The sequence below is a fragment of the Nicotiana attenuata genome, unplaced genomic scaffold (genome assembly GCF_001879085.1).
Source record: "Nicotiana attenuata strain UT unplaced genomic scaffold, NIATTr2, whole genome shotgun sequence".
NCBI classification, from domain to species: Eukaryota; Viridiplantae; Streptophyta; class Magnoliopsida; order Solanales; family Solanaceae; genus Nicotiana; species Nicotiana attenuata.
The window spans coordinates 1-55167 of NW_017672904.1; the positions used below are offsets into that span (position 1 = coordinate 1).

Here is a 55167-nt window from a genome sequence, read left to right on the forward strand (position 1 = left end):
GACTAAGCTCTGTCTCAGTCGCTAGGCCTACCTCGGGCACAACGAGGCTCCCAAGTTAGGACTCGAATTTACATTCCCACAGTATGTGTAACATGAAAGGATCTGAATGAAGCTCTTCATGAGAAGTCTTACTGGAGATGCCTTGTCCTGGTACATAAGCCAGAACCCTAAGAAGTGGGCCAATTGGTTGAGCATGGCATCAGAACTAGAAGAACAAATGAACAAGTTCTTTGTCAGGGCACAGGACCCACAGTATTATGAAAGGCTAATGGTTATCGAGAATCACAAGTTCTCTGATATCGTCAAACTCGGAGAAACAACCTGCTATCATTCACCTCCAACTCATCCAAATTACCAGAAACCCCGACCTAACTTTGATCGCAAACCACCCAGACAATACACCGCTATTGCTGAACCCATCAACCAGCTATACGAAAGGTTGAAGGCCGCAGGTTATGTCACTCTTAGGCATACCATTCCGGTATGAAGGGGCACACCATCGACGAATGCCGGACATTGAAAGATAAGATCCAGACATTGATTGATAACAAGGTCATACAGGCAAAACAAGCTAGGAGGATCGAGTAAGAAGGCTGCTACTAAACAACTTGTCGAACGTGAAAACCTTTGATGGGTCTCAAAGACACCAGTCAAACCATCCTGGTTATCGAGAACAGAAGAAGGCTAGGAGAGGAAACTTATCACCACATCGAACATGTATGGCGTGGTCCTTATTACCCTATCGAGCAACCAGTGCCACATCTGGGTCAGAGAGGAAGAAGCTTTAGCTGGGATGAGGAATTTGTTCCTAGAGAACGAGGACATGGATTGTAGTGCGATAATTAAGGAGGAGGAGGAAGAAGGCCTCACCATTCAAGCCTAATTTATTTCTATAGCCATGCTAGGCATTTCAGATGTTTTCAGTAATTTTAAAGACGCATTTGTTTCAAAGTTTTGAGGAAGTTGTCAGGGAGGTTGAGAACTTCGAGAATAAACCTAAGTCCAACCTGGAAGAAATCGAAGCAGTAAAATGAACTCCAATCCTTTGTAGATTGCTTCGCGGGTTATCACCAGATCTGGATGGATGAAGAAGACGTAGAAAAAAATAGCTTTCATCACACCATGGGGGGTATACTGTAAAACTGAACCCCACAAAATGTGCATTCGGGGTTCAACTACATCAACTGCTTCATAGCACAGTCTACAGTTATATGTGAACCCATATTCAAAATGTTGAGGAAAGATGTTGAAACGAGTTGGACCGAAGATTGTCAGAAAGCTTTCGACAAAATCAAGGAGTACCTATCCACACCACCGGTCCTAGTCCCGCCAGAACCCGGGAGACCTTTGCTACTCTATATATCTGTATTAGATGGAGCTTTCGGATGTGTTTGGGGACAACATGACGAGACAGGGAGACAGGAGCAAGCCATATACTACTTGAGTAAGAAGTTCACACCCTATGAAGCACGATACTCTCTGTTGGAGCACACTTGCTGTGCTTTGACCTGAACAACTCAGAAATTGAGGCATTACTTCTGTACCTACACCACATACCTCATATCCAGGATGGACCCTCTGAAGTACATCTTTCAGAAGCCCATGCCGACCAGGAAGTTAGCCAAGTGACAGATTTTGTTAAGTGAGTTCGATATCGTCTGTGTAACTCAGAAGGAAGTCAAAGGACAAGATTGGCAGACCATCTTGCTGAAAATCCTGTGGAAGGGGAATATGAACCCTTGAAAACGTATTTTCCCGACGAAGAAGTATCATTTGTAGGAGAGGACATTGTTGAAGCCTACAACGGTTGGAGGATGTTCTTCGATGGAGCTGCAAACTTCAAAGAAATGGGCATTGGAGCGGTTTTGGTATCAGAAACAGGTCAACATTACCCGGTATCCGCAAAGCTTAGGTTCCCATGTACCAACAACATGGCAGAATACGAGGCTTGCATCATGGGGCTTAATTTGGCCATCGATATGAATATACAAGAGTTGCCCGTACTTGGCAATTCAGATCTTCTGGTACATCAGGTTCAAGGAGAATGGGCTACAAAGAACACCAAAATACTACCATACTTGCATCATTTACATGAATTGATGAAAAGATTCACAAAGGTAGAATTCAAACATATACCCAGAATTCAAAATGAGTTTGCAGATGCACTGGCCACTTTGTCATCAATGATACAACATCCAGACAAGCATTTCATTGATCCCGTCCTAGTGAGGATCCACAACCAACCAACTTTCTGTGCTCATGTTGAAGAAGAAACGGATGGAAAACCTTAGTTCCACGACATCAAAGAATATTTGGCAAGAGGAGAATATCTAGAGCAGGCAAACCACACTCAGAAACGCACTCTGCGGAGGCTATCCAATCATTTCTTCCAAAGCGGAGGAACCCTGTATCGGAGAGCTCTTGATCTGGGGTTGTTAAGGTGCATTGACACAAAGGAAGCTTCCAAATTGCTCAAAGAAATACATGCCGGAACTTGTGGACCACATATGAATGGTTTTGTCCTAGCCAAGAAAATACTCAGAGCAGGATACTTTTGGATGACCATGGAAACGGATTGCATCCGGTACGTACAAAAATGCCACCAATGCCAAGTACATGCAGACATGATAAGGGTACCACCTAGTGAGCTCAACGCACAAGTGCACCCTGGCCTTTTGCTGCCTGGGGAATGGATGTCATCGGTCCGATCGAGCCCACTGCTTCAAACGGGCACATATTCATTTTAGTGGCCATTGACTACTTCACAAAATAGGTAGAGGATGCATCCAAAAAATTCGTAACCAAGAAAGTCATCGCAGACTTTGTCAAGGATCGTATTGTTTGCCGATTCGGAGTTCCCGAGTCCATTATCACTGATTATGCCGCCAATCTCAACAGTGACCTGATGAAAGCCATGTGTGAAACCTTCAAAATCAAGCACAAAAACTCTACATCATACAGACCTCAAATGAATGGAGCTGTGGAAGCTGCTAACAAGAACATCAAGAAGATACTGAGGAAAATGGTAAAAAACCACAAACAATGGCACGTGAAGTAACCCTTTGCCCTATTGAGGTACCGCATTACAGTACGCATATCAATTGGATCAACCCCCTATTTACTGGTTTATGGTACCAAAGTTGTCATCCCAGTCGAGGTAGAGATACCTTCTTTAAGAATCATACAGGAAGCCGAACTCAGCGATGCAGAATAGATAATGAGCCGCTATGAACAACTGGCCCTTATAGACGGATAAAGAATGAACGCAGTATGTCACAGTCAGCTTTATCAGAACAGGATGTCTAGAGCTTTCAACAAAAGAGTCAAACCAAGGCAATTCGCACCAAGACAGTTAGTACTGAAGAAGATCTTCCCGCATCAAGATGAAGCCAAAGGGAAATTCTCTCCCAACTGGCAAGGTCCTTCTATGGTTCACTGGGTGCTAATAGGAGGAGCACTCATACTTGCAGCCATGGACGGAGAAATTTGGCCGAAACCAATCAATTCAGACGCGGTCAAGAGATACTATGTTTAGAATATTTACATTTATTCATCTGATGTAATTGAACTACGCTTGACCTGATTCCCGTTTAAGAGGGGATACGTAGGCAGCCCTGTGGGTTCGGTCATATCTTAATAAAATTTTCATTTTTCCCCAGCACTAGAAACTGGGGCAAAATTTTGAGGAGGACCCTCAAAATTTCGGAGCAAGTCCAGCCGACGCCATCATATGCAGACAGTCAGAAATTGGTTAAGAAACTATGGCAGAATTTTGAGAAGGATTCTCAAAATTCCGGAGAAGGTTCAACAAGTTTTGTCACTCATAAACGGTCGAAGGATCATTTACCAAACTGGGGCAGAATTTTGAGGAGGACCCTCAAAATTCTAAAATAAGAAAGCTGCAATGTCTCTGAAATATGTTACAGTCACTAGTTCATCCAAAATTACTTGATATTTCACTATGTTTTCTAAAAATAACTCCATTTTTTTTATCAATAAATGCATATTTTCGAAAACTCTATCTCCGTGACAGTCAGGTGTTACCCAGGGCAACTCAAACAAAGGCCTCCAGAACGGAGCGAAGCGAAGCCAGCAGACGAAGGCACGAATCAACCTCCCCTTACAAAACTTAAAAATTTTCTTTGGATGCAGGCATGGTGAACGTAACAGACGTACTCACAAACATACACATACCAAAGTCCTAACGATCATGCCACCAGACGCCAATATATCTCCAGCTAAGAACTATCCTATTCTTATTTGTTCTCTACATGAGGCTAAGCCCTGCCTCCATATTTGCATAAGGCTAAGCATTGCCTTCTCTTTGCATGAGACTAAGCTCTGTCTCCAATCTTGCATGAGGCTAAGCCTTGCCTCCATATTTGCATAAGGCTAAGCATTGCCTTCTCCTTGCATGAGACTAAGCTCTGTCTCAAATCTTGCATGAGGCTAAGCCCTGCCTCCATATTTGCATAAGGCTAAGCATTGCCTTCTCTTTGCATGAGACTAAGCTCTGTCTCAAATCTTGCATGAGGCTAAGCCCTGCCTCCATATTTTCATAAGGCTAAGCATTGCCTTCTCTTTGCATGAGACTAAGCTCTGTCTCAAATCTTGCATAAGGCTAAGTCCTGCCTCCATATTTGCATAAGGCTAAGTATTGCCTTCTCCTTGCATGAGACTAAGCTCTGTCTTACATCTTGCATGAGGCTAAGCCCTGCCTCCATATTTGCACAAGGCTAACCATTGCCTTCTCTTTGCATGAGACTAAGCTCTGTCTTAAATCTTGCATGAGGCTAAGACCTGCCTCCATATTTTCATAAGGCTAAGCATTGCCTTCTCCTTGCATGAGACTAAGCTCCGTCTCAAATCTTGCATGAGGCTAAGCCCTACCTCCATATTTGCATAAGGCTAAGCATTGCCTTCTCTTTGCATGAGACTAAGCCCTGTCTCAAAACTTGCATGAGGCTAAGCCCTGCCTCCATAATTGCATAAGGCTAGGCGCTGCCTTCTCTTTGCATGAGACTAAGCCCTGTCTTAAATCTTGCATGAGGCTAAGCCCTGCCTCCATAATTGCATAAGGCTAAGCATTGCCTTCTCCTTGGGACTAAGCATTGTCCCTCCCTACATAAATGTTGCTCTATTCTTGGCACTATCTTCTTCCCTCGGGCTAAGCTCTGCCCCAAACTCCGCACAAGACTAAGCTTTGTCTTGCTATCACTTTCAGTATCATATCTCTGCACTTCATGGGCTGATATATAGCCAACCAGTCCAAAGGCGTCATAGTCCGAAGGCACCATCCTCATAGCCTGAAGACACCATGTCATGGACTGAGGATCTCTTAATACTTGCACATCATTATTCAAAGGCGTCATGGTTTAGAGGCACTATCCTCATAGCCCGAGACGTCATTTCATGGCTTGTGAATCTCCGATCTCACAATTCATGGCCCAGGACATCATAGTCTAAGGACGTCATCTGCAATGTCCAAAGACAATCTTTCATGGTCCAAAGGGAATTTGCATCATCTACATACTTACATGCATTGTGTTTTAAGCTTTGCAGGTAATTCAGGAGGTAACCGTTCTTCAAACAGGAGTAGCCTTCGCTCCGGTTTTCGCTCATGCCATCTTCACTTTGCCAATATAACCGATTCCCATCGATTACTCACTTTACTCTGTGATATCCAGATATCTGCCCTATAATCCCTTGGTTACACTCCAGACCCATAATCATAATTCTATCCGACATCACCCTTCACAAAAGAACCTTTTGATGAAATAGGCAACCATTCCTATAACAACTCCATCGACTTCATTCATCGTTGGGTCCAGACTACACATGGCTTGATTCCTGTAAAACCAGGGATATGTAGGCAACTCAGAGACCAGGGTTCGGCCTCTATTTTTTTTTCCAAAACACTCATTCGGTCAAAATCGGCCATCATTTCTTTACCCGAAAACTCTTTCATCCTTCCCGGGAAAAGAGGGGCAGCTGTTGATACCCAATTTTTCCCTTATATATTTTAAATATGCATAAACACTTTCAAAATATTGTACATGTATTTACAAACATGCACAAGTGCTTTACAATTTTTCAAGGCACTAAATCCATTTATTTCTGTATTTTTCTAATTACATAAATGTTCAAAAATATCCCTCATATTATTTTATAATAATTTAATCATCTAAATTCATCATTTATGTTCATATGAGTGTTCAAAATATTTTAATCGCATTTTTTATAATTACATTTGCATTTTTAAGACTATAATTGCATATTTTGCAAAAGTAGCCCCTACGTATGCATAACTACATTATCTATACAAAAAATGACTTTTATAATTTTATAACATTGAATAATTATTTTAAATCACCTTCATGCTTGAAAATCATTTGTTATCATTTAATTAGCTATTTTTAAAAATTATTTTATTTAGTAAAATGGGTATTTAACAAATAGCCCCTAATTTACACCCAAAATCGGAACCCCCTCCCCCCCAATCCAATTTAATTAACCCAAGCCCAATTTAAAACAACCCTAACCCAATTAAAATCCTACCCGGCCCAGACCCCTTGATCAACGGCCTTTATTCCTTCTTACCATTTTTAACCCAAACGACCCCCCTAACCTAACTCATTTGTTACACTCCGCCACCCTTCGTTCCCTAACCTCTCCAACTCTCTCTCAACTCGCCCCTAACCGTAATCGCCGTCATCGGCGAGAAGCTCCTATCTATGGAGTTTCCGTGCATTTTCCGATCATTACTAGCCTGCTATGCCTCCTAGCTGTTTGATTACATGGAGAAAATCTCATGGAGATCCAACCTGTTCTTGCCTGAAACTTGTTTACTGGCCTGTCTAGGGCCATTCTCGTTTGTGAGTACTGATCTCCTCATATTTTTAGTTCGAATCTTGGGTTTCTGACCGAGTTTTCTTCATCTCTACTATTTTGAAAACCCTAGTTCCATGACCACTGGGTCTGTTCAGATCCTCGTAGATCTGAAGTGTTCTAAGTTCTATTTGGTACTTTTTCCTCAAAAATCTTTTGTTTTGCTAATGTTATTTCGATTCCGTTATTTTCAGAAATTTAGGGTTCGGCCCAAGTTTTCTTCAAAAGGTTTTTTTTTAACTTTCAAGTGTTTAAACTAATGGTTTCTTCACATGTTTGATTAATTTTCGTGTATATGCTTAAACCCTAGATGTTCCTATTTGTGACACTGATTTCTTCAATTTTTCCGTTATTGTGTTTACTTCTATGAACTAGTTGTATTGACTGACTCTATTTTTAGTTCTGAACAATTTTCTGTTAAAACCAGTATTCTTTGGATTTTTTTTTACATAATTGATTTATATTAGGGATTTGAACCAATTTTTCTAGTTAAAATCAGTATTCTTTTGGACTTTTTACTTACTTTCCTTATTTGTGGCCTGTAATTAGTGTTACTTGCTTTATTCCAGCTGATTAGTTAATTTATGATCAATTTACGATTTGTTACCTTATTTAAGCCCGAATCATGGCTGGTAATGGATTCCCTTTGTACTGATATGACCTTCCCGGATCTGTTTGTGCGAATTAATGGAGATTAGCCCCAATTAACTAATTGATTATATTTACCTACTTTATTTATGAACTCCAAATCATTTTTTTACCTTATTTGTTTCATCTCCCTAAGTGCTATATATACACTCTCATTCTGATTCTTAAACACGAACAACAGTTCACAAACATACTCACACACAAACTTTGCTCTCATCTCTCTCGCTACTTGTATTCATTGCTTGTCTAGCCGGCTGAAAGCCAAGACTAGAATGTTGAATCCTGCCTACTTTACCTTCTGCTTCTGCTTCCTTGACTGGTATGCTCCCACTATTGCCATTCAGCTAAACCCATGTGTTTTTCTTATAATCAACATGTCTTTCTTCTGAACCTGTATGTTTTCCTATTCAGCATGTCTACTGCTATTTAATTCAACTATGTGGCCTGTTATCAGCATGTCTATTTCATTTCATTAGATCCATGTGCTTCATGATTATTGTTCTCAATCAACATGTTCACTGCTGATCAATTAGACTCTATGCTTATTTCTATTCAATTTGACCTATGTGTTTCCTTATAATCAGCATGCCTTTATTTTGCTTAAGCAAACCTGCGTGTTCACTGCAATAAGCATGTATACTTTTGTTCAACTTATGTGTTTACTACAATAGCATGTCTACTTCTGTCTGATTGAACCTATGTGTGTCCTGCTCTCAATCTGTTTATTCCTGTTTTAGCTAGACCTATGTGCTTCCATATGAACCAGACCCATGCCTGTTTCTTCTCCACTAGCATGTTCTTTCTATATTATGTTCACTCTGACCAATATTGCTCCTAAGCCCTGCTATCCCTTTGCATGTGAGTGTATGCTCATCTAGTAACAGTTAAAAAACTAAGTTGAATGTTAGTCTTTGCTTTGATGTTTTATGACTATGTTCTGCGTGCTTTTGGTTTGCTGAACCTTTGTTCAGAATGTTTCCTAACTGTTTTTCACTCCTGATATGTCTTCACCTCTAAACTGTTTCACACTTCTCACATGTTTTCACTTCTAAAACTATTTTCACTCCTAAAATGTTTTCCCCTGCTAAACTATGCTCACCTCTGAACTGTTTTACTTCTGGACTGTTTCTTAAAACCGTTTTCCACTCTTTCAAGCACTATCTTCCACTCCTACTCTTAGAATGCTTAGGATCCTACCCCTCCAGTGTGTGTACCGCCTAGGAATCCATGAGATTCCTCTGAACTCTGGCATACTGGGGCTGGCCTCTCCACACTGCACAAATAACTACTTCTTTTTAAAAGGATCTTGGTGTGAGCATTGCCAGGGTCCCTGAGGCCCTTAGGAATTTTGACACATCAGGATACCCTCTTTTGGATACCATGAGACTATGGCACTTTGGACTGTTTGAAGGCCTGGTTTTTCCAGGTTCACGTTGGGCCTATTCAGGCTCCCTATCGCATAGCTTGGTTTATTCTGTAATTCATTTGCTTTATGGTCTGTAAAAATTCTTGTAAACAGATATTGGGAAAATTAGTAAAAAGGGAGGGATTCTTATATAATTTTTGTGGGGAAATCGGGTAGAAATCATGCCCTTAGATTATTATGACTATTTGCATGCATTAGAGCTCGTTTTCTTAGGATCATTTCTTGCATTAGATACCATGCCTATAGGTTATTGCAATGTTTGTTATTTAGATACCATGCTTGTATGTTATCGCAATGTTTGTTCATTTAGATGCCATGCCTATAAGGTTTGAAAAATTAATCCTGCATTCTAGATACCATGCCTATAGGGTTTAAAAATTATTTTTGCATTTTAGACACCATGCCTATAAGTTTAAAATTAGTCTTTACATGTCGTCAAAGTTCAAATCAGTTTTCTACATGTCAATAAGTTTTTAAGCTAATTACTGCATTTAGATGCTATGCCTATAAGATTTTTTAAAACCAATTTCTGCATTCTACAAGTCTAAAATCAGTCATTACACCTAGACATCGTTACTGTAGGATCCAAACTGCCTGCTTAAAATTGTTTACTGGTTTACTGCACTCTTGATTAATGACTAGATACCATGCTCGTAGGACATCATTGATATATGCCTAGGCAAGCCTGTAGGGCGATTGAAATCTTGCAAACTGTAAAACTATGCTTTTTGTTATTTGCGAACTGTCCGGATTCAGTAAGCCTTAAAATAAGTAGGCAAACTAATTAGGCCTCTATTGTCTCACTTTAACACGATGCTGCATACATTCTATTTGCTCACCTAGATATCCTGCTCTAGGACCTTTTGAAATATCTAAAATCGTGCTGTTTGAGACGTGCTGTTGTTTGCTTATTTGTGGAGGTAAATGTGAGCCCCTTAATTGTTCTTTACTTGATAGTCCTAATTCTTTTAATTGTCGCCTAGATTTTTCTCCTTTAAGTACCTTAGGAAAGTCTAGAACTGCCTAAATTAGATGTTCTAAATACCTCTAGGGCCATAAGGAAGGGACGAGTAATGCACGCATAGAGTTCATTTAATTAAAATCACTAACATAACCACTAAGGGGAGGGTGATTGGGTAGTAAAAGGATATGATGACCTGTGCGCTAATGCTACGTGTAACCCCTTTAGTTGAGGAAGGTTTACCGGGTATTGTACAGATGTGATCCTGTAGGCTAAAAAACCTAGGACCCCTTTTACCCCTTGTTTTAAATGTAATACCAATTTGTCTAATTTTCTTTATCTGTTTAAAAGACTAATTCACATAATTTGAGTTCGGCCGGGACCCACCGTTGTGGACCATGAGGGGTGCCTAACACCTTTCCCTCAAGGTTATTTCGAGCCCTTGCCCAATCTCTGGTAATACAAACCTGGTTTTATGAGTTACTTGCTTTAGGTGCTTTAACGCATCTTAAACCCGTTAGGTGGCGACTCTTCAAGTTCAAATACCCAATTCCCGAAAGAAAATGAGTTGTTCCCAATGAATGTCAAAACCCGAACTCCGCGAGGAAAAAAGGGGGCGCGACACCTTTCATATGGCGATGGCCGATAGCCGTAAGGGCGTTAATTCGAGCGAGGTCGAAGTTGATTGTGAATTCGAGCAAGGTCGAACCTTCCTTTCATATGGCGATGGCCGATGGCCGTAAGGGCGTTAATTCGAGTGAGGTCGAGGTTGTAACCCATTGCGTTATTTCTATTGGGGAACATTAGTCGTCGTCGTGTTGTTTACGCGTGCGTCGGGCAAGTCCCAATTTGCTTAATTTCGTTTTCATTTGGAGAATACCATGCGTTTCCTGGGTGAGTCCAATTTGCTCAATTTCATCTTCATTTGGAGAATATTGTGCGTTTTATGGGTGAGTCCCAGTTTGCTCAATTTCATTTTCATTTGGAGAATACTGTGCGTTCCCAGGGTGACTCCTAGTCTGCTTATTTTGGTTTTATTGGAGATTATTTTTTCAATAATCGACCTGTATCGAGCCATTCCTGTTATTTGTAATATGGTGCCGCTTAGCGGGTTTTGCTCGGTCGATACTTGCGAGATGGCACAGTACAGAACCTTTTCCTGGGGTATTTTGGCGACGTTCGTCCCTTGCTTGCGTACCTATGTGAGTACTCGTGCTGCATTTTCGAACTAACAAAAGGATGATAAGATAAAACAAAACGAATTTGTCTGTTACCTCGACCTGTCAATTCGGTGAAAGGAGGAGCGACGCTGTAGGGTTACTCGCTCCGCCTTGTACTCGATTAGTGGTTTCTAATTTGGCAGCCATGTTTGGCTTCGTCATTTGATCGCGTCTTGGCTTCTCGTGGGTTGGACTTACATTACCCGTTGGGGTGTTGAGAACGAGTCCCAGTCCGATATGTGTAACAATAAGGGAAACATGTTATACTTTGCTCATAAATCACCCAGTGCGTGTGGGTATGAAAATAAGGCAGGATACGCCCGCTATTTCAAAGGTGTCACTCAGTGGGCTATCATTTCTTCCTAAGAGGGGGGAGTACGGGCCGGTATACAAGATGAATACGTCACATGGGGTTGTGGTCATGCCAAACGCATAGCGACTGTGATCCTACTTTAGACGTGCATATGACATGCTAAGCCCATCGCTCTGGGTGAGGTGTGGGTTTTGCATAGACATCGATCGCAATTTCTATTTTATGTAGAGATCTGACCTAGATTGGAACGGTCATCTCAAAAGCTTATCTACTATTTCTTCGAGTTGGTGCTTATACCGAGATAAGGAGGTTGTGACAGCTCGGAAGCAATACTTGGCTAGTCCTAAATCTAAAGGAAACTAAAAAAATTTGGCTAAGAAATCCCCACAGACGGTCCAAATTGTTTGACCAAAAAGTGTTGAACCTTTTAGTTAAATCAATTAATGATGAAATAAAGAGTAAATTTTAGCCAAACATAATCAACTTTAAATCTAAGCATATTGGATACGAGAATCAAATGAGGCTGAGTTTATGTAATATTTCTCAGAATGGTAAAAAGGCATCAAATATAAATGATAAGCTTACATCTTTGACATATTGTTGTGCATTTGTAAAAGTAAAGAAGATAGGGAAATAATCTCGTTAATAACTATGAGATCTAGCTTTATTGATTCAACACTGGTGTTTACAAAGATTTGTAATCTGTGACCTAGACTTCTTGCTTTGTTCATGAGAGGTCTCCTCCAAATCTTCTCTTGGTTTTTCCCTTCTGGGATCACCCTCCTTTCTGCTTTTCCTTCCCTATATATATTACTCACCTACCGCTTTATCCAACAATCCTTTACCAGCATACCCCTTTTTGACTACCTTACTCTTTACTTGCTCAAGTATGACCGTATATATTCTGCTGTGCAAGCCTCTTCGATGGCTCGATCTCGGCAGTGGCCGAGACGCTCGTCGCCATTACGCCTTACGGGTGCGTCCACGGCTTGGTTAACCCCTTACCATTCCCCTTAACGGGGGAGTAGAATAGGGTCGCCTTATTGGATTCACCTTTTAGCGAGCTCGATGGGTAATCCACTTGTGGTCAGATTTTGACAAGTACCGCCAAAACTTATAGTCTAGTGGTATCAACATGAGTCTTCAGGTGTGGAGTTTATATTCATTTTCGCTTTCCCTTTCTTTTGCGTTCTAATCCCCTAATGTAATTGGAAATTGGAAAAGAAAAAAAGAAAAGAAAAGAAAAGAAAAGAAGACCAAACTGTAACCTATTGAAGTTAAGTGAATTATTTTTACAACTGCAACAAGTAAGAGGGGTGGTTCTTACAATTAACATTCTAACAAGCACTCCGTTTCTATAAGGGGTCAAAATACCGCGGAATACAATTATCCGTTGCCAAACTTCTCCCGGAGAGTAGCTGAAGTATTAAAATCCAATGGCGGTTCTTCTTTCTCTGCTCTCCATATCCCCAAAGGTAATGGCTTCCTCCGTCGACACGAGCCAAAGACTTCCCTATACCCCCCACCGTACTCCTCCTAAGAAGCCCCTAACCTCTGATTCAACTCTATCCTTTTCCCCTTCTACCTCCCGGTCCAATATTTCAGTTTCGGACCTTCTTAAACGTGAAATTCCTAAACCAACCCAAGGTACTAATTTCTTTTCTTTTTTTTTTCCTTTTGTGCATTTTTTGATATGTTACTTGTATAACTGTAATTTTTCTATATTGATTTTGTTTATGTTATTTTTTTCATGTAAATAGTGAAAGAGGATGAAACCTATATGGGATACGACATATGGTTACCAAGTGCACCCAAAGTTGAGAAGCCTCGTTCGGTGTTTAATGCAGCCTCTCTTGCTTACATTGGAGATTGCATCTTTGAGGTTTGTATTCACTCTCTTACTTGTTGATTATATTCTCTTTTTTCTTTTTGTATAAAGTTTCTTGGATAATTAGCTCATCAATAAAATTCTTGATAACTTTTTGCATTAATATAGGATAGAGAATTAAGTTCGACTTGACTATTAGGTCCAGTAGCTATATATATGCCACTCGTGAGACAAGTTCAAACATGTTTTACAAGATGCGAAACAGCATCCAAGATGGGCAGAGGCGGATCTGTGATTTCTACGTGGGTGCACCACTAAAGAAAGGAGAAAAAAAGTTATTTAGTGGGAATTGATCCCTCTTCCTTTAGGTAAATAGCTTAGCGTTCAACCAAGTACACCATTCAGACTTTTTGGAGCGTGGGTGCTAGCAAACAATATTAGATCAGTTCTAGGAAATATGTATATAAAATACCTAGTTTGGCAGAAAAACTATAGGTTCACGTGCACCATAATTTGGGGAAAACTAGCTATATCCAATCTTGGTTGGCCTTTCGCCTAAATCTGCCCCTAAAGATGAACAAACTTAGGTTGAACGTTCGCATCCGATATTTGGCATTAGCTAAAACCCCTCTCCCAGCTAACTCTAAACAAACAAAACAACTGCTCCTCAATCTAAAGCAAGTTGAGGTTGGCTATATGAATCTTAACTGACAATGTCGTTCCTTTTAAGCTTATCTCGGACCAATAACATACAAAGTCTCCCAACTAACAGCTTGTTTGGATGGTTGTTCCCCATTGTATCGTATTGTATTGTTATCCCAAAACAATGTTTGTTTTGATTGTTTCATTAAAATTGATTGTATTGTATTGTTAAATCCATTGTTCCGGAACAATGAAAAGTCCCCTTTTTTGAAACAGCCGATTTGGTGTGGTGAGATTGTTTCCTATTTTTCTTTCCAATTATACCCTAACTTATTACTCCACAATTCTATTTTACCCTTTAGCTTTTTTTGCTATTTTAACTCCAAATCTCCAACCTATGACCTACTTTGTTTTTTTCCAGAACTTCTGCCGCCAACGTTAAAGGTGTTTTGCCGCCTTCTGTTTTTATTTTTTCTCTTAATTTGCTTTTAACTCAATTCTAATTAGTTGTGCTCCTTTATTTTGCCTTCTTTTGTCTCTCTCCTTTGTTTTGCTTTCTTAAGGTGTTTTGCCTTCTTCTGTTTTTTTTTAAATTTATTTTTATGCATAATTTTTTATAAATTTAATATTTAAACAATTGAGGGTATTTTAGTAAACTTATCAGTTACAGTACAATATGATACAGCCAAACCAACCAGCAAAATATTATTTAACAATAACAAACAATACAATCTATCCAAACATTGTATTCATAAAACGAAACGATACAATACAATACAATACAATACAATACATTACAAAATGATGGGGAACAATGATCCAAACAGAGTGTAAGTCTATTTTTGTTTTTTTAAATCTTCCACTATGAATATTATACATTTTCCCCCTTTTTGGGTCATACGGATAAGATTTAGAAGCAGTGTTGTCAAAGGCAAAAAGCGCTAAAAAGCGATCCAGGTCTATTAGGGCTTTAAGCGCAAAGAGCAATTAAAGTGTGGGCTTTAGTTAAAAAAGGCGCAATGAAGAAAAAAATAGAAGTATATATGTAATGCAAGAAAAAAAGGTAACAATTTCACTCATATTGATTTCCTTAAAAATTAATAATATCTTTTAACCAATATTTATTGCTTTGTACCACTCAATTGAAGATAGAACTTATTGGCAATAAGGCGTGGGCCTTAGTGCCTTGCCTACACTAAAGCGCAACCTAAGTGAGGTGAAGCGCATACCATGAGCTTTTTTGAGCTTTAGGGCTTGAGCGCGCCTCAAATGAGCCTTTGACTGCACTGTTTAGAAGGGTATTGAAGCTTAGTGTTGCGACCAAACACACTCACACAAGTATACGTGGTCGTCAAGTAATAAAGTAGTGAGTAGAGTATCGTTCCCACGAAGACTTATGATTAACTTTTGACTGATTCAAACTCAAACAACTTATCTATTCAAGAGATTTCTCACAAAATGTATAAGTGACTAATTTACTACCTAAAATTATCAAGTAATGAAATAACTAGAAGTCAACCACAACACTTCAACAATTTCGGATAACAATCAATAGGAGATCATATTCTAGGGTCACAAGTTAGCTAACAATCATGTTGCGTTCTTGGCTTAAAATGACTAATTGATTTATCTAGATTGTTGATTGACAGGGTTGATGTTACTCATAAGAATCTGTCAAGTTCTTACTCGCCTATTCAAGCTAACTTAATGACTATATGTCTATAGAATTAAGATTAACAAGAATGCATTTACAATTCCTGTATTTCAACCAAGCAAGGCAATTAGGTATATGTCTATCCTAATTGCGAATCCGTTCCCCGATGCCCGGGTTCAAGAACCTACTCTATTTAGTTCTATATGCAATCTAGAATTCCCACTTTCGAGTTCAACTCTAGATTCGTAGATAGTATTTCATTGTTAGCTACTCAGCAAAATAATTAAAAACAAAATTAAATAAACAACCCAATATGATAAAACCAAATTCGTCAATCTAAACTTCAAACATTAACATTCATGTAGCACCCATGACCCCAGAACAATAGGGTTCTTAGCCACTCATGTTTATACAATCATCAAAAATAATGTTTTCAAACATAAAATCAATGAATACTAGAAGTAGAATGGATGAATTGATCAAATCCATGCTCTTGAGTGTTTCGTACTTTTGTTCCTCTCTCAAAGTCACGTCCGCCCCTTCAAAATAGGTTTAGGTTGGCTTTTATATGAGTTAGGGACGTCTTGGGGTCGAAATAACCGAGTCCTAGTCGAAACAGGTCAACTCCATGTTTTGAGCGTCCAGGGCAGCGTGGGGCGCTGGCCCTGGCGCTCAACTTCTCAAACTTCTGTAAAGTGCGCCCTCAAATTTCACTTTCGCCTTTTCTTCCCAATTTCGCTCCCCATTTCGTCCCAAATTGCATCTGAATGATTCCTACACATAGAAGTACCACAAATTAGCACAAATCATCATATTATACATCTCAAATCTTCGAGATATGAGCAAAATTGAGGCAATACACATCAAAATGTGCATACATTAAGCCAATTATCAACACCCCACACTTAGACTCTTGCTCGTCCTCGAGCAATGGAATTATATTAACACCCTAAAACTTACCTATCACTATGAAAGAGCACTTCACAATTAGTTCAATCAAACACCCTACGTTTGGACTATGATCGATATCGGCAATTAAGCATGAACACACGAATTTCACATTCTTCCCGTTTTTAAACTAAGCCCAAATATACTCAATGTTATTCAACCAACTCAAGCAACCTCTCCACAACCACGTTACCTCAAGAGACGACTCGTTACCACTAAGCATCCTCAACTCATGCACTTACTCAACAAAAGAAAGTGTACAACATCACCAATCCGTCATGAGACCAAGTACCCTCACCACAAACAAAAGAGTGAATATAATACATTCAAATATGACATTGAACATAAATTAAGGACATCACACAATTGAACAAAATTCACTCGCTCTCACAAAGAATTCATGTGTATCCCGTGGTCGTACCATAAGCTTGCCCATAGTGTACATATCTACTAATCTAAGCTAGCCAAATCTAGGATCAATTAGGACTTTAAGGTTGTAATGTAGGCTAAGGGACGTGTAGGATATATTTAGGAATAGTGAATAACCCTCCTAAGCACTTTAATACAGTACACTCACAAATCAAGCACATTTTCTTTTCAACCCATTCACTTGTCATACACCATATATAACATAGCCCTCTTTTCAATTAAGCACCTATATGGTTTCACTAGCACCACTTTGAAGGATTAGGAGATGTGTGTCTTTCTACATTATTTGAACTTTTATTTGTTTTTTCTTGCAAAATTTTTCCTCTTTTTTTTTTCTTTTTTTTTCCACACACTCCATACATTGAAGTTCATAGGCTAGTGACCTTCTTTCACAATTTTAGTGCACCTTAAGAGCCCTTGAAAAGAGGGCTATGTTATATATGATCGTCTACACAGATCATTTAGCTATCAGATACTTGTTTGAAAAGAAAGACGCCAAACCGAGGTTGATTCGTTGGGTCCTCCTCTTGCAAGAATTTGACTTAGAAATCCGAGATCGAAAAGGGACGGAGAATCAAGTGGCTGATCACTTGTCCAGATTAGAAAATCGGAGCCATGTAGCTGAAGGAGGATCATTCAAAGAAACATTTCCTGATGAGCAGTTATTAGCAATCACCTGAAGTGAAGCCCCATGGTATGCAGATTATGTGAATTTTATTGCAAGCGGGGTGACGCCACTAGAATTGACACCCCATAATAGAAGAAGGTTCCTACATGATGTGAGGCTCTACATGTGGGATGAGCCATTCCTATATCGGCAGTGCGTAGATTAGTTGGTACGAAGGTGTGTCCCTGAGGAAGAGATAAATGCAATATTGCATGACTGTTATGCTTCGCCATACGGAGGTCATCACGGTGGGGATAGAGCTTTTTGATGTTTGGGGGATTGATTTCATGGGACCGTTCCCATACTCTAATGGTCACAGGTACATCTTGGTGGCGGTCGACTATGTTTCTAAGTGGGTGGAGGCCATTGCTCTTCCTACTAATGACGCAAAGGTAGCGGTAAACTTTGTAAAGAAGCACATCTTCACACGTTTTGGGACTCCAAAAGTGTTGATAAGTGACGGAGGAACTCACTTCTATAACAAATTGTTGAATAATGTTCTTGCAAAGTATGGAGTTAAGCAACAAGGTTTCCACTGCCTATCACCCCCAAACGAGTGGTCAAGTGAATGTTTCAATCAGAGAGGTAAAGCGGATTCTGGAGAAAACAGTAAGTGGAAATAGAAAGGACTGGGCCGGGAAGCTGGACAACGCATTATGGGCATATGGAACTGCATACAAGACTCCTATAGGTACTTCTCCGTATAAGTTAGTTTATGGGAAGGCGTGCCACTTGCCCGTAGAGCTTGAACACAAAGCCTATTGGGCAATCAAAAAGCTGAATATGGATATGGACTTAGCTGGTGAGAAGGGGTTGCTGCAACTTAACGAGCTTGATGAGTTCCGATTGCACGCATATGAAAATGCCAAATTATATAAAGAAAAGACGAAGAAGTGGCATGACAAGCACATCCAACATCGAGAGTTTGAGCCAGGTCAAGAAGTTCTCTTGTTTAATTCGAGGTTGAAGCTTTTCCCCGGAAAGCTTAAGTCTCGTTGGGCAGCTCCGTTCGTTGTGGTAAGTGTGAGGCCTCATGGAGCGGTGGAACTGCATGATCCGAGCTCAAGTGGTACCTTCTTGGTAAATGGCCAGAGAATAAAATATTATTGGGGTGCTGACATTGCACGTCACAAGACCTCGGTGGACTTGGCCGATGCTTAAAAACGTGTTGAGTCGTGCCGCGACATTAAATCAGGCGCTCGTTGGGAGGCAACCCAATTTTTACTGCTTTCGTAGCTTAGTTTTCTTTTTTCTTCTTCTAGTTAGAGTAGACTAATTTTTTTTGTTTTCTTTGTAGTTGCAAAAATCTTAGGTGGGAATGGTGTGGGGTGTGTTTAATGTATGTATTGAGTGCTCTGGTAGTCGGGATTTTATCCAAAAAAATCAAAAAAAAAAAATTAAATTATTCGCGAAACGAGCGTTCAGGCCAGCACCCCACGTTGCCTGGATCGCACTTTCGAGTATGTTAAAATCACAACGCCAGCCCCAGCGTGCGGCGCTGGGCTGGGGGGTCAGGTGAGTAATTTCTTTTTTTTTTTATAATTTTCGTTTTCTTTGTTTTGTTTAAAATACCCAACCCAAATAATCCAACCTAATTACCCAATTAAAGCCACCAAATTTTGGGTTAGGGTGTGAGTATATGGGTAATTGGGTTGGATTATTTGGGTTGGGTATATTAAACAAAACAAAGAAAACGAAAATTAAAAAAAGAAGAAATTACTCACCTGACCCCCAGCCCAGCGCCGCACGCTGGGGCTGGCGTTGTGATTTTAACATACTGGAAAGTGCGATCTAGGCAACGTGGGGTGCTGGCCTGAACGCTCGTTTCGCGAATAATTTAATTTTTTTTTTTTTTGATTTTTTTGGATAAAATCCCGACTACCAGAGCACTCAATACATACATTAAACACACCCCACACCATTCCCACCTAAGATTTTTGCAACTACAAAGAAAACAAAAAAAATTAGTCTACTCTAACTAGAAGAAGAAAAAAGAAAACTAAGCTACGAAAGCAGTAAAAATTGGGTTGCCTCCCAACGAGCGCCTGATTTAACGTCGCGGCACTACTCAACACGTTTTTAAGCATCGGCCAAGTCCACCGAGGTCTTGTGACGTGCAATGTCAGCACCCCAATAATATTTTATTCTCTGGCCATTTACCAAGAAGGTACCACTTGAGCTCGGATCATGCAGTTCCACTGCTCCATGAGGCCTCACACTTACCACAACGAATGGAGCTGCCCAATGAGACTTAAGCTTTCCGGGGAAAAGCTTCAACCTCGAATTAAACAAGAGAACTTCTTGACCTGGCTCAAACTCTCGATGTTGGATGTGCTTGTCATGCCACTTCTTCGTCTTTTCTTTATATAATTTGGCATTTTCATATGCGTGCAATCGGAACTCATCAAGCTCGTTAAGTTGCAGCAACCCCTTCTCACCAGCTAAGTCCATATCCATATTCAGCTTTTTGATTGCCCAATAGGCTTTGTGTTCAAGCTCTACGGGCAAGTGGCACGCCTTCCCATAAACTAACTTATACGGAGAAGTACCTATAGGAGTCTTGTATGCAGTTCCATATGCCCATAATGCGTTGTCCAGCTTCCCGGCCCAGTCCTTGCTATTTCCACTTACTGTTTTCTCCAGAATCCGCTTTACCTCTCTGTTTGAAACTTCCACTTGACCACTCGTTTGGGGGTGATAGGTAGTGGAAAGCTTGTGCTTAACTCTACTTTGCAAGAACATTATTCAGCAATTTGTTACAGAAGTGAGTTCCTCCGTCACTTATCAACACTCTTGGAGCCCCAAAACGTGTGAAGATGTGCTTCTTTACAAAGTTTACCGCTACCTTTGCGTCATTAGTAAGAAGAGCAATGGCCTCCACCCACTTAGAAACATAGTCGACCGCCACCAAGATGTACCTGTGACCATTACAGTATGGGAACGGTCCCATGAAATCAATCCCCCAAACATCAAAAAGCTCTACTGCCAGAATGTTTTGCAAAGGCATCTCGTGCTTCTTCGTGATTGTTCCGGTTCTTTGGCACCTGTCACACTTTTTAACAAAGGTATGTGCATCCTTAAACAATTTTAGCCAATAAAAACCTGATTGTAGCACTTTTTGGGCGGTTCTATCCCCACCGTGATGAACTCCGTAAGGCGAAGCATGACAGTCATGCAGTATTGCTTCATCTCTTCCGCAAGGACACACCTTCGTACCAACTGATCTGCGCACTGCCGATATAGGAATGGCTCATCCCACATGTAGAGCTTCACATCATGTAGGAACCTTCTCCTATTATCGGGTGTCAATTCTAGTGGCGTCACCCCGCTTGCAATACACATAATCTGCATACCATGGGGCTTCACTTGAGGTGATTGCTAATAACTGCTCATCAGGAAATGTTTCTTTGATTGATCCTCCTTCAACTACATGGCTCCGATTTTCTAATCTGGACAAGTGATCAGCCACTTGATTCTCTGTCCCTTTTCCATCTCAGATTTCTAAGTCAAATTCTTGCAAGAGGAGGACCCAACGAATCAGCCTCGGTTTGGCGTCTTTCTTTTCAAACAAGTATCTGATAGCTGAATGATCTGTGTACACGATGACTTTAGTTCCCACTGGATAGGATCTGAACTTGTCAAACCCCCACACCACTGGAAGCAACTCTTTTTCAGTAACAGTGTAATTCATCTAGGTTGGATTCAGAGTTTTGCTCGCATAATAAATGGATTGAAAGATTATATTTCTCCTTTGCCCCAAAACAACTCCGATTGCTATGTCACTTGCATCGCACATCAACTCAAATGGCTGCGCCCAATCCGGGGCAATGATAATTGGTGTAGTCACCAACCTTCCCTTCAGCTCCTCAAATGCTTTAGAAAAAAAAAGTAACTGAACTAAACAGTAAACAGGCTAGGCTTTCTCTCATGGACCTTTTTATATTATATTACGATATACGACTGTTCGCCTTTTCATCACTCCCGATCCGGATGCCACGAAAATTTAGGGAAGCAGACAGGCATCATCAAACTTGAAGGGGACATCTTTCCCAAGAAGCCTGCACAAAGGAGAAGAAATTTTCGAAAAATCTTTAATGAAACGACGATAAAAACCTGCATGGCCCAAGAAACTGCGAATGCCTTTGACGGATGTCGATGGGGGCAATTTTTCAATCGCTTCCACCTTTGCTTTGTTCACCTGCAAACTATTTCTGGACATCTTGTGTCCAAGACTATACCTTCACGTACCATAAAATGGCACTTTTCGCAATTTAGTACCAAGTTTGTCTCTTCACACCTAGCAAACACTTTATCAAGGTTCATTAAACAATTATCAAAAGAGCACCCAAACACAGAATAATCATCCGTTCAACCATGTCAGTAAAAATAGCCATCATACACCTTTGAAAAGTCGCAGGTGCATTACGGAGACCAAAGGCATTCTCTTGAACGCATACGTGCCATAGGGACACGTAAATGTGGTTTTCTCTTGGTCCTCTGGGCTATAGCAATCTGATTATACCCCGAATAACCATCTAGGAAACAGTAGTATTCCTGGCCAGCTAATCTATCAAGCATTTGGTCAATAAAGGGGAGGGGAAAGTGGTCCTTTCGGGTGGCATTGTTCAATTTTCTATAATCTATGCAAATTCTCCACCCAGCGACAATTCTTGTGGGAATCAAGTCATTATTTTCATTGACCGCTACGGTTATCCCCCTTTCTTAGGCACACATCGGAAGGAAATTACCCATTTGCTATCAGAGATTGGAAATACAATACCTGCATTAAGCCACTTAATCACTTCTTTTCTTACCACATCTTTCATGATTGGATTTAGTATGCGTTGTTGATAGGAACGGGAGTGGTACCTCACTGTTAGATTTCGCTAGAGCTTTTGAGTTGGTGATCGTGCACTCTATGTTTTCGAAGAGAGAGAAGCATTTGGTTACTTTCCGGAGTATGGTGGCTAAGACTCAAATTGACTATCTCCTCCTCAGGAGGTGTGATAGGGGGTTGTGCGAGGATTGTAAGGTGATCCCGAGTGAGAACTTCGCAACTCAACATAGGCTTCTAGTGATGGACGTCGATATTTTTATGAAGAGGAAGAAGAGGCTTGTACGGGGTCCGTCGAGGATCAGGTAGGGAGCTTTGTCTAAGGATAATGCGCGAGAGTTGGAGGGGCGGCTGACAAATATGGGTGCCTGGAAGAGTGGTGGGGACGCTAACGCTATGTGGACGGCGACGACGGTCTGTATAAGGGAGGCAGCAAGAGAGGTGTTGGGAGTTTCGAAAGGCTATTATGGCGGGCACCGAGGCGACTGGTGGTGGAATGACGTGGTACAAGGTAAAGTGGAAGCCGAGAAAGCGGCGTACATTAAGTTAGTTGAGAGCATCGACGAGGATCCGAGGAGAGCGAACAGAGAAAGATATAAGGAGGCTAGGAAGGAGGCGAAAGTAGCGGTCACAGAGGCTAAGACTGCTGCTTTTGGTCGGCTTTATGAGGAACTTGGGGCAAAGGTGGGGATAAGAAGTTATTTCGATTGGCCAAAGCGAGAGAAAAGAAGGCTCGCGACCTGGATCAAGTGAGGTGCATCAAAGACGAGGACGACCGAGTATTGATGGAAGAGGTCCATATTAGGCAAAGATAGCAGTCGTACTTTCATAAACTTCTGAATGAAGAGAGGGATGGGAACATCGTGTTAGGGCAATTGGGGCACTCCGAGAGTCACCGAGACTTTAGGTATTGTAGGCGCATTAAGGTTGAGGAGGTCGTGGGTGCGATGGGTAAGATGAGTCAGGGCAAAGCGACCGGACCTGACGAGATTCCAGTAGAGTTTTGGAGATATGCGGGTAGGGCAGACTTGGAGTGGCTGACTGGATTGTTTAATGTTATCTTCAGGACAAAGAGGATGGCATGCCTGATGAGTGGCGGTGGAGTACAATGGTTCCGGTGTACAAGAACAAAGGGGATATCCAGAATTATAACAACTATATGGGTATCAAGTTACTAAGTCATCCCATGAAAGTCTGGGAGAGGGTGGTGGAAGGGAGGATAAGGAGAGCGGTGTCTATACCGGAAAACCAGTTCGGATTCATGCCGGGCCGTTCTACTACGGAAGCTATCCACCTTATCAGGAGGTTGGTAGAACTATACAGGGATAGGAAGAGGGATTTGCATATGGTGTTTATTGACCTAGAGAAGGCATATGACAAGGTCCCTAGGGATGTCCTTTGGAGGTGTTTGGAGGTGAAAGGTGTGCCGGTGGCTTACATTAGGGCGATAAAGGATATGTATGATGGAGCTATGACTCGGGTTAGGACTGTGGGAGGTGATTCCGAGCCTTTTCCGGTGGTTATGGGATTACACCAAGGATCTGCGCTTAGCCCTTTCTTATTTGCTCTGGCGATGGACACACTGACACACCATATCCAAGGAGAGGTGCCATGGTGTATGCTGTTCGTTGATGATATTATTCTGATTGATGAGACGCGAGGCGGCGTTAATGGGAGACTGGAGGTATGGAGGCAGGCTCTAGAAAAGGTTTCAAGTTGAGTAGGACTAAGACAGAATATGTGGAATGTAAGTTCAGCGACGTGACGGGGGAAGCGGATGTAGAAGTCAGACTTGACTCACAGGTCATCCTCAAGAGAAAAAGTTTTAAGTACTTAGGGTCAATTATCCAGGGAGATGGGGAGATCGACGGGGATGTTACGCACCGTATTGAGGTGGGGTGGATGAAATGAAGGTTAGCGTCTGGAGTCCTGTGTGACAAGAATGTGCCACCGAAACTCAAAGGTAAGTTCTGTAAAGCGGTGGTTAGACCAGCCATGTTGTGTGGAGCTGAGTGTTGGCCAGTCAGGCATTCACATATCCAGAAGATGAAAGTAGCAGAAATGAGGATGTTGAGATGGATGTGTGGGCACACTAGGCTGGATAAGATTCGGAATGAAGATATTCGGGAGAGGGTGGGCGTGGCTCCCGTGGACGACAAGATGCGGGAAGCGCGACTTAGATGGTTCGGACACGTGCGGAGGAGAAGGCTAGATGCACCGGTTAGGAGGTGTGAGTGGTTGACTTTGGCAAGTACGATAAGAGGCAGAGGACGGCCTAAGAAGTATTGGGGCGAGGTGATCAGGCAGGACATGGCGCGGCTTCAGATTTCCGAGGACATGGTTCTTGATAGGAACATGTGGAGGTCGAGCATTAGGGTGGTAGGCTAGGGGGTAGTCGAGAGTTCTTCCCTCTTTGTACTGGGTAGTCTGATAGAGTTTCGTTTAGGTTTGTTAGCGGTCTTTGTTGTATTCACATTGTTGTTTTGCATAGTTTTGTGTTATTGTCCTTTCACTTATTTGCTGTGGTTATTTTCTTTCTGGTATCTTTTGTTGTTACATGTCTTTTCTCTTATTTCTTTTCTGATATTATTGCCTCTCCTGTTGAGCCGAGAGTCTCCTAGAAACAGCCTCTCTGCCCTTTTCGGGGTAGGGGTAAGGTCTGCGTACACTCTACTTTCCCCAGACCCACCAGTGGGATTTTACTGGGTATGTTGTTGTTGTTGTATTTAGTATGCGTTGTTGCTCTACACTTGGTTTGTGTTCGTCCTCCATCAGTATTTTATGCGTGCAGGAAGCTGGATAATGCCTTTAATATTAGACATCGTCCACCCAATTGCTCGCTTTGTGCTCACGTAGCACTCTCAACAGCTTTTCTTCCTGCAATTTAGACAAGTCTGAAGAAACAATAACGAGTAAAGTGTCAGAACCACCCAAATAAACATATTGAAGGTGAGGAGGCAGGGGTCTAAGCTCCAATGTTAGAGCCAGTGTTGTGAAGAGCGTGAAGCGAGGAAAAGCGAAAACCCCCATTCGCTTAAGGCGAGAAGCGAGAAGCAAAGCGCTCGTTTTTTTGAAGTGAAGCGGAATTTAAAAAAAAAAAATTAAAATAAATACAGCATAGATAACACATGTAATTGTAAGCAACTGTTCAATACTTCAATGTAAAAACTAAAGAGTAGCATCAATTAAAGCACAAAATGAGCATCCTATTCTTCTACAAGATTGTCAAATTCTAGTATTCTATTATCTTCAACTTCTTGTTCTTCTTCGTCAACTAGGGACAAAGTATATAAAAATTAGAGGAAGGCCAGTAATTCTCAGTTAAAAACTAGGCAGCGAAAGAAGAACCCAAGGATTGGCATCAATTCTGAGAAAGAACCGAAGGTAAAAAAAAAATTCGCCAGCATTTCGCTGCTTTTTGGAGGTTTAAACAGTGAAAGAAAAAGAAAAAGAAGAAGAAGAAGAACCCTAGTTGATGCTTTCAGATTCTTTCAGAAACAGAAGTATATGAAGAAGAAGAAGTCGACCAGACCCCTCGCTGCTGTTGGAAGAACCCTAGTCGCTGCTCTTTTTAATAAAATCGCGTCTAGACCAGTGTTTTTAATCACAAAATTGCGTTTTTAATAAAATAGGGTTGGGACTCTGTTTTAAAATAGAGAAGCGGGCGCTTCTACCGCTTCGCTTTCCCGCTTCTCGCTTTTTAGTGGGAAGCGGTCCTGAGTCGCTTCACCCTGCTGAAGCGTTCCCCTTCACGCTTTGTCTCGCCTCTCGCTTAAAGTGATGAAGCGGGCGCTTTTTTAAACATTGGTTAGAGCTTCTTTAATCGACGGCTTTGGAGGAGGCCCACTTGGCCTATTTAGGGGCTCAAAGGGGTGTATTCCCTGCATGTAAGCACAGGATGCATCAAGGATATGTATCATCTCCTTAACCTCATCATCAATCTCCAAGCTATCGAACAACATGAGTGCTTTCTCTAGAGAATCGTCTAGATATACACTCGCGTCAAGAAGTTGCTCATCCACCCCCACAACAGATATCATAGAGAGCTCCTCATAGTGGCGGGGAAGTTGGATTGCCTTGTAGACATTAAAGACCGCTTCCTCGTTATCCACCCTCATAATCATTTTTCCCTCTCTCACTTTAATAATTGCATCATCAGTAGCCAAGAGAGGTCGTCCAATATGATTGGAACCAGTTCATCAGCCTCATAATCTAGGATAATGAAGTCTGCAAGGAAGATGAATTTCCCAATTTGCAGCAACACACTCGGGGTATGCTATGGACCTATCAGCTAGCTGCAACATCACAGTGGTTGGTCTTGGAGCTCCTAGACCCAATTGCTTGAACAAGGACAAGGGCATCAGATTTATGCTCGCCCCCAAATCACAAAGAGCACGACCCACATCAATATTACCTATTCGCACAGGGATGGTGAAGCTGCCAGGATCCTTAAGCTTTTGAGGAAGCTTGTTTTGGACCCTTGAAGTGCACTCCTCAGTAAGTGCAACTGTCTCGAATTCAGTCAATCTCCTCTTGTGAGCCACTATATCTTTTATGTACTTAGCATACTTTGGAATTTCACGAAGTACATCCACCAATGGAATATTCAATTGAACCTGGCTCAACATAGAGAGAAATTTGTTGAGCATGCGGTCATCATTCTTTTTCTGCAATCTCGGGGGGGAAAGGTGGTGGTGGCCTTGCAGCCTCCACTGTTTCTGAACTTGCTTCATCTTTCTTTGACTCGTGTGTTGCTTTAGGAATCAACTCCCCCTCAGGTATAGGCTTATCCTTTCTCTTCTTTGGCACTTCCTCTAGTTCCCTCCCGTTTCTGGGTGTAACTGCATTAACTTGAGGGTTCTTCTCTGTATCACTGGGAAGAGGGCCTGCAGGTCTAGTATTTTGATTTGTTGCTAACTGCCCCATTTGCCTCTCCAGATTTCTGAAATCGGTCCTGAGCTGTTGATTGTCAAGTAACAACTTCTTCAACAAGTCATTCGTACTCTCTTCTATTTGTTGGGGTGGCTTCTGAGGTTGATTGAAATTTCCTTGGGGCCTATAATGATTCTGAGTCGGCTGGTTTCCACCCCAGGAGAAGTTAGGATGATTCTTCTAATTTGGATTGTAAGTGTTCCCATATTGTGCATGCTGATTCATCGGACCTCTGCTCTGTTGCCCCACATAGTATATAAATTCAGGATTCGTGGGGCACATGTCACTCGTATGACTGTCACCACATAGTTCGCAGCAAATAGACATTTGTTGTACATGTTTCATTTGTTGTGTTTTGTTGCATTGTCTTTCTATTCATCTGATTTGCCAATTTTGCTATATCGGCTCTCATGGCAAGCTCAATCACCCCGGCTGCTTTCTGTTTAATTGCTCTTCGTGAGTCCCCATCTCCTTGCCAATCATGATCATTAGCAGTGAAGTTATTTAGCAAGAGTTGGATTTCACTATACGGCCTCGCCATGCAACTACCTCCACAAGCTGAATCAAGATTCATCTTTGATGCCTTGTCTAGCCCATCAACGTAAGTGTGACCCAACACCTCATTAGTCTGACAATGATGCGGACAGTCTCTGAGTAGCTTCTTGTATCTTTCCCAAGCTTGACGAAGTGTCTCTTCATCCGGTTGTTGGAACCCAAGAATCTGACTCCTCATCGACTTTGTCTTCGTAGTGGGGAAAAACTTGATTAAGAATTTCCTTGCTAAATCATCCCAAGTGTGGATTGAGTTCGCAGGCTCCTTTTGCAACCATTCCTTAGCTTCCCCAGCAATGAAAAGGGAAATAGTGTCGGCCTGACATAGTCCTTGGAAACGTTTGGATAATTTTAAATGTCTGGAATTTCCAGGAAATTCTGATGTGCCTCTGCGGGTTTTCACGAGATAGACCCACATATTGCCATGTGGACTGAATTAGCTGTACCATGTACTGTTTGAGTTCAAAATGCCCTGTGATATCAGGCTTCACAATAGCCTGAGTCATATTGGCAAGATTGGGCCTTGCGGCTTCTATCACCGCACGCTCTTCATTATCGGCCATCTCTATTGGCTGTGGTTGAACTATGATGTCCAACTCTCTTTCTATTCTAGTTCTAGCTTCGATCTTCCTCACTCTGTGAAGTGTTCGTTCAATTTCGGGATCAAGAGGAATGAGGTTGTTTGCGCTTCTACTCCTCCGCATTCAAGAGAGATTAAAACCTGAACAAATAACTAATACAAGCTTAACTCAGTCAAGTAGCTAATTTTTAAGTCCCAGGCAACGGCGCCAAAAACTTGTTGCGACCAAACACACTCACGCAAGTATACGTGGTCGTCAAGTAATAAAGTAGTGAGTAGAGCATCGTTCCCACGAAGACTTATGATTAACTTTTAACTGATTCAAACTCAAACAACTTATCTATTCAAGAGATTTCTCACAAAATGTATAAGTGACTAATTTACTACCTAAAATTATCAAATAATGAAATAACTAGAAATCAACCACAACACTTAAACAATTTCGGATAACAATCAATAGGAGAGGATATTCCAGGGTCACAGATTAGCTAACAATCATGTTGCGTTCTTGGCTTAAAATGACTAATTGATTTATCTGGATTGTTGATTGACAGAGTTGATGTTACTCATAAGAATCTGTCAAGTTCTTACTCGCCTATTCAAGCTAACTTAATGCCTATATGTCTATGGAATTAAGATTAACAAGAATGCATTTACAATTCCTGTATTTCAACCAAGCAAGGCAATTAGGTATATGTCTATCCTAATTGCGAATCCATTCCCCGATGCCCGGGTTCAAGAACCTGCCCTATTTAATTTTATATGCAATCTAGAATTCCCACTTTCGAGTTCAACTCTAGATTCGTAGATAGTATTTCACTGTTAGCTACTCAGCAAAATAACTAAAAACAGAATTAAATGAGCAACCCAATATGATAAAACCAAATTCGTCAATTTAAACTTCAAACATTAACATTCATGTAGCACCCATGACCCCAAAACAACTGGGTTCTTAGCCACTCATGTTCATACAATCATGAAAAATAATGTTTTCAAACATAAAATCAATGAATACTAGAAGTAGAATGGAAGAATTGATCAAATCCGTGCTCCCGAGTGTTTCGTACTTTTGTTCCTCTCTCAAAGTCACGTTCGCCCCTTCAAAATAGGTTTAGGTTGGCTTTTATATGAGTTGAGGACGTCTTGGGGTCGAAATAACCGAGTCCTAGTCGAAACAGGACAACTTCACGTTTTGAGCGTCCAGGGCAGCGTGGGGCGCTAGCCCTGGCGCTCAACTTCTCAAACTTCTGTAAAGTGCGCCACAGGCAGCGCCCCACGCTGCCTGTGGCCCTCAAATTTCACTTTCGCCTTTTCTTCCCAATTTAGCTCCAATTCGTGCCATTTCCTCCCAAATTGCATCCGAATGACTCCTACACATAGAAATACCACAAATTAGCACAGATCATCATATTATACATCTCAATTCTCCGAGATATGAGCAAAATGTGAGGCAATATACATCAAAATATGCATACATTAAGCCAATTATCACTTAGGATTGTCCAAATCCACATTACAGGAAACGCTAGAAATTCTCTTCCTTGAGTGCATTTCGAGATCTGGAATCCTAGGCTTCACACATGCTAGTAGGCTCTGCCAAATTGGAGGCAGGGATTGAACTTACTGTTTTGGTGCATATAAACAAAAAGTCCAAGCCTTTCCTTTTGTAGTTGAAAGCTGGAACAGGTACTTTATTGCAAAGCCCAATTTCAAAATATACTTTGTCCCAAAAATAATGTCTAACAATCCTAGTCTGCTTTCTTGTCGTCCAAAAAATGTCCTTGCTTACCTTATCTAAAAAGAAAATAAATAAAAGAGAAATACTTGCTTCCTCAGACGAATTTTCAGTTTGCTTTTTTAATACTACATCTAAGGATAATATTCATAAGGTAAGATGTCAAGCAAAACACTCTGCTCGAGAAATAATTCCCGAACTGACAATCTTCTCAAACTGAATCCTAACATCTTAATTTAATAACAACTCAATTCCGAACTAATACTTTATTTATCACCTGTCAATGCCATATTTGATTCTTTTAAAACTAGAAGCTACAATATTGAAAATTCAATTTGGGATGCAACTTTTGAATTGTATATCTAATCCTGTTGTAACTTTTGACTGTGCAGCTATATGCAAGAAGGCATTTTTTGTTCCCACCATTGAGCATCGAAGAGTACAATGATCGAGTCATGGCAGTAGTACGTTGCGAGGCACAAGTATGACTCTCTCACAAGTCTTAAGGCCTTATGAAGATACATTCTAGATTATTGATGTATGCTTCCCATGATTATCTTGTATAATGTTTCCCTCGAGAGACAAATCCGTGTTAAGAGTACTTATTTGCTGTCTCCAATAGGAGACAAATATGGACTAGGAACATCTTGATTATACTTTTTATCCTCTTTATGGACTTATAAGGGCATCAAGACTCTAAAAGTTTGGCTTCCCTCCCACGAGAACAAAAGGCATTGAGATGATTGTACTGCATAATGATGTAAATCTTCCGCAGCTAATTACATGCTTTGAGATGTTAAAAAGAAAAGATACTAGGAATGATTTTACTGCATAATATGTGAAATACTTCATATTTGCTTGCATGACAACTGTGTATACATGCTTTGAGATGTTAATACTTCACGCTTTCAGCTGCACAGTTGTTTTAAGATAACGTTTTTTTAACTCAATTAGCTTAGGTTTTTTCTTGAGAAATGTTCCTTTTGATTGGTATTTGAGAAGGTGCTGAATACAGAAGGATTCAAGAATATCATACTTAATTTCCCGCCTTATACTTTCTTCCTTTAAGATCTTGGTGTTATGTGATGATACTTTATTGAATATGCATGGTACTTTTCTTTTTCATGTCAACTTCTTCATAAGGTGGAACTGTTGAGTTTTTGTGCTCATTGCAGGATGCTATGTTGCAGAAACTTATAAACGACAATATTTTGTCAGAAGAAGAAAGGTAGATATTTACATTTGAGCTGGGCTTTTTCCTTTTGGATGTTCATACGAGGTTACATGTTAACTAATCCTCATCTTTGGAATTTGTGGATTCTCAAATCTTTGTTGTGCTAACAGCTTTATACTTTACAAAATAGAGCAACTTTCTCCTTCCTCAAACAAACCAAAGTAGCTTTTCATATTACAATTATTCATGAAGTCAAGGATTTCATTCATTGTAGATTCCTATCTTGTTTATACTCAAGCCATCTTCCTACATTGCCACACCCTTCTAAAATGCGTCTTGCAGAACTTATTTGATGGCCTACAACTGTTTGAAAAATTAGTTTGTGCCAAAAAGATGATAAACACGGGTTACACAAGCGATTTGTTTGTTGAAGCAGGATCACTTAGGCTGAGATGAGATGGTTCTTCTGATAAAATCCAACTCAGGAGGAGAGTAGTTATATCAATGTTTCACCGCCATAACTCAGTTGTTGTTTGACAAATTTATGGTTTAATTCTATTCTCAACCGAGTTCAGAGTTCCATTTTTTCTTTTCCAACTCAACTAATGGATTGATTAGGAAGGATATGGTAACAGATTACGAGGAATAGGAACGTAAACACTACCCTGCCCAGCCCCCACGGTGCGGGATAAGACTGGGTATGTTGTTGTTGTTTTATTAAGAGGAATAGGAAAACATACGAGTTCCCAAATCCTTATTTATGAATTTTGATCTCCTGCATTTCTCTTTCCATTTTTTTCATGATGTCATTAGCCTCTTCCATTACATCAAATTCATAAATCTATGCTTATCGCAACTTAAATGTTGGTTTTGTAGATGAAATTTTTTGGGGAAGACTGTTAGGATTCTATATTGAGATGTCTCTGCCCTTGAAGGGGTCGTTCGGTTCAAAACCAGATTATCTTTCTAACCAGGATGGATAATCCTATCTTCTATGTGGGATAGATAATCCCATGATTTTGGTATAAATTTTATTCTAGTTTTAGCTAATATTCACAACCAAAAATTGGACAAATTTATCCCAAATTTTATCCATAATTTGTGTAACCAAATGGCCCCTAAATGTATTGTTTAATTTATCCCCGTTAAACTACAAAAGAAGTATTACTTGTAAAGCAAAGGGAAAAAACCTCATGTTTATCATGTGATTTTGACCGTGTGTATGTGTTTCCATGTTGAAGGGGTGTGCTTCGTTGGGGGAAAAATATTGTTTCAGGCAAAACTCGGACGAAAAAGCGTGCCGGTGTGGCTGTTTACAACCGAGCTTCTTCACTCGAAACACTTGTCAGTTTTTCCCTATTTTTAAGAATAGCGAATTAACTGCTTTATCTGTGTTTTCATCTGTCATGTGCTGTTTATTAGAGTCAATCAAATATTTTCCTTTTTCGGTAGTTTAGAAGCTAATGGAATTTTTTATGGAGTGCATATGATTTTTTCACTTACCAAATTGATTTTTCTAGTATTCTCTCTTGCAGGTTGGTTATCTTTACCTTACAAATGTGCAAAGGCTAGACGTAATCATGCTGAAGTTGGGCTTCTGTACAGGTGACTCTAACCTGCCAATTGTGGAGAAAATAGATGGTAAGCTGTTTCTTGGACTCTAAATTATTGCTGGCAATTAAGACTCACTTTTCAATCACCCGCCCAAACTGCCGACATTTAAGCGGGTTGGTTGAATGATATTTGAATATGGGTTGAGCCAATATTTAACCGGTGACAAATTGGGTTTTGATGGGTTTATTGTGACAATATGGGTTCTGCATGGTGGGTTGGTGAGTTTGGTTAGGTTTTGCTCAGTCCCCGCACTCTCTTAGGGACAGTCGCCTTACTCCATCAGACAAGTGGAAAGGTCTGTGCTTCATTCTCTTCTCTACCTTGATTGCTAATATGGATATAGGGACATCACATATGTTTACTTCTGATGACCATTCTCTTGAATTCATGCGGATGATGATAGCTAACTACATTAAGAGTATTATTTACAAGCAGAAAATAACAGGGAATGCTTGAAGTTTGTAAGAACATTTTCGTTCTACTGACGTGTCACTTGTTGCTACATCACTGGCATAACTCACTACTAAAAGTTTTATACTACTTGAGAGTTAAGGTAGAAGACTAGTAGGTAGTCGAGAGTGTTTCTTACCCGTATCAGTAGTATTAGTGTTAGTCTTGTATTTTATTATTGGTAGGTTTCTACTACTACATGTTGTTCTTTTCGCTTCGTTTTCCTATTATCTTGTTGTTTTACTACTGTTTTCTTTTCATTTTTTCTTGAGTCGAGGGTCTATCGAAAACAGCCTCTCTACTGTCTAGGTAGGGGTAAGGTCTGCGTACACACTACCCTCCCCAGACCCCACTTGTGGAATTATATTGGGTTTGTTGTTGTTGTTGAGACCATGTGAATGAAGGTGGATGACTCAGTTAAATTTATTCTGAATTCTCTACCTTCTGAATATTGGCATTTCCGAATGATCTATAATGCTATTAAAGACATGTAAAATGTTAGTGAATTGTCCAGTATATTTACTCAAGAGGAGTCAGTACTTAAGAATCGGTCAAAGATTTGGTAAATATCTAAAGTGAAGGCCAACAAGTTTAAGTAGAAGAAAGCAATTTCACAGGATGCTAAGATGAAAAGTAAGGCATAAAAGTATCACTTTTGTAATAAAGAACAGTATTAGAAAGATTGTACGAAACATAAAGCTTGATTTGAAAAGAAAGGTTATAGTGCTTTTATATTTTACAAATCGAATTTAGCTAAAGTTCCTAATAATACTTGACAGCTTGATTCTGGTGCAATTACTCATGTGTCCAGTGTCCACTACGGTGCAAGGATTCATCACGATCCCAAGCACAACCCCGGATGGGGAATTCTTGGTTATGCAAAATTGTATGAAGCTTCCAACCGAAAGGAATATGGATTTACCATTTGATCTTGGACCTTGGACATTAACTTAATTGATGATACTCTCTCTGTGTTCCTTTAGTTTTTAGGAAGTTGGTTTTCTTTTTCAAGATTTGATATTTTGGTATTTTTGTTCTTCATGATGCTGATGTTTCTATTGATGGTTTATATAAATCGAAACTTCATAATGTATTTTTTGAACCTTTTCATTGTTCATCATAATGTTGGAATCAAAAATATTTACTGGACGAAAAAAATTCTGCATACTTTGTGGCAAAGACTTTTGGGTCATATATTCGAATAAAGGTTAGTAAGATTAATAAAGAATGAGATTCTTTCAAATTCAGGTTTCAATGATTTTGAATGTTTTGTTGCATCAAGAGAAAGCAAACCAAACATAATAAAACAGGTGCAGGAATAAGTAGCCAGCTTCTTCAAACTATACACATTTGTATGTGCTTTGATGTTCCATCTTTTAGTGGAGAAAAATATTGTATCACCTTTTGTTGTTGATTTTTTACGTTATGGATAATGCCTATTTGTTGAAAAAAAATCTCAAATGATGAATGCTTTCGAAGTATACTTAAACGAGGAATGACTCATCATGCTTCTAACCATGTACATAAGTGTCCAATACACCTTATATCTTTTTGTTAAGGCATCCCTCTCACGGTATACTGTGCACATATGCCATGTCCTTCAAGAGACTTTGCAAGTACACCTGGATGTTGCCTCGATCCATTATGATTTCCGTAATATTCAGCATCTCTGTCTGGCCTAATGAGTTTCATCCTTTTGTCTAATTGCTTTTTAACCTCATTTATTTATACCTTGAGAGTGTCTGTTGCTCGAGATTTTTCTTCAACAAATAAGCATATCCATAACGTGAAAAGTCATCAATAAAGGTGATAAAAATATTCTCCACCAAAAGATAGAATATCAAAGTATCCGCATATGTCGGTGGGTATAATTTCAAGAAGTTGGCAACTGCTTATAAATACCTTTCTAATTATGTTTGATTTGATTTTCCTTAATACAATCAAACATACAACAAGATCGCTAAAATTTATAGTTGGATGAATTTCATTCTTTTACTAATCCTTGTAACATTCCTTTGGGTATATGACCTAAACGTCTGGTCCTTTGTGCCACAAGTAACAAAAACTTTCATCCCATGATCCAATTACAATGAACAGGAAGAAGAAATTTAGAGAACACATAATCAATATCTAATTTATATAAATCATCAATAAAAACATCAGAGCTATAATGAATAAGGTTTATAAATGATTAACAAATCCATGTCCAAACTTAAAACTAAAGCAGGAAGCATCAAGTTGTTGTAAGAGAAACCAAATTCCTAAAAAGTAAAAACTGACAACAGATAAAGAGTTTGTAATAGATCAAGATAATGTCCGGTGTCTAAGATTAAATAGTAAGTCCTTGTGTTTCAATTGGAACCTTTATACGACTTCCCCGACAAAGAGGTCCTCATATGGGTTTGTGATTTGGATCATGATGAATCCTTACAACATAGTAGACATTTGAGTAGTTGCTTAAAAATCAAGCTACCAAGTACTATTAGGAACTTCGTCTAAGTTCGATTCGAATATATAAAGGCAATAAATGTACCTTCTTTTTTGAATGGTAATAAGTGTACCTTTTTTTACGGTTCATGCAATCTTTCTGATAGTGCCCTTTTATACATAAATAACACTTGTTTGCCTTACATTCTTCCTTAGCATCCTGTGAACTTTAGCAGATGCTTTCTCTTTCTTAAACTTACTGGCCTTGACTTAAGATCTTTTACCAACTCTTTGACCCCATAAGGCTAATGGAATGATTTCCTTACTGAAATCTTGACTCTTCTTGAGTAAGTATACTGAACAAGTCATTGGCAAATGCTTTGGCACTTTAACGGATACACCATTAATCACCCTTGATTCCTTATCTTTTGACCTGACACCAGCGAGAGCAAGAGGGAGAGTGGGGGACACCGAGGACAATTGCTGAGGTGTGAAAATTTTGTCCTTCACTGACAAAAAAGGAAGATGAGATTAAGAAAGAGAAGAAGATGAGGTGATTGAGAGAAGATTCCAAGCTGGAGAAGGAGAGGGAAGACGCGGCCAGCTGAAAAATGAGCTTGGCCTCAATGCTTAGTTAGAGGTTTGCCAGGAAAAGAGACCAATTAGAGCAAGAGGGACAGTGGAGGACACCGAGGACAATGGGTGATTTACCAAAATTTGGTACTCCACTGATGAAAAAGGAAGATAGTGTGAGAAGGAGAAGAAAATGGGGTAATTGAAAGAAGATCCCATGCTAGAGGAGGAGAGAGAAGAAGCAGCCTGCTCAAGCGAGGGTAAATGTTGGTTCCTGCTGTAGCCTGTAATGTCGGTTCCTGCTTTACTTTGCGGCTATTTGAAATATGTACATAAGTCTGTATGACATGTGAGGGTGAACTATTCAAAGGCAAAAAAGGGTCACGAGCCTGATGAACCGAGTATCTTTTAGGTCACTTAGCTTGTCTGCTATCGTGCTGGCTCAAAGTTAAGCTGATATAAACCTACGGGAGAGAAAACCAAACAGACCCCAGTTGCTTGAATCTAGTGTGTGGTTTACTTACGCCCTTGTTGATATTACATACCATGGTTCATGATTCTTAATTCTGAGATATTCCAGAGTTGCTGAAAGTGGCAGATTCTGCACCTAAAACGCGGGGGTTTGAGTGATCTATGCAATTCACTTTTTAGTCCAATGGCTTTGGGTGATCTATGCAATTTAGTGCAATGGCTTGAAATTTTCAAATTTGTTGAAAAATGGAAGAAGTGAGTCACGATTTTGTCCATGTCCTCTTTTCCCCCCTCGCATAAAGAAGAAAATTGTCAAATTTTCTCCTTTGACTTTTACATTTTGTTCGTCAAAGAACTCAAAGCTGTCTACAGAAGTTGTACATATGCTAACTTTTAAGCTTTGTTCCCGAGGAAGATGGTCCCCACCCCCACTTTCTTTCTATGACATTGAGAATGAGACGAGTTATGGGCCATGAGATGACTCATATTTTCAACTTATACATGGCCCAATTTCAAGGGGCAGATGATATGTCCTTTTCCGTGAAATAAGTTTATCACAGAATTGAAAGACTAGTTTATGTGTCTGCTTATCCAAAAAAAATTATATGCATCTGTTCATGTGGAACACTCGCTTCGCCCGATGACTCAAATTTTCAACTTATATGAGTCCAATTTCAAGGGCCATATGATACGTCTTTTCCTTGAAGTAAGTTCATCACAGAATTGAGAGACTAGTTTATCCAAAAAAAAAAAAACTATATTTGTCTGTTCATGTGGAACAATAGATTGTACCTTTTCATGTAATTTGCTGGTTGCTCTTTTCTCCTCTTTTCTATCCCCTGATGGTTGCAACAACTGAACTTTTGGAATTGGATAGATGGTGGAACTTTCTTTTGCCGCTGGTGAGTGCAGTCTGTTGTCTTACCATTTTCTATACCATAAAGGAAAGACATAGGAGTACATCAAAGCTTTTGTAGGAATACTGGAACATATTATTAATCTATTATATGTGCAGGAAACTCGTTCTCACCATTTCTCTTTTCTGTAACATCTCTGCTCCGTTCCCTGAACTGTTTAGTATTGCTTTTTCCTCACCTTTAATGTGTGAGTGTGGGATGTAATCTTGTTTATATTTACTGTAATACTTTCAAGTTTGACAAATATTGCATGTAATAGGTACAACAAGGTGATGTTGGTGGAAGTGATGAAGTTCATGAAGTGCAATTCAATATAAAAAGGACAGATATGTCCAATGGCATGCTGAAAGTAATGAGAGTCTCAAAAACAACATTGTTCAGAAGGCTGTTATAACCTCTTCACTGCTTTCTCTTTTCAATATCTCAAGAGCTTGGATGTGGGCTCATCGTATTTCAAAGCTTAGATAGAAAGAAAGAGGTCGGGTTGTTCTGAGATGGAGAAACATTCATACTGACAGCAGAGCTATGATTTCCTCGTTAATACTTCTGGAAAATATATGCATAACTGAATGGGTTGAGGAATGTGTTAGATTTGCTCATTCGCAGTTCTTAACTTGAGGGTAAATTGTTCGTGAACACGTTTGTAAGTAGCTATGTTTTGTAACAGGTCATATGTCATGTAATACGTGGTAATTAAATTATTCGATTGACTTTTTGGAGGAGAATAAGTTGAGGTTTAGTATCTTTTTTACTCTGTGTTTTCTCCCCTGCCCCTTTTCTTATTTATTATCGTTTATCACTCTTTTTCTCCCCTAAGCCTTGGCGTAACTGGTAAAGTTATTGTCATGTGACCAGGAGGTCACGGGTTCGAATGAAAACAGCCTCTTGCAGAAATGCAGGGTAAGGTTGCGTATAATAGACCCTTGTGGTCTGGCCTTTTTCCGGACCCCACGCATAGCGGTGACTTAGTTCAGCGAGCTACAGCATGTTTGTGCTCTTCCCTTTCTTGATAGCAATAAAAGTAAAAGTGGCAGGACGTATGAATCTACATCATGAAAATCAATCTTTGTTGTCATGGCTGGAAGATTTTACAGAAAAGAATCCATTTTTTTGCTTTCTTTTTGGGGGTTGGGAGGTTTTGAGTCAGGTTGATGCAATACAGTTGTGGCTGCACAGGTTCTTTGCTTGACAACAACAGTGAGTACTTCTGTACACCAAAAACTTGTAAAGATTTGTAAAGTTTTGCCTTACGTGGTTCAAATTTTAGTTAGAAAATTGTACTACTGCAGTTTGACATTAGCAAATAAATGGCTTCCTGAGGCCTCCTTTTGATCTTTATTCTCCATTTTGTTAATCATGAAATGAAGTTGCAATGCATGTAATGTAACTTTTGATTGAATTCAATTTAATATTTTGTTTTGCTACACTTTCTTTATAGCGATCTTTGCTGTGCAAATTGATGTACTGGATCTTTGCTGCATTTTATTCTCGTCCATTATTCAAATCCTCATATTGCACAAGTGTAACTGAAATTTGAAGCTGAGAACACTCTAAGGTTGAAACTCAATCCACAATTTTGAATAGGGGTAATGATGAATCCGATCTATCATTGATCTTCTTTTTTTTTACTTCTCTATTAGCTACGTTAAAAAGGTTGAGATAGGATAGTGGAGAATCAACTATTCTAGAGACAAGAAAAGGACGAGAGTGTAAACAAAAGGAAATAACCAACAAACAAATGACTTAGCGTTATCCATTTTCTTGTTGGTTGGCAGTTAGAAGGAAATTTTAGGAATAAATACGGGAAAATGACATTGTATAGTCGCTCTTAAAATAATAGTCTAAACAGAAATTGTTTTTGTTTATTACTTTCTGTATGTTATATACCAAAATTATACAAATTTTATACAATTTTTCGGCTACCAAATATAAATAGTTTCTTGCACGGGTTAAAAGTGATAATACCAGATAAATGAGACAAACGTCATTATCTGAGTACAACAATCTCCACTCTTTCCTTTAATTAATACTCTATTAGTTTTATTTTATAAAAATGTCACTCCTCGGTTTTAAAACTAATGAGTCCTTTTTAGTTTTAGATTATATGCTCTTTTAGTTATAATAATATTATGATAGATCACATGTTCTAAAAGTTTTTCTTCTAAAATTTTGTGCGGGGACACATAAAATGAAATGCAGAAAGTAGTAGATGATGTTTTCTTTCCTTTTTAAGAGAAAGGAAAAATTGGATTGCATGAAAGGGAGATGCCAAACTTGACAATGTGAGGATGGGGACGGACGTTGAAATATTTGTCGAAAATTTAGAATCTTAAAGAATTCAGTGGCGTAGAATATTGGTAAATATCAAATAATAAGGCAAAAAAACCCCACATTTCCCATCAACAGAATTTATGCTATAAACAGAATTTATTCTACTTTTGCAAATAGGGATTAAATGGACCCATTTGATTTCTGGAACCTGGATTTGGATAACATTTCAAAAACCTTTCCTTGTATATGTGGCAAGCCAATCCTTAATACTAGGATAACACTTCTATTTTGGGAGGACTACATTTTCTTTGGTTTGGGATTGAGATATTTAGGACATGTTTGTCCATAGATTTTTTGTTTTTCGGAATTTTTTTTCAAAATGTGTTTGTCCATGAAATTTTATAAGTTTTGAAGATTTTTAAAAAAGGGGAACGTATAGTTTTAATATCAATACGCGAATATATATTATCTTACATAATATTCGGTTGAAACGGGTTTAAATAGAGCAACATGCATCGTGAGAATTCGTATAGCTAACTGCAACTTATTTGGTGAAAGAAAAAAGGACATAATTGTTGTATTATATGTGTGTATATAATTTTACTGGAGAGGAAAGAAAAAAGATAGGAACTAAATTGGTTTCGTCCAAATTCAAAACACTGAATCTATTTTATTTTGCACTCTAAATGGATGAGAAGTCCAACAAGGCAAAATCCGATGGCTTTTCAGTTATGACTAGGATGATAAGCTTTATCCATTCCATAATTTCCAATATTAAGTTAAAATAATTGATGAATCTTCAAGTGGATCATCGAAGAAAGTAATAAAGGTTTGTCAATAATTAAATTTAATATGATGACATAAGTCTTACATGGCTGCTATCAATAGTAAAATTGGAAACTCATTTTTGTTATGTTTTAAAATATGCATAATCTAAGGTTCGTCAATATTTAAATTTGTTTTGTTCCCATTCAAACAAGCTTAATTTAGGTGTCGCTCAGTTTCTTAAAAAAAAAAATAAGTTCCAAGAATAGTAATTTCATAAATCTTAGTTTATATTGCCTAATCCAAAGAAGGTGTTCTAATCTATCTCCTAAAAAACTTAATAATAATAAAGTTGAACTCTGAATGACTCGATAAATGTTAAATAAAAATATATTTATATTTATATAATATACGATTAATGGAAATAATACATATAGGCAACTATGATTAAAAAAAAAGTCACTGGAATTACATGTAACGACTAAGTTTGTATTATTTTTACGGTTCAGTTATCCGAGCTTGGGATCGACAATGTTGTGCGGAGTTGAGGCTTTACATGGCCGATCCGTACCTGCTTCAAATTGAAGTCGATTGATTTATTTTGGGATATGAGACTGTTTCAAGTAGGACAATGAATAAAAAGATCCAATGAGTGGGAAATAAAGGGGAATCATTAATAGCCAGATTTACAATTGGTAACTGAAAATTAATTACAATTTTAAAAGTAATCGAGATTTTGCCACTTTTTCATGTAAGGATAAAATCTGAACGAAAACATCCTTAATAATTCGGAAATATCCAACATAATATGCTAGAGTTCGAATTTTTCACATATGAAATTCCTGCATAATTTCCTGAAATTTCATAATGTGCTGGTGGAGTTCCAATATAATATGGTGGAAGTTTATACGCAGGAGCTCCATAATCCAGCATAATTTGCTGGAATTTCATAATGTGCTGCAGTTCTAACATAATATGCTGGATGTTTATACGCAAGAGCTCCATAATCCAACATATTATACTGGAACTTTTCGTGTTTCAACAAAATAATGGCTATTTTTCAATTATCATTCCGAAAACTAGCTAGTCTGTGCTATTTTCACATATAAAAGTGGAAGCTGAGTAAATAGTGGTCCAAAAAAGCAGATTGGTTGGCTTTCTTGATTCTCAACAGACGGATAATATCTCACAAGCCTGACTGAAGCCCATTGCTCCACACCTCAACCTTTCACCCTTTTTGGTTTTTGCTAATTTGGCACTTCACGACCCACAAATTACAACAAAATGGAAACATTAAGAGTTTGAGCCGTCTTTTTCAATTTCATGGTCCCCTTATAAGCTGGCGAACCTTTATCATAGACCCAATATTTGCCTAGAACATGGCTTTGGTCCCATTTTAATCCCATTTGAGCCGTGAGAATGGAAAAATTAACTTTTTGATAGGCGCTTCCCTTTTTAATGGGTCCTATGCAATTTGAATTTAGATTAGTTGAGCCTATTGGGGCAAAATATGGTTAAAGAAAACAGTTATCCAGCCATATTATCCATTAAAAATCTGTTGGATAATGAAAATTTTAAAAACGGGTCAAATATGAATAAGAACCATATTATCCACTTAAAAATTGGATAATTAATGGGTTTAATTTTTATTTTTGTAAAAACTCAAATTAGGGTTCCTCAAGTTTGGGAGCCTGAAAATTCTTCCAAAAGTGATTAATATTCAAGAAGCCATGAATAATATGGATATTCATATATCCACCGTAACCCCTTTTTTATTTGTATTAAATGTCAGATCAGATAATTTATCCGTTTTTTGTATTGCCCATATTTGACCCGACCTGACTTGTACGTTTGTCACCCCTAATCGTATCAATGAGTTTCCGGACATCAAATACATCTTGAACTTTCATCAGTAATTTGATCCTCAAAGGTAGTTAGATCTTGCAATATTGCCATGGAAACTAGGGTAAGAGATTAATTAATCAAAATATTTCTTTGCTTTAATATGAAGCTTCTGCTTTTATATAATTAGGCATCATTGTGCATCTTAAAATGCGTCAAATATAATATGGTCAGTTGCTTATCCTAAACAGTCAATATTCGGCAATACTTGTTGTTGATGATGTGATAGGTCAAGTCAATTTAGGATCATAATCATAATTCTACAGCAGATTTGAAAGTAGTTAATATGTCATTAACCTTTTAGATGCTACTATAAAAGAAAAAAATTTAGAACATCACAATACATTAGATCAATAATTACACTTCATATCAATCCATTAAAGATTTCAGATAATAAAAATCAAAACCTCCTTTGTGATCTTATTTTTAAGGATCACTTTCCTAAGTGAAAGTCAGATTTATAAGTGGTCATTGAAAAATAGTCACCATTTCAAAAGTAATCGAAATTTAGCCACTTTTCAATACAGATAAATCTGAACGAAAATACTGTTCAAAATCCGAAAAATATTCCAGCATAATATATTGGAATTCCAGTATATTATGGCTCTGCCTCCATCCCCTCCGTCCGTTGAAGAGATCGGTCTTTTAATATATAACTCTTTTCGCAAGAGACCAACAAAATCTAATACATAAAATTGATAAATAAAAATCTTTTTAGGATCATTTCATTTATTTAAATTGTAACTGGTCATAAGAGAGTATTTCTATCCTTTCAGTCTTTTATTATTTGGCATATGTCCATACAAAATAAAGAAAATTATTAGTCTATTTCCCAAAATTTAATAGATGGAGAATGACATGGCTGCGGATAAGATCATCTTCAAAATTGTGACATGAACCTTTGCCTTTCACATTAAATATAATTAAAATTATATTTAATTTTAATTATATACGCCTGTTTGGGAGATAAGAGAGAGCAACTATCTCCCAACTCTACTCCTGTTTGGCAACTTTTCAAAATCATATTTAGTTGAAAAAAGAATTTGATTCTATTTTTAAACATTAAAATGGCTCTAATACTAGTTTACACCGCTTCACCGAAAAAATTACACTATTTAGCTAGGTAAAAAAATTATTTTTACGTATATGTCCTATATATAACTCCCCTTGTTTTCTTCTTGTATTTACCTCTTTAGATTTTGACCCCCTTAATAAAATTTCTGGCTCCACCACTAACTTTAATACTTTATTTTTCCTCCTAAAATATGTTCCCTTATATACAATATTGCATATTTGAACTGTATGCTAAGATACAAACATGGACGTGTAAGCTTTTTATTAAAAAAATTAGAACATTGATTGAATAAAATCCTAGCTATGGTCCGATGGATAAGCTCATCCTCTTTACCTAATTAAAATATGAGACACAAATAAAATTGAACTAAATTTAGAACAACAAAATTAGATTATCAAATATGATTCAATCAAATCTGACACCTTCAAACACAGCCCGGGATATATAAAAAACATTTGTTTAATTTAATATTCAAATAATTATCTACACTTCTTTCTTGTTTTATTAGTAAAGGCAAAGCCGCAAAAGCTATGTATTTGGACTTGGATTCTAAAATAAAGTACTAGTTGGAGGAATAGGAGAGTGCAAAATAAAGACAAGAACAAAAGCAATGCTCGAAAAAGAAATGCACTACTTTTCCCCACCTTATAAAATCTATCATATTTTTATAGGGATAATTTAATATTTTTCCTGGTACGACATCTTGATTCTTGTTTAAATTTTTTGTCTATTTAGTTGAAACCTCTGATCATGCTCAATCTTTCATGACCGTCCAATTCTTTGTGCATGAGTTTCTTCTAATTTATTCCAGTATATTTTAATGTACATTTTGGTGCGCGCATTATTATTATTATTATTATTATTATTATTATTATTTATTTAGTTAGTTAGTTACTTGTACTTTTATTTTATTTTGGTGATGATGATAACGAATTGAGCTAAATGAAAGGAATGAGAATTCGTATCATCGGCCCCAATTTACTTAAGATTAAGGTGTAATTATTATTGTTGTTATTGTATAATTAAAAATTTGATGCTTCTCAAAGGAACTCAACTTTGTAGCTAAAAATTAGAAAAAAGAAAGCAAACAAATGGAAATTTGTTTGTCGGGAAAAAATTTCCCATTTTTATTGAATAAAGGGGACCGTATTAGTACATGGCAAAGATGATCACTGTTACGTATGCAACTTGACCGTTTAACGGGACCCACAAAATTTCCCCTCGGAGCTATGCTCAAATGAGACCGGCCCATGGCCACTGCTGCAATGGATTAGGTGGAAGTGGGCCCACAAATATCTATCAATCAATTAATGAAGGTTTTTTTTTTAGAAATTTTCATAAAGCACTATCTTTTAGTAGTAATTAGTCATTTATAGATACAATTTGATATATTACGGATTATAGATATCTTTTGTGTGGTTATAAGATGTATTTGATGTATTTAAGCTATTGTATTCATGAATACAGTAGCAAAAATAGGCGTGAATCAGGGAAGTCCAGCTAATCAGTTGTTGTATTCGAGTGTATTCGACTGTATTCATGGAGTAAAACGTGGGATTACAGCTGGACAGATTATTGTATTCAACTGTATTCGACTATATTCACGGCGTGAAATAGGGGATTACACTGTTTTTAAAACGGAAAGTGAATCAATTAACATAATAGACTCCTAATATAACTCAACAAACTCAATTATAACACACAAATTTTATATTTTCAGTTATAAAAAAGATTCTCAACCGAAAAATATCCCAAAAACATAGCAATCTTCAGAGAAATTATATAATACATCTGAATACATAAATTATATTAATTAAAAAAAACATATGAATACATTCATGGCATATAGCGAGACAGTGAATACAATGAAATATATAGAATACAGCGGGATACATTGAAATACAATGAAAAAAAAAAAAAAAGACAATCTTCGAATCGTTGAGAAGGAAAGAGAAAAATCGTCGAATCGAGTGACTTTAACATTTACAGCGATTGACGAAGAGCTCACGGCCATGGAAGCTCCAGGAGGTCACGTACTTCTCTCTTTTTCTGCCATAGTTATACATACATAACCTCTGAAACCTCCATTTTCACTTCCTCCAAATTGACACAAAAATTAGCTGAAAACAACAAACAATGGATCACTACGCCCTTTTGAATTCCTGCTCTGATTGAAGGATACAGATAGTGTCCTCCAACTCCGCCGCCCTTGCTGAGGCCTACGCCCGAGCATTCTCGGCGTCCTCCAACTTAGACATTTTTCCCTCCAGCTCGGCCAATTTGCCCATCCATTCTGCACTCAGAGCTTCGACTCTGACGGCATTCTGATCAAGCTCGGATTACAATGATAGAACCTTCGCCTGGAGATACTCACACTCTGCAGCGACCCCCTCTCCCAACTCAAGTTCTTCGTCCTTTGCACGAAGTAGCTCCTCGAGCTCGTTATACCTACGAATGGACTACATCAGTTCCTAGTCCCGCTTTTCCAGCTCCTCTCCGAGGGATCGGGTATCGGCGCCTGCCCTGAGCTGCTCATGCATCTCACGGCACCTATTGCGATACCGCCTATACTTCTCAAGCATCGTCAGAAAGATCTTGGCCCGAGTCTCCGCCCTGCAAGCACTTTCGACCTTCAGCATGTAAGACTGAAAACAAAGAGAGGGAGATAGTCGATAAGGGCCAAAATTAAACAGAAAGAAAAACAACACAGCAACGAACAAAGGGAAACGTACAGAAAGAAAATCACCCTTAGGCCCATCACGGCCACCCCCCGTGAAAGCTCCACTCTCCGCGGCCGAGCACAAGAGGTCAAATTGCGGTACAAAGTCCATCGTGTCTTGCAAAAGGTTGAGGTCCGACGGAATCTCAAGTATCCGAGAAGGACCCCTGCCGTTACCACGGTCCGGGTGAAGCCCTCCTCGAATATCCTAACGTCGTCAGGATCAAGGTCGGACTCGGACTCGTAGTCGTCAACCATGACGCCTTCTCCCCTCTCTTCGGTCCGAGAAGAAGTGCGGGCCGGTCGGGAGGTCGAGGGGCCGCTCAAGAAAGCAGTGGCAGCCTCGAGACTCCATCTCCCCACCACTTCGGCTTGTTGATCTCTTGTAACCAGTGCAGCCTATCTGACCGAAGAGACATCACCACCGACATCACCGCCAACATCGGGTATGGTCAGGTCAAGGTCTACCCCTGATGATGTTTCGGCTAAAGGCGCCACCTCTGGGACCACCCGTCGTCTCTTCGATGGGCCCTCTCCACTACCTCCACGGGATGACTCGCCTGTGGAACGGGCAGTAGGAACCAGATTCTCAGGTTGAGAAGTGGCCGCCGCATCTAAAGCTTCGGCCGCAGGCGTAGATTGGTTAGCGACCCTCGATGCAGGCCGGGTAGTAGCCCTCAGCGCAGGATGGGTAGGGGGCGCCGATTAGCGAAATGGGAGAGGAGGAGCCCTCATTCTTCGAGTTCTCCCTGCCAGCAAAGAAAAACGGTCATATAATAACAAGATCAGACCTTACGAAAGAAAGAGCAGGCCGACTCACCAGTGAGAGGCTTACGCCTGTATTTCTCATAGAAGGACGTCCACTCGCGGACCCCCACTGTATGAGGAAGAATGGCGTTCACCCACTCACGAATGTCACGGGGGAGGCAGCCTCTCGGTCGCGAAAGATAAAAAACAAATCAGCAATACCACCTAAAGAAGAACGGTCGGCCACCGCCTCAAATGGAGTCACAAAGTGAACATAGGAAAACTTACCTGCGAAGTTCCACCTGTCGGGGAAACCCACCGGGTCTGCTACAAGGTGTTCAGTCCGCACATAAAAATAGATTTCCAGAAACGGCGATTAGCCTTGTCATCCATCTTCACCACAAAACTCTTTGTTCCTCGATGGCGCATGTGGATCATCGTGCCTCGAATAAGTTGAGGGGCAAAAATATTAAGCATGTTCCCCAAAGTGATCTCTCGACCGGCGAGCCCTGCGTACTTGAGCAGCATGAGGAAAAGTTTGTACACATACGGTGAAAGTTGAGCCGAGCATACTTCATATAAGCGGCAGAAGTCTGTCACTAGGGAGAGGAGAGGAAGCGTATACCCCACAACAAAAGGGTACGCGTAGAAGGCGCAGTACCCTGGGCGGTCCAAATGTACAATATCTGTTCCCGTCGCCGGCACCATCTCAATATAGTTTGGAATCCCCCACCCGGTCTTGAGCGCCGCAATCGCGCTTCATCCATGGTAGAAGGTGCAGGATCCGGTTCTTCTCCGGCAGGGCTGTTGAAGTCAGTCCATAATTTTCCGGACGGGGCAGTATCTCAGCCGCTGTTGGAACTCCCTCATCTTCCGTCGCCTTCGCCCCATCTCAAAGAGGAGGTGCGCTATTTTTTGGCACCGGATCTTCGACGAACCTGTCAGTCTGGGAAGGAGTACCAGCCATCTGTTTGAAGTGATCGGAATGAACAAGTACGATGAAGAAAAAGAGAGGATTGCGAAGAAGTATGAAATCAGAAGTATGAAATAGTGAAGAAGGTAAAAGTTTGTGAAATTCCTCAGATGAATCGAAAAAGCATAACAATGGAGTGGCGGTTTCCCCCATATATAGGAACATAAATGTTCCGAGCGGGAAACCCAAGAGCCGTCAATTAAAAACTGATAGGGCACAAGAAACGATATGGTACCTGGGAAACGTGCGCCATAATGATACATGGTGGGTATTCACGACGCATCGAATCGATGCAACGATTCAGCTCCGAACGGACATAACGGTCCGACGATACCATTGAAGCATCACATTGCCACCTCGACCTAAGGATCTCGTCCAACGTGTAACATTCAGATTTCTCCTAACTTTTGAATCGACAAAGTCCGTCCGTTGAGCCCGCTAAGAGGCGACCTCAACGGACGGAGGGACTAACTATATGGGTCAAAATCTGACTGATAATGGTCGTCCTTAAGCGGGGTGATAAGAGGTCGACCAAGCGGCAATCATGCCTACGGGGCGAGGTAACAAAGAGCACCTCGACCATCGTTGGTGTAAAAGCGGTAAAAAGGTTTACCTCATAGAAAAGAGGTTATGACAAAACAAACAATGAAATGCATAGTCGTCAGAAAGTACGCTGGTCAAAGACCATTGGATATATATATATATATATATATATATATATATATATATATATATATATATATATATATATATATATATATATATATATAGGAGGGGGAACCCAGAGAAAAGGGGGGATTGGATCCAGACAGTTTCCATAGAGGAGCCAACAAGGAGAATCTCTTCATCAACAGTTCCTTCTCTTCCCTTTCCTTGCCCCCGTGATTATGACACAAGTCTGCCCTAGATGTAAGCTCATCCCTCATGTTTAATGTATAAATATTACATGAAGAAATATTACACGCCATTATTTTTCTTATACTTTCGCATTCTGTACATTCAGATCTGAGATTAATTATGTTTGGCTAAGATTTACCTTCTTTAATATTAGTAATTAGTTCGACAAAAAGGGTTTTCTACTTTTTGCTAAAACAGAAAGAAAGTGCTACTAGGTCCATTTGAGATTTAATCATATTATCGTTTTCAAGCTCGAATAAAGAAGAAAGTTGCTACAGACAGATAGTTAATGTAAAATTTGTTAATTTATGATGAATCGTAATAATAAAATTGATTTCAAATTGGTATTATTTTTATATTTACTTGTTTCTTATTTTTTCACTTTGGTATATCTGCTACGGAATAAGATACGAACCAGATGCTTTTCTTCAGCACTTACTATTATCGTATTTGGCTTTTTGACTTTTTAGCCTTAAAGCAGAGTGCAGACCTACTATAATAGATTGTGTAACTCCTTTTATTAATGAATTATTATGCAAATGGATATGATCATATGACCCAACCATGGGAGTGTGTACTGTGTTTGGTATAAGAAAGTCACTTTTCATTAAACATGATTTATGAAAATGTTACTTATGATAAATATTTAATGTGTTAATTGAAGTAAGTAATATAACGTTAAAAATCTACTTGGAAAGGAAATGACTCCGCCCATAAATAAAAACAATTCTTTTCTTTCTTTCAATAAAAATACCTGAAAAGTAACTTCCGATGTATCAGACACTCAATAACAACAATAATCCAGAAAAATTTCACAGGTAAGGGGTCGGGGGAGGGAGGTAGGTGATGTGTACGCAGACCTTACCCCTACTCCGATAGAGTGGATAAGCTGTTTCCGATAGACTCTCGGCTCAAGAAAACGAAAAAAGAATAAAAAAAATAATATATCAATACCATCAACATAAACCATAGAAATAATAACAGCGTTATAAGAACCAGAGATAGTTGAAACGCAATAACAATAACCAGTAAAGAAAAACGGAAGAATAGTGTGAACACAACATTAACCGCTAGCAATCTAAGACAAATCCTATCAGTCTATCCTCACATTCGGAACGAAGTAGAAAAATGCTCAATTACCTCATAACCTACGACCCTAATGCTCGATGTATCAAACATTCAAACATTCTTTTTCCACTGTTAATCATTACTAAGATTTCCTTTCTTCTGTTATTTCCTTTGTCTACCCCCGGGGCCATAATTTATAAACTACAGCTAAAAGCAAACCACCCATTGTCTCCAATTTGTTTGAAAAAAACACACAGAATCCCATCATATGTCCTGTCAATCCTACATGCTAAAGTAATGAGAAAGCAAAATAACAATAATAATATGATTATTACTTTAATTATAATCAACTGCAACTTAAGTTTCTTGAATTCTCTGGGGATTAAAACCACATAGAAAGAAGTAAAATTACTGAATATTTCCTTTTGTTAGACCATCTCCAACCCTAATACCAAATTTCACACCAAAATGATGTAACATCAAATTTACTCCAACCATTACACCATTTTTTACACCAAAAAAGAATATTTCTTCTCTCTTCTATTTTATATTATTATCTTCTATTTATATTTTATTTTTTATTTCCTTCAAACAAATTCTATTTTTTTTTCTTTTTTCCATATTCATCATACATAATTCACATTCACCACTTATATAATCATTTATACAATTATAATAATAATAAAATTAACTTATAATTGTATATAAATATCATATATACAAAAATTAATATATCAAAAAAATAGGATATAAAATTAATTATAAAGATCTTAATATAAAAAATAATTATATACACAATATATGATAAATTAAAAGTCCAAAAAAATAAAAAGATGAATAAAATAATAATAAATCAAATTTGGTGTTGATGAAGAGTGTCGCACCAAATTTGGTGCGACACTATTCACGCACTATAAATGGTGCAAGATTTGGTGTTCCATTGGAGCAAAAAAATACCAAATTTAGATTTGGTGCAAGAAATAGTGCACCCTTGGAGATGCCCTTATAGTTATAGCTTATGATTTCGATGGAGATTCTTTTTACTTACATATTTAATGAGGGAGTTAAGAAGGATAGAGGCGGAGCCAGGATTTCAATTTTTTGAGTTCTGAATTTTAGAATGCTGATTTCAAGTGATAATAATTGGGTTCTAAATTTGATATTAATTTGTACATATTTAGTGAAAGCTTTAACACTTTGAGCAAAGCTACTGATTTCTATTAAACCCGTAGTCGGGCTTCTAGCTCCGCCCCTAAGAAGGAGGTTACAAAAATTCAAACTCACAACTATAATTCTAATTAATTTTTTGGCTGTCGTGCTCCCTATTTAGATGATAGAATTATATATTATGATTTATGACAGTTTTGATAAGCAGAGATGAATTAATGTTGGTTTGAGTTACAGTATTGTGGTCCTAATGGTTAGTTAGGTCGTGAGGTATTACAATGAAAAGTTACAGATCACTTTAATCCAACATTTTCTTTCGTAAATGTTTAATATATTTTGGAAACTAACGTAAAATATTCCCATCCTGCTGCTTCGACATAATTATGACGAAGTAAAAAACCTATATGTAATTTAGAGTACATAAGAAATATACTAAAAAAACATCGTTTTGTGTTGCTTGAAAATTTCAACTGATAACTTCGCTAAGTTAATAATAGTTATTCTATGCATGGGAATTTCTTAACTATTTCACACAAGAAATTGCTGCAAGTAAATATTATATTTTGGTTGAGTACATAATATTATTGACGTGATGGGCCTAACAAAGGATAGTCTATTATTAATTTTCGTTGTTATTATTATTACTATTATTATTGTTATTATTATTATTATTATTATTATTATTATTTCCAAAGGAATCGCAGGTTGCAATATAAAGACAAGAACAATATATAGTTATGCTTAATAAAAGTAGTACACACCTTTTCTCCCCCACCTTACAGAATCTATTGTATTTTCTTCTTTTGGGTTAATGGGTTTTTCTCTTTCGGACCTAATTATTTGTCATGAATTTACTACTGATTTATTCCTTATAAATTGGTGCCACAAATAATTGTCCACCGGTGCCATCCATTTCCCATTGCTTTAATACTTTTAATTTTGTTTGTTTATGCTTCTGATTAATCAGCTTATTCCATCTAAACTTCAACTAGTTAGACAAATCGTGTACTTATTAAAGAGTAATCAAGACATTTTAATGATTGGATCACTTGAATTACGTTACTAGTACAATTCTAGTCGAAAGTTCGCAGTAGGATTAGTTTGTTATAACTCATTTCTTAGCAGCTCAATTGCATACTTCTTACTCAATGTATTTAGTGGGCGCTTGGGCATAAGAATTGTGAAATTTCGGAAAAATGTGATTTTTCTTTTTTGCAAGTTGAAAACGGTATTTGAAAATTAGAGTTGTATTTGTACATGAATACAATTTGGAGTTGTTTTTTAATTTTAGTGAATGCTTTGAAGTAAAAATTTTGAAAATAGCTTTTTGGAGTTTTAAAATTTCGAAAAATATAAAAATCCAACTTGAAGTGAATTTGAAATTTTCATGGTCAAACATTGTTTTCGAAAAGCAAATAAAATTTCGAGAAAAAAAGAAGAAGAAGAATTTTTTTTTTATGGTCGAACGCCCCCTAGCGCGAAATTTTTGAACAAGTTAGATAAAGCAAACTAGCTAGCCCTTATATTGAAATGGGGGAATACATTTTTGTTGCAAAAGAACCAATTCAACTGCTTAATTTATTTTTTTATTTCTTCTAAATATTTTTCCAGTCTTCTGCGCGAGGTGTATGAGGCAAAAACTCGTTCCACAATTAATTATTGGCTTGCTTGTTTCAACTCGTTCAAACTTGATTGAAGAAATTTGTAAAGGAACATCATGCCGTTCAAATATCTAAAACGTGTGGGGGTTTATGCAGATATCTAGAAAGGCAAAAATAGGCCCACTTATAGAAATAAACAACAAGAGGACATGGCAAAGATGAACACTGCTGCTTACAGCTTTTTAGGCAATTTCATCATTTAACACGGGGACAGACGGGCGGATTTAGGGGCGGAAGGGGTTAATCCGAACCTCCTTCGTCGAAAAATTATATCGCATATATAAGGTCAAATTTATTTTTTATACGTTTTGAACTCCCTTAAAACAGTCCAAAGGTGTAGCTTAGTGGTCAAGGAGGTTTGATACTTTACTAAGGTTTATAGGATCAATTCCCACTACCTACAATTTTTTAAACTTTTTTTTAAACTCCCTTCGTCGAGATGCTGCCTCCGCCACTAGGGACCGATCTATTGTTCTACTTATAAGTTCGATAGAATTTAATAATTTTGGTCTACACCATGCATTTAGTTAAAAAATTTACTTAAATATGTATAAATATTTTATTCAGAACTCACTATACTGCTTTCTATAAAATCACAACAAACCCATGAATTTTCCATAAATGGGGGGATGGCCACTGTTGTAATGGATTAAGGAGAAAGTGGGCCCATGAAATCTATGTACCAAAAGATGCAGATGACAAAGGCAAGGCCCATTGCTATGATAAGATGAAGCTAACAAGTTATTCTATGAATTTTACGTGGCTGCTTTCCTATCCATCATTTCTCTTTTCTTCTCTGAGAACTCCCTAACTTTTTTTATTTTATAAAATTAACAGATAAACTTAGAAGAATGAAAGAAAAGCAAGAATTTCTATTGACGCCAAAAATCAAGAATTTTTTTCAAGATAGAAATATCAGTTAGTGGTTGTTAAGCCCGTATCACTTAAAATCGGGAGAAATTCAAAAATAGCCAGATTCACTACTGGTCGTTGAAAAATAGCCAAGTTTCAAAAGTCATCGAAATTTAGCCACTTTAAATCTGAGCGAAAACACTGTTCAAAATCCGAAAAAATACGCCTGCAAATTTTACGGGAGTTCCAGCATAAGTATGCTTGAACTCCCGTAAATTTTACGGGAGTTCCACGATAACTATGCTGGAACTCCCGCAAATTTTACGGGAGTTCAAGCATAATTATGCTGGAACTCCTGCAAATTTTACGGGAGTTCCAGCAAGTATAATTGTGCAGTATAATATACTGGAGTTTGGAGCACTGGTGCTCCGGTCTCCCGCAAATTTTACAAGAGTTAGCAAAGTATACCGGTCCAGCATAATATGCTGGAGTTCGTACACAAATGTACCAGAACTCCCGTATATTATACTGGACCGGTCCCTGTTGCAGTAAAATAGTGGCTATTTTTCATTGACTTGATAAACGCTGGCTATTTTTCATTGACCAGTGTGAAAACTGGCTATACCATGATATTTTAACGATGAAAATGTGTTTGGACATAAATCTTCAAAACATATTTCACTTTTTTTCTTGAAAAAATATGAAACATGACTTATACCGATAAGTTCTAAAAACTATCACAAATACCCAACAGTACCTTTATTAATAACATTCTTTATATTATCGCAAACCATAGTGCTGAACATAAATAAATTTGGTACAAAATTATCATTTATATAATGAACTACATAATGCACTATCAGATGACCGAGAAGATGAAGCGGCATTGTTACAAAATAATAAATGGTGGGCTATTTTAAATAGTAGTGATATTTTGGGCCAAACTTTTGGGATTTGGATATTGGGTTTTGAGAGTTTGCCAAAATATAGATAAAATTTATGAACAAACATGTGCTTGCCAAAAAAAAAACCCTAAATCTAATTTTGGCAAAATTTATGGCCAAACGGGTTCTACACTAGCCTACCGGATAACTTGCAAGATTATGATTTTTGAAGGCCATGTAGTAAGCAACATATATGTACGGGGGTACAAACGTAAAAATTTAGAAGAAGGTTTAATCCTAAAT

General features: G+C 38.6%; 1 protein-coding gene across 2 annotated transcripts; it reads left to right on the forward strand.

Annotated features, from left to right (window-relative positions):
• Positions 1–12827: 12827 nt before the first annotated feature.
• Positions 12828–38634, forward strand: LOC109214884 (mini-ribonuclease 3-like). 2 transcript variants are annotated; one of them, XR_002066278.1, is made up of 8 exons: positions 12828–13103; positions 13217–13338; positions 30650–30739; positions 31433–31485; positions 32673–32775; positions 32967–33072; positions 34275–37868; positions 38143–38634. XR_002066278.1 is itself a non-coding variant. In XM_019378846.1 (7 exons), exons 1-7 carry the CDS (start codon positions 12893–12895, stop codon positions 38154–38156), a joined length of 699 nt encoding a protein of 232 aa, XP_019234391.1. In that variant the 5' UTR covers positions 12828–12892; the 3' UTR covers positions 38157–38634. The 2 variants fall into 2 exon arrangements, 1 of the variants encoding a protein (XP_019234391.1); XM_019378846.1 differs by lacking the exon at positions 34275–37868.
• The last annotated feature ends 16533 nt before the right edge of the window (positions 38635–55167 follow it).

Coding starts and splice junctions, on each gene's coding strand:
- LOC109214884 (XM_019378846.1), top strand. CDS start 12,893: ATGGCGGTTCTTCTTTCTCTGCTCTCCATATCCCCAAAGGTAATGGCT. Junction 13,104..13,216: donor AATTCCTAAACCAACCCAAG/GTACTAATTTCT, acceptor TCATGTAAATAG/TGAAAGAGGATGAAACCTAT. Junction 13,339..30,649: donor TTGGAGATTGCATCTTTGAG/GTTTGTATTCAC, acceptor TTGACTGTGCAG/CTATATGCAAGAAGGCATTT.